Here is a 70,864-nt window from a genome sequence, read left to right on the forward strand (position 1 = left end):
CTCAGCCAAAATACCACAAAAAATCAATAAAGGAAAAAAGAAAAACATATAGAAACATAAAACACAAATAAAAAGTAATTGATCAAGCATGATTAATTAGGCAGCCAAGCATTATATGTAAACACATACAATTACACACAATTGTGTGTGTGTAAAACGTATACACAATTTGCACTGAAATTGCACTTTTTGAAATATGCAAAGGATAAACATATAATAGTGCATTTTCCGCATTCTACCATACTTTACACATAATGTAAATGAAATAATGTATTTCCTTTAAGAAGTCAGAAAATAAAAAAAAACTTGCGCACAACTTTGCGCTGAAATTGCACTTACCATAATACACAAAAATAATCATATAACCATGTAATTTTGGCAAAATATTATATAGTATTTATTTGTATATAATTACAATCACCCAAAAGACCACAAAAAAGCAATAAAAGAAATAAAGGAAAAAAGAAAAACACATAGAAACATAAAACAGAAATAAAAAATGAAGCAAAAATACCCACAAAAGAAATAATTAAATTTACTTAGGAAGATTAAATTAGTGGCATTGGTATTACCATTTAAGAAAAAAATGGGAAAAAGAATGTTAAACAAAGACGGACAAAATTTGCACAAAATATGCAAAAAAATTGTGCTTTTTAGAAATATGCAAGAATAAGCATATAAAAGTAAAATTTTGCAAAAACAGAATCTAAGAATAAATGAATAGTGGCATTGGTATTAACCTTAAAGTAGAATGAAAATGAATAGAGACTAGAACAATATCAAAATAATGTTTTTTTGAAAAAGAATGAATTAGTGGCGTTGGTATTTTCTTTAAGAAGAAATAATATTTATAAAAAAAATTACGCACAACTTCGCACCAAAATTGCATTTTCTCATAATATGCAAACATAATCGTATAATCATGAAATGTTGGCACATATTATATAGTATTTGTACGTATATAATTACACCCAGCCAAAACCCACAAAAACAAAATTATAACCAATAAAGGAAAGAAAATATTCAGTCCAGAATTAAACGGGCGCAACAAAGTCAAAGAAATTGGCCTGGTGCCAATTCGACTGACCAAAACAACGCGTCAATCGATTCCTTGCAGCCCAGTCCAACAACAGAACTGAACAGAAAAAAAATGAAAACAGCACAAATCTCAAAGCACGATCCAACGAACAGAAAATCGACTGACCATAACATGAAAAGTCAGCTGATTGAAAAGTAGCTAAAGTTTGATGAGAGAGAGTGTCAATGGCGTCAATGACACGTGGCTCTAGTCTAGTGGTGAGCTGAACATCTGCACATACATACATACTCCTGCTTGTGTTTGTTGTTGTAGTTCTCATCGGGAGGCACACACGAGCGATCAGCTCCTGGCCGGATGGGATCGGCTGCGTCTCCAACAACATCAGTGGCCTGCTTTTTCTTTGCAATTCCGCCACTCCGGCGGACGATGCTGGCTGATGGAGTGGCCGCCTTGCGGGTCTTGCAGGCCTGTAGGGCAGGCGCGGGCAGCAGTGGCATTGGCACCGGCTTGGTGACTCGCTGCACGAACTCGGCCAGAGTGCACGCGCGAGTCCGCGACGGTGTCTGCCGGCGCCGGGGCCCAGTCTGAGCAGCAATTTGAAGCCGCCGTACGTTGTCACCGAGTTGTTTGTTGCCGTCAGAGGTGTGCATGGCTGTTTGGTCTGGGTTGGAAGCTAGCTAGGCGCATCGGGTTGGGAGCCAGCATCACCGGGACGTCAACGAGTGCCGCGTTGACGACATGGGCAGCAGCGTCGTCGTCGTCGGAGCAGTCAGTGCCAGGCTTCATTCTCCGTGGCCACGACGGCTAGGGGCGCATGCAGGTCCTGCATGGCCACGCAGATGCGTTCCTCTATCTTGGCCTGACCAGGAGTGTACCCTGGGTCCCTGGCCGACAGAGGCCAGCAGCAGTGGCTCGAGGCTCGAGCACGACAGTGGGTACCAGCTCCCCTCAGGCTCGATCGAGCGCGGCTTGCGGGGTCACAGCCTTGGGCGTCTGCGTGTGGATTGTTGCAGGGGTTGGGGATGGAGGCTGGACCTGCATCCGATCCCGCGGGGAGGCCGCAAGGAGGGCACCAAGAGCAGCTGTCTCTCGCCACAGGGAGTCGTCCTCGTCCCAGGGCACGGGTGTCTGTCATGGTGACGGAGCGGCCGTCCATCCAAGGACTCCAGGGCGCACCGGCGGCCGAGCAGGCGCTCGACAATGTTGGGGGTCCAGGCGAAGGGTGGGATCCCACACAGACCTTGGGTTTGTCCCTTTTGATATCTTATTAAACAGTGACGGGTTGACTGAGATCTGAATGCGGCGATCGGCTCATCGCTGGAGGCTGGAGCAATCTGCTTCTGCGAGATGATTGCTTTGGCTCTTGAGTTTCATTTCTTGCTCAAGGATTGGCTTTGAAAGGTAAGATCTGTGCTGTATTCCAGATCTCGAATCTCTGTTTCCATGATATTGCCACGCATGAACATGTTGCCATGAATCGTAGCGCCCTACTGCTGATTTTGTAAACGAATGGCAAAAGGCACAGTTTCTACTAAGTCAAAGTAGCAAAACAAGCAGTGTAGCTCATCATCCACTGACCTTCTTAGCTATTCCAGTCTCCAGCACGTAGTAGAACTCAGGTAAATCATGTACCGAAATCATGCTGGGGCGCTGGGCTGAAGGCCGAAATCCTTAGACCCCACTAAAGTCATTACTGGTATTAACTTAGCTGCAGTAGACTATCTTATTAAAAAATTAAACGGCAAACAGATGACGTTATCTCTGAATTTCTGTTACAAGGATATGCATGGATTTGTTGAACATTGTCTATGTTTTTAACCATCCTAACAACATGTTGCGCATTCATTGTCAGCCTGCAAGTTTGCTACACCTCCCAAGGAATCACTGTATTTTTGGTGGATCAACCTCATCAAGTTTGTCTTATGTCAGCCATACTGGGTTCCCTTGTTGGATCATGTGCCAAAAAATTGCAACAAGTTATTACAGAAGAGGCTGATCTGATTCTAGGGGTAAAAGAAGACCTCAGAAGAGACATCAGTTAACAATTGGCTTGGGGAGCTAAGAGATGCTATGTATTATGCTGACCTGGCAAGATCTGAAGGAGGCAAGCTACTAGTGGAACACCCTTTATCATCAAGAAAGCCAACTAAATGTAGTGGTATTTCGTTTTCCACCTGCATTCCTGTTGTTCAGAAGCGTCATAAGATTGCTGTTCAAATCCGAGACTTCAATGCCGATCTTGAGAAGATTTCAAAGTCGGGTGAAAGATTTTTAAAGCATCAGAATATATGCAACCTAAACATGGATTTCAATTTCAGTTTCAGAAAAATTTCAGCACCAACCGAAATCACTGAAATTCAGTGAATTTCAGTGATTTCAGTTTCCATTTCAGCCAAATGACCGAAATATTCACTTGAATTCAATTAAAAATTGAAAATTTTAAAAACTATTTTGAAAAATATTGGAATTGTTGTGCTATACTGAAATTGCTGAAATATTTTGGCCGAAACATAATATTTCAGTGTCTGCTGAAATTACTGAAATTCAGTGAATTTCATCGAAATCTCACTGAAAGTGAAAACGATGAACCTAAAGCAGAAGTTCAGACTCTGAAGCATATGAGAACTAGTCACCTTGTGGAGCCTAATCTTGTGGGAAAGCACACTTTACATGCTTGCAAAAGATTGGTTGAACGTATCCAACCTGGCTAGGCACTACCCATTTGTCTTCACTGAAACACTTGAAACTTGTAAATTGCAAAACCTGTGTGTATCTCCCACCAATTGGGCAGCTATCGAACTTGAAGTATCTGAAAATTGATGGAGCAACCAAAGTTAACAAGATCGGACCTGAATTTGTGGGTTGCAGGGAGACTAGGGCTAATCCGAGGTCCATGGTGGCAGTTGCTTTCCCCAAGCTCGAAGTGCTTGTTATCAGGGATTTGCACAACTGGGAGGATATTGGTCCTTTATTGAAGATGCAGCAGGAGCAGCAGCCACAGAAGGGTGCGAAGACGTGGATGTCTGCACATGGTGTAAAGGCTGAGACAAACCCAGTGAGATGGCAACAGAGACACGGTATGAAGCTTGAATAGTGGTTAGATTTTTAATTTTCTACTTATTTGGTATTAACTATCTGCTCTGAGATCTGCAGTTCACATTGGAGACTTGTGTGCTTTCCATCATGTATTTCCGTTAGCGTGGTGCAGTCAATCCAGGTCAATGTAGAGAACGTTCTTCAACTTCTATACTGATATTGATAGACAGCGTTTCTATGCAGTTGCTCCATCACTTGCTTACTGCTTTCCTCCTTAAATCAAACCACTCGCTGCTGCTATTTTGTACCTCACAGTAGTGACACAGTGTTAATGTCCTCCTAACAAATAACCATTCCCGGCTTATGTTGACCTCATACATATCCTGAAATAACTTACTACTAGCTTCAAATAGTTGCATCTTTTTTTTTTTCACATTTAACCTTCTGCCCATTGCAATTGACAGCAATACACCTCTTTCAGTAAGAATGGCAGAAGCACAACAAAGCGACATGTGTCCCTTTCCGCCATACCTTATGGCGGAATGTACACGTGTCATGCGACCAGAAGTCATGAGTGACAAGAAGAAGTCAGCGAAGAAATGGCAAGAGAAGCTAGATAAGCAGTCAGAGAAATCAGAAGAAAATAAAAGAAAGAGAGAAGTTGCATTTGTTCCACCGAAGGTCTGATTATTCTTCGGTGTGCATTTATTTATTAGTGGGCTTCTCTTTCTCTTGTAGAGCTATTAATTTTGTTTCCTCTTTTTATTTGTTTCAGGAAAATACTGTTGGTCTATCTGAATCTGCCATTGACAACAATGAGATTGCTGATATGACAAAATCCTTGAAGGTACACGTTGCTGTTGTTGTTTCGCGCCTTACATATTTTGTTCATGCCTGTTCTTTTTAACTTGTTTTAGTGTATATTCTCTGTTTTCTTAGGGAGAGTGTGCTCCGTTGTTTCACTGTTAGTATCACATCATTGTGGTTGCTCTCTATTTGCAGAAAAAGGCAAAGAAATTCAGAAAAAATGAAGCAGAGGAAAATGTGAAAATCGAGTCATATGTTGCCAGCAACGAAGAAACACAATGATGTGCGAAAAGAAGTGCAAATCATTAGCCAAGTAATTGCAACATGTCAGTAACTTGGATGATAGTCTTAATTGTTTTAGTTGGCTGATTGAACTATTGTCATCCGGTTATACAACTAAACAGCTCTGTACCTAGCCTGTTATATTGAATTTGAACATTTTTTGGGGGGAACCTTGAATTCCTTCCCTCGCAATCCTGGGTCCGCCACTGCCAACTGCTCCAAAATGTAGGTGATCACCTCTGTCATCGTTGCTTTTCGCCCTTCCCGGAAGTTCCAGACCTCATTCATGATGCGCCGCTTGTCAGGACTATACTCGTTGAGCTCTCTCAGTGCATCCTTCACTGCATTGCAGACGCTGTCGCCGTAATCCAACCGCAGCTTGCTTAGCCTTGGATCATTGTCATCTATAACCTCCTGCAATCGTCCAAAACCACCCTAGTGATTGTTCACACAAAATTCAGAGAAATATAAGTGCATGAATTCTGTAGGGAAATTGGACACACACCTTATCTTCTTCATCGACCAGCATAGTCATAAACGGACGCCACAACGGATTCTGTATTTCCTCCTGCCAATACGAGACCAACCTTGCAGCTTTTCCATCTGGATCGTTGTCCCTGTATTTCAAATTGCATGCGGCGCGAAAAGGATTTTCATCAAGTTGGCCCATCCTTTTGATTCCAACATCGGCGCCCCCACTAATCGGCATGTTCTCAAAACCCTGCACATTTGCACATCATCATCATCATTTCAATGAGGAAAACCTCTAGCAACAATGTAACTCCTCCCAATGAGGGAAACAGAGCAACTAGAATTTTAAAAAACTGAAAGGCTTTTACTTTTACCTGAACCAGCTCTTGGCGATTCTCTTGGAGCTCTTTGCTGTTAGCCTGCTCTCTTTTGAAGAGGTCTAGCAATGGAATTTTCATCCTTTTCCCTTCCTCATCCAGAATATTTCTCACATACGTCATTACTGCATAAAGACGTTGATGGTCTTCCTCTGGGACCTTCTCCCCTGCTTGTAGTTTCATGTTCAGCTGCCGTGCGATGAGCACTAGGGCTTTATCCCTTTGCTCCAGTTGCCTCTCAAGTTGAATTAGCTTGGCATGAATAGCCTCCATCTCTTGCTACAAGGCGCGTATGCATATGTTATTTTGTATGAATAGCATGGTCAGCTGGTTGATGGAGCTGATAAGAATCTGATGCAGATGAGCTTATCAGTTGTCCTATCAAAGAGAAGAAGAAACCTTGTGGTTTTCATGCAGCATAAGAGCATGGTCAGCCATATTGCACTCTCCACCTCCAAGCTCCGATGCGTTGATCTCCAAAGCACCCTGTGATGTGTAGGGGAGTTCTGGTGAGAACATAAAAAGGACATGAACCGGATCATATTGCGTGGTGAGCTCGGTCTGTTAGTTATGAATGTAGCGATAATCTAGCTAAAAGGGCCAATATTTGTGCAGAGTTTCCACTGAAATCATCTTAAATTGAATGAGACTGACACTGAAGCTAATTCTAGCATTAAAACTGGGAGTGCAGATACATGATTTGAATTCGATGCTGTTTTAACTCCACCTACATGTTTTGGCTTCTAAAGCAGGGCAAGTACATTCTGATGCTGCCTCTCTGAGCATATGTTGTCCATGATCAGTAAAAACAGAATTCAGCATTCGACATATCACGCTTTTTTCAGTTCGCATTCGGCATCACTATCTGTAACTTTTATTTTATAACTGTGGACATCGGTGTTCATTTTCGAAATGACACTAAAGTTCAGGTGAAAATTCAGCACTCTGAAAACTGAAAGTAAACATGTTACAGAGTTCAGGTAAGAAATGTATGGCCCTACCTTCTCCAGCTCATGCAGCACCAGATCATGGTCAGCTAGCTTGCTCCCTCCACTTGCCATGTCCAGTGTGTTGACCTCCAAAGCACCCTGTGTGGGACCATTATCATATAAGACAGTAAAAACAGCACAAGACTGTGTCAAGATGGTGAAAGCAAATAAACTGGGTGGAGGTGGCTTTGTTGGTAATTATTGTTAAGGAGTATTAAGGTACCAATAATCTAGCTAAAAGGAACCAGAATTTGTGTGAATATGTAGAATTTCCAATCAAGTCCTCCTGTTTGTTTTGTTTGTTTATTTGTTCACTGCCTGAGTAGAAGCTGCATCTGATTTGAACGAGGGAGTCTTCTCAATACTGAAGCTAATTCTAGCATCCAATGAAGGAGTGCCGATAGATGAACTCTGTTACTGTTTCTCTGAGCATATGCTGAATTGCTGTCCATGATCAATACAATAAGAATTTAGCATACAGTTCCAATTTTTTCACTGAAAAAGTAATGCAATTCATGCCCTCTTCACCTGGACACTCTGATATGTGCGTTCATTTTAATAACTGCTGATATTAGTGTTCCTTTGCAAAACGAAACTCTGAAGTTAGGAGAGAAATCAAAACTCTGAAAACTGAAAGTAAACTAACACTGATGTTAATTCTAGATGATTTTAATGTATACTGTCTTTGCTCCCAGTTGCATGTAGAACGTGTTTTGTTGCTTCATTTCAGTGTGCTCACAAGTTACTATCTCTGGATTTATATGATATCCAAACGAATTCAATAGCAAATTCGACATGCCGCTGTAATTTTCGGCTATAAACTTGCAATTCAGGCCTCACTCATCTGAGGTCTCACATCCGACATTAGCATCCGTAACTTTTTGTTAGGTACTGAACTACTGATGTTGGTGCCAATTTGTAAAAAGACATTGTAAAGTTGAGTTAAAAAGTTGAGCACTCTGAAAGTAAGACAGCATTTTAGAGTTCAGGCAAGAAATGGCATGCGCCTACCTTCTCCAGCTCCTGCAATTCTGCAATCTTCTCCATCTTCCAGTCAAGCTCTTTCGTCGCGGCGTCCAGTTCCGCCCTGAGCCTCTGATTCTGCTCCTCCGGATCCTCACAGTTCAGCTCTGGTATGAGCTTGTCAGATATGATCCTCAGCTCTGGCAGGTAACGAACCAACAAGATTAACATTTGCCTAAATAATCAGATCACTATCGAGCTCACAGCAAGAGCAATCCATGGATTATTACCGGCGAGCTCGTCGACGAGGCAGCTAATGTCCTGCTCCGCCGCCCGCACTGCCACGGCCGCCTCCTCGCACCTGGCCTCCAGGAGCCTCGCCCTCGCGTCGTACTCGTCGGCGATGGCGTCCTCGGCCCTCTTCACCGCGGCGGCCAGTAAACTCCCCGCGGCGTCATCCCGGCGCAGGTCCAGGAAGTGGTGGTGGAGCTCGGGCGGCACCGCTTCCTGGGCTGGCGTAGTGGTGATTACGGCGGCCGGGTGCTGCTGGGCGTCGGAGGCCAGGGCGCTCTCGGTGGCGAGGTGGTGGTGCGCGTCGGAGGCCAGGGCGCTCTCGGCAGCGAGGTGGTGGTGCGCGTCGGATGCCAGGGCGCTCTTGGCAGCGGGGTGGTGCTGCGCGTCGGAGGCCAGGGCGCTCTCGGCGGTGGGGTGCTGCTGCGCGTCGAAGGCGTGGGTGCTCATGGCGATGGCGTCGAGGACCTCGCCGGCGTCGGCGTCGTCGTCGCTTGACATGTAAATGCAGAGAGTGGGTTTGCGTTGCGTTGGGTAGGATGGATTTGCACTTTCTGGAGTACTACAGCATACAGTACTAGTTCAGTCCATTTCTTTTGCAAAGCTTTCTTTATCATACCATCTTCATGCACAAATATCTTCTCTAGAACTATTTTAAGCACTGTTGTTGTTTAGGGAGAAATTATACTTGACGAGTGTTGTCAGCATTATGGAAGTGTTTGATAAGGACCTCGATAAGGACCGAACGCTCGGCCGTTCGGATCTGGGACAGCACTCTACCGAACAGAATCGTTCGGTGTAGAAACGCACCAGCCCGAACCCCTCCTCATTCACGAGTGTAACTTGGCAATACGTGCCGTCTAAAGAAAGTGGGCTAAAAAAAGGCCCAGCGTACGCACACAAAGACTCAAGTATTAAAAAAGCTAGCAATTGCACACATACTAGGAAATCAAAAACTGGAAAATTCCCATAGCCACAATTTTTCCATGGCAAAAATAATTTAATTCACATGGAAAATTTTAGTTTAATTTTCCATGGCAAAATTTACTCTATTTTTGCCATTGCAAAAAATACTTTTATGCACATGGCAAATTTTAGTTTAATTTACCATGGAAAAATGTACTCTATTTTTGCCAACTTCTATTCACATGGCAAGTTTTAGTTTAATTTGCCATGGCAAAATTTACTCTAATTTTTGCCATGGCAAAAATACTTTTAACACATGGCAAGTTTTAGTTTAATTTGCCATGACAAAATTTACTCTATTTTTGCCATCACAAAAATACTTCTATTCACATGGCAAGTTTTAGTTTAATTTGCTGTGGCAAAATTTACTCTATTTTTGCCATGGCAAAAATACTTTTATTCACATGGCAAGTTTTAGTTTTATTTGCCATGGCAAAAATACTTTTATTCACATGGCAAGTTTTAGTTTTATTTGCCATGGCAAAATTACTCTATTTTTGCCATGGAAAAAATATTTTTATTCACATGGCAAGTTTATTTGCCATGGCCAAATTTACTCTATTGTTGCCACGGCAAAATTTACTCTATGTTTGCCATGTCAAAATTTACGCTATGCAAGTATATTGAGCGCAACCAACTTGTTTGCCTGGAGAAGTTGCTGTCATGTATACAAGCACAAGAAAGATGAGCTGCTTGGGAAGTTACTGACATACACCTCTTTCCATGTTGTAGAACAAAGATGTTTTCCAAATTGTGATAGCCCAAACAAATACAAAAGACAAAAATCAAACCAATTTGCCATGTTCTAGCTAACACAAATTTCAGTAAATTGTCATGGCATTTTTACAAAAGAATTGCCAGGGTTTATTGAGAACAACATCTATAAAATTGCCTTGGAAATAGTACTATCAACTTCAGAAGCATGACAAAACATATTATGTTCTATTTCCATGGCAATGAAAACATGATTTCGACATGGCAACATACTTTGTGTTTCCATGGCAAGATATTAGATATTTTGCCATGGTAAGAAATAATTTAAACTGGGACGGCAGCAAAAGTTGAGGCAACATGGCAACATATTTTGTGTTTGCATGGCAAAAACATATTTTGCCTTTCCATCAACTATAATTTCCAAAAAAAATGCAATGCAAAATTGGTCAATTAACATCACATGAAAGTAAAAAAAGTTTCTGCAATCCATGAATGATTGAGAAAATGAATCATACAATAATTGCATCATATGGATTGAGCTAAAAAAAGGTGAATCACCGTCCAGAGGTCATGTGTTGAGCCAGTAACATAAAACTGAACCTGTCCTTCGAGAGGTCATGTGCAGCAGACGAGTTCCTGAACACGCCCGAGCGGCCGGAGAAGACGAGCAGGATGGTCCCGTCGCCCATGGGCAGCGCCTGGTCGCCGTGCTAGGAGAAGACGTGGCCGTGGAGGGCGCCGTCGCCTCCGGGTGAACGCGCAGCGCACGAGTTCCCCGGCGTCCGATAAGCCGGAGAAGACGAGGAGGAGGGGCCTGTCGCCCATGGACACCGTGCTCGGAGAAGACGCGACCGAGGTGGGCGCCGAGGCGAGGGGCGATGCTATCGCCTGAAAATGGCCGCGCCGTCGCCTCCGGGTGAACGCGCAGCGCACGAGTTCCCCGGCGTCCGATAAGCCGGAGAAGACGAGGAGGAGGGGCCCGTCGCCCATGGACACCGTGCTCGGAGAAGACGCGGCCGAGGTGGGCGCCGAGGCGAGGGGCGATGCTATCGCCTGAAAATGGCCGCGCCGTCGCCTCCGGGTGAACGCGCAACGCACGAGTTCCCCGGCGTCCGATAAGCCGGAGAAGACGAGGAGGAGGGGCCCGTCGCCCATGGACACCGTGCTCGGAGAAGACGCGACCGAGGTGGGCGCCGAGGCGAGGGGCGATGCTATCGCCTGAAAATGGCCGCGCCGTCGCCTCCGGGTGAACGCGCAACGCACGAGTTCCCCGGCGTCCGATAAGCCGGAGAAGACGAGGAGGAGGGGCCCGTCGCCCATGGACATCGTGCTCGGAGAAGACGCGACCGAGGTGGGCGCCGAGGCGAGGGGCGATGCTATCGCCTGAAAATGGCCGCGCCGTCGCGACGAACGCGAAGGTGTGCGGCGGAGGAGACGCAGCTCGGCGACGGCAGACTCCGTCGACGTCGAGTATGGTCAGCTCTGGGACGGAAGCCTCGGATGGCGGCGACCTCGGCGACGGCGAGGATCGCGCGGATGGAGGCGTGTCCGTTGAGCGGTGGAGGCTGCCGCGGCCCTCAGCCTCCGCCCACAACGGCAGCTGAAGCCGCTCGCGCGGACCCGGAGCACGCCGGCCTGGTGCTTCACGCCGGCGAGCATCGCCGCGACCTACGGCGGTCGGCCTCCGCCTCACTCTCTGGTTGGGCGCGGCCTGAGAGGAATGGATAAGGAGGGGAATAGAGAAATGCGGCGGCGGGATTTGTTCGGGATGAGAATTCTTTTTACCGAACGCTTTTACTCGGACGTGGCCGTAAACTTCCACTTTAAGATTTGTGCTTAGATCCGACGATAAAAAGGCCGTTCGGCCGTTATCAATTCCGTTTGATAATGAGCAACTAACGACGCGTTTGGTTCAGGTCAGTGTATTAGGCTGTGGATTGGCTGATTACGTGATGTGTTTGGTTCGACGAAGGGTTGGTTTCCCAAACCAGAGCGTTAGAAAAGAAATGAGGAGAAGGGAGAGGCTCGGCCGGCATGCCTGCTTGCGACGAAGAAGCAGATGTCTGGCAAGGGGGCTGCGACGAAGAAGGGGAAGTCCGGCAAGGGGGCTGCTCGCGATGGGGATGGGGAGAGCTCCGCTACCAGCGTGGCTGCTAGCGACGGAGAAAGGGGAGATCCGGCTAGAGCTGTTGCTCGCGAGAAGGAGGCCCGGCCGGCGCTGCTGCTCGTGGTGGGGATGGGGGATGTTCGGCCGGCGTTGCTGCTCGTGGCGGGGAGGGGAGGGGAGGGGGAGCGGCGCGGAGTTCGGCCAGCGTCGCTGCTCGCGGCAGGGAGCCGTCGAAGAGAGAGAATCCTGCTGGAGGCGACAGGCGAGGTCGCGGGCGAGCGGAAAAGGAGATCGGGCGTTTTCGGTTCCCACAAGGTATACCCCGTTTTGGGCTTTACGAAGCGGCGTATCGGATTACACGGCGATTGAAACCGGCCAAGCCGTACCAAACGCTGGTAACGTCTTCGCTAAGCGGTGTAATCGGGAGACGGAGGAAAACTGTCGAACCAAACGCGTCGTAACTTTCACATGGGGCCAAAGGCCAACATGTATGGTAAAGTGTAGGAAGCCCCTTATACAATGGGGATATACAGAAAAGGGGATAACTATACATATCTAACACCCCCTCAAACTCATGGTGGATCAACAACACTGAGTTTGAAGAGAAAGAACCCATGCTGCGCTCGAGTCTGTGCCTTCGTGAAGAAGTTCGCCAACTGTAACTCAGAGGGCACATAGTGAAAAGCGAGAATCTTATCCTACACAGCAGCACGCACAATGGAGGCATCCACGCCGATGTGCTTGTTGAGCTCATGCTTCACCGGGTCACGCGCAATACTGATAGTACATGTACTGTCTGACTATAAGGGAGTCGGTGTAGTAGCAGACACACCAAAGTCCTCAGCTAACAATCGTAATCAGGTCACCTTAGCCGTCAACATAGCCATTGCTCGCAACTCAGCCTCTGTGCTTGACCGAGAAACTGCAATCTATTTCTTTGTCTTCCAGGCAATGAGAGAGCCGCCAAGAAAGACACAGTAAGCAGACAGTGAGCGTCGAGCAGAAGGATCACTAGCCCACGTAGCATCAGACTAGACCTGGAGCTGGAGAGAGCTAGAGCGGGGAAAGAAAAGGTGCTGACAGATCGTGCCACGAAGATATCGTAGAACACGGAGGAGGTGACTATAGTGGACAGAGGTGGGTGAAGGAAATATGCCCTAGAGGCAATAATAAAGTTATTATTTATTTTCTTATATCATGATAAATGTTTATTATTCATGCTAGAATTGTATTAACCGGAAACATAATACATGTGTGAATACATAGACAAACAGAGTGTCACTAGTATGCCTCTACTTGACTAGCTCGTTGATCAAAGATGGTTAAGTTTCCTAGCCATAGACATGAGTTGTCATTTGATTAACGAGATCACATCATTGGGAGAATGATGTGATTGACATGACCCATTCCGTTAGCTTAGCACCCGATCGTTTAGTATGTTGCTATTGCTTTCTTTATGACTTATACATGTTCCTATGACTATGAGATTATGCAACTCCCATTTACCAGAGGAACACTTTGTGTGCTACCAAACGTCACAACGTAACTGGGTGATTATAAAGGTGCTCTACAGGTGTCTCCGAAGGTACTTGTTGGGTTGGCGTATTTCAAGATTAGGATTTGTCACTCTGAATGTCGGAGAGGTATCTCTGGGCCCTCTCGGTAATGCACATCACTTAAGCCTTGCAAGCATTGCAACTAATGAGTTAGTTGCGGGATGATGTATTACGGAATGAGTAAAGAGACTTGCCGGTAACGAGATTGAACTAGGTATTGAGATACCAACAATCGAATCTCGGGCAAGTAACATACCGATGACAAAGGGAACAACGTATGTTGTTATGCGGTTTGACCGATAAAGATCTTCGAAGAATATGTAGGAGCCAATATGAGCATCCTGGTTCCGCTATTGGTTATTGACCGGAGACGTGTCTCGGTCATGTCTACATTGTTCTCGAACCCGTAGGGTCCGCACGCTTAAGGTTTCGATGACATTTATATTATGAGTTTATAAGTTTTGATGTACCGAAGGTTGTTCGGAGTCCCGAATGTGATCATGGACATGACGAGGAGTCTCGAAATGGTCGAGACATAAAGATCGATATATTGGAAGCCTATATTTGGATATCGGAATTGTTCCAGGTGAAATCGGGATTTTACCGGAGTACCGGGGGGTTACCGGAACCCCCCCGGGGGTTATTGGGCCTACATGGGCCCTAAGGGAGAAGAGGAGAGGAGGAAAGAGGTGGGCTGCGCCCCCTCCCCTCCCTAGTCCGAATAGGACAAGGAGAGGGGGCGGCGCCCCCCTTTCCTTCCCCTCTTCCTCCTCCTTCCCCCTTCTCCTTCTCCAACTAGGAAAGAAGGGAGTCCTACTCCCGGTGGGAGTAGGACTCCCCCTTGGCGCGCCCTCCTTGGCCGGCCGCCCCCTCCCCTTGGCTCCTTTATATACGGGGGCAGGGGGCACCCTAGAACACAACAAGTTGATCTTCGTGATCGTTCCTTAGCCGTGTGCGGTGCCCCCCTCCACCATATTCCACCTCGGTCATATCGTAGCGGTGCTTAGGCGAAGCCCTGCGACGGTAGAACATCAAGATCATCACCACGCCTCGTGCTGACGGAACTCTTTCCCGACGCTTTGCTGGATCGGAGCCCGGGGATCGTCATCGAGCTGAACGTGTGCTAGAACTCGGAGGCACCGTAGTTTCGGTGCTTGGATCGGTCGGATCGGGAAGACGTACGACTACTTCCTCTACGTTGCATCAACGCTTCCGCTTCGGTCTACGAGGGTACGTAGACAACACTCTCCCCTCTCGTTGCTATGCATCACCATGATCTTGCGTGTGCGTAGGAATTTTTTTGAAATTACTACGTTCCCCAACAGTGGCATCCGAGCCTAGGTTTTATGTGTTCATGTTATATGCACGAGTAGAACACAAGTAAGTTATGGGCGATATAAGTCATATTGCTTACCAGCATTTCATACTTTGGTTCGGCGGTATTGTTGGATGAAGCGGCCCGGACCGACATTACGCGTACGCTTACGCGAGACTGGTTTTACCGCCGTGCTATGCACACAGGTGACTAGCGGGTGTCAGTTTCTCCAACTTTAGTTGAACCGAGTGTGGCTACGCCCGGTCCTTGCGAAGGTTAAAACAGCACCAACTTGACAAACTATCGTTGTGGTTTTGATGCGTAGGTAAGAACGGTTCTTGCTAAGCCCGTAGCAGCCACGTAAAACTTGCAACAACAAAGTAGAGGACGTCTAACTTGTTTTTGCAGGGCATGTTGTGATGTGATATAGTCAAGACGTGATGAGATATAAGTTGTTGTATGAGATGATCATGTTTTGTTAAAGTTATCGGCAACTGGCAAAAGCCTTATGGTTGTCTCTCTATTGCATAAGATGCAAGCGCCAAATAATTACTTTACATTATCGCTATGCGATAGCAATAGTTGCAAGAGCAACAGTTGGCGAGACGACCACGTGACGACACATTGATATAGATCAAGATGATGGTGATCATGGTGTCATGCCGGTGATGATAGAGATCATGACGGTACTTTGGAGATGGAGATCAAAGGCGCAAGATGATCATGGCCATATCATGTCACATATTTTGATTGCATATGATGTTTATCTTTTATACATCTTATTTTGCTTAGTTCGACGGTAGCTTTATAAGATGATCTCTCACTAAATTTCAAGATAAAAGTGTTCTCCCTGAGTATGCACCATTGCCAAAGTTTGTCGTGCCCAGACACCACATGATGATCGGGTGTGATAAGCTCTACGTCCATCTACAACGGGTGCAAGCCGGTTTTGCACACGCAGAATACTCAGGTTAAACTTGACGAGCCTAGCATATGCAGATATGGCCTCGGAACACTGAGACCGAAACGTCGAGCGTGAATCATATAGTAGATATGATCAACATAAAGATGTTCACCATTGAAAGCTACTCCATTTCACGTGATGATCGGTTATGGTTTAGTTGATTTGGATCACGTGATCACTTAGAGGATTAGAGGGATGTCTATCTAAGTGGGAGTTCTTAAGTAATATGATTAATTAAACTTAAATTTATCATGAACTTAGTACCTGATAGTATCTTGCTTCTCTATGTTGATTGTAGATAGATGGACCGTGCTGTTGTTCCGTTGAATTTTAATGCGTTCCTTGAGAAAGCAAAGTTGAAAGATGATGGTAGCAATTACACGGACTGGGTTCGTAACTTGAGGATTATCCTCATTGCTGCACAGAAGAGTTACGTCCTGGAAGCACCGCTGGGTGCCAGGCCTGCTGCTGATGCAACTGACGACGTTAAGAACGTCTGGCAGAGCAAAGCTGATGACTACTCGGTAGTTCAATGTGCCATGCTTTACGGCTTAGAACCGGGACTTCAACGATGTTTTGAACGTCATGGGGCATATGAGATGTTCCAGGAGTTGAAGTTAATATTCCAGAAGAATGCCTGGATTGAGAGATATGAAGTCTCCAATAAGTTCTATAGCTGCAAGATGGAGGAGAATAGTTCTGTCAGTGCGCATATACTCAAGATGTATGGGTATTGTAATCACTTGATTCAACTGGGAGTTAATCTTCCGGATGATAGCGTCATTGACAGAATTCTCCAATCACTTCCACCTAGCTACAAGAGCTTCGTGATGAACTATAATATGCAAGGGATGGATAAGACAATTCCCGAGCTCTTCGCAATGCTAAAGGCTGTGGAGGTAGAAATCAAGAAGGAGCATCAAGTGTTGATGGTCAACAAGACCACTAGTTTCAAGAAAAAGGGCAAAGGGAAGAAGAAGGGGAACTTCAAGAAGAACAGCAACCAATTTACTGCTCAGGAGAAGAAACCCAAGTCTGGACCTAAGCCTGAAACTGAGTGCTTCTACTACAAGCAAACTGGCCACTGGAAGCGGAACTGCCCCAAGTATTTGGCGGATAAGAAGGATGGCAAGGTGAACAAAGGTATATGTGATATACATGTTATTGATGTGTACCTTACTAGAGCTCGCAGTAGCACCTGGGTATTTGATACTGGTTCTGTTGCTAATATTTGCAACTCGAAACAGGGACTACGGATTAAGCGAACACTGGCAAAGGACGAGGTGACGATGCGCGTGGGAAATGGTTCCAAAGTCGATGTGATCGCGGTCGGCACGCTACCTCTACATCTACCTTTGGGATTAGTATGAGACCTAAATAATTGTTATTTGGTGCCAGCGTTGAGCATGAACATTATATCTGGATCTTGTTTGATGTGAGATGGTTATTCATTTAAATCAGAGAATAATGGTTGTTCTATTTATATGAGTAATATCTTTTATGGTCATGCACCCTTGAAGAGTGGTCTATTTTTGATGAATCTCGATAGTAGTGATACGCATATTCATAATGTTGAAGCCAAAAGATGCAGAGTTGATAATGATAGTGCAACTTATTTGTGGCACTGCCGTTTAGGTCATATCGGTGTAAAGCGCATGAAGAAACTCCATACTGATGGACTTTTGGAACCACTTGATTATGAATCACTTGGTACTTGCGAACCGTGCCTCATGGGCAAGATGACTAAAACACCGTTCTCCGGTACTATGGAGAGAGCAACAGATTTGTTGGAAATCATACATACAGATGTATGTGGTCCGATGAATGTTGAGGCTCGTGGCGGATATCGTTATTTTCTCACCTTCACAGATGATTTAAGCAGATATGGGTATATCTACTTAATGAAGCATAAGTCTGAAACATTTGAAAAGTTCAAAGAATTTCAGAGTGAAGTTGAAAATCATTGTAATAAGAAAATAAAGTTTCTACGATCTGATCGTGGAGGAGAGTATTTGAGTTACGAGTTTGGTCTACATTTGAAACAATGCGGAATAGTTTCGCAGCTCACGCCACCCGGAACACCACAGCGTAATGGTGTGTCCGAACGTCGTAATCGTACTTTACTTGATATGGTGTGATCTATGATGTCTCTTACAGATTTACCGCTATCATTTTGGGGTTATGCTTTAGAGACGGCCGCATTCACGTTAAATAGGGCACCATCAAAATCCGTTGAGACGACGCCTTATGAACTATGGTTTGGCAAGAAACCAAAGTTGTCGTTTCTTAAAGTTTGGGGCTGTGATGCTTATGTGAAAAAACTTCAACCTGATAAGCTCGAACCCAAATTGGAGAAATGTGTCTTCATAGGATACCCAAAGGAGACTGTTGGGTACACCTTCTATCACAGATCCGAAGGCAAGACATTCGTTGCTAAGAATGGATCCTTTCTAGAGAAGGAGTTTCTCTCGAAAGAAGTGAGTGGGAGGAAAGTAGAACTTGATGAGGTAACTATACCTGCTCCCTTATTGGAAAGTAGTACATCACAGAAACCGGTTTCTGTGACACCTAAACCAATTAGTGAGGAAGTTAATGATGATGATCATAGAACTTCAGATCAAGTTGCTACTGAACCTCGTAGATCAAACAATGTAAGATCCGCACCAGAGTGGTACGGTAATCCTATTTTGGAAGTCATGCTACTAGATCATGATGAACCTACGAACTATGAAGAAGCGATGGTGAGCCCAGATTCCGCGAAATGGCTTGAAGCCATGAAATCTGAGATGGGATCCATGTATGAGAACAAAGTGTGGACTTTGGTTGACTTGCCCGATGATCGGCAAGCAATTGAGAATAAATGGATCTTCAAGAAGAAGACTGACACTGACGGTAATGTTACTGTCTACAAAGCTCGACTTGTTGCAAAAGGTTTTCGACAAGTTCAAGGGATTGACTACGATGAGACCTTCTCACCCGTAGCGATGCTTAAGTCTGTCCGAATCATGTTAGCAATTGCCGCATTTTATGATTATGAAATTTGGCAAATGGATGTCAAAACTGCATTCCTGAATGGATTTCTGAAAGAAGAGTTGTATATTATGCAACCAGAAGGTTTTGTCGATCCAAAGGGAGCTAACAAAGTGTGCAAGCTCTAGCGATCCATTTATGGACTGGTGCAAGCCTCTCGGAGTTGGAATAAACGCTTTGATAGTGTGATCAAAGCATTTGGTTTTATGCAGACTTTTGGAGAAGTCTGTATTTACAAGAAGGTGAGTGGGAGCTCCGTAGCATTTCTGATATTATATGTGGATGACATATTACTGATTGGAAATGATATAGAATTTCTGGATAGCATAAAGGGATACTTGAATAAGAGTTTTTCAATGAAAGATCTCGGTGAAGCTGCTTACATATTGGGCATTAAGATCTATAGAGATAGATCAAGACGCTTAATTGGACTTTCACAAAGCACATACCTTGACAAAGTTTTGAAGAAGTTCAAAATGGATCAAGCAAAGAAAGGGTTCTTGCCTGTGTTACAAGGTGTGAAGTTGAGTAAGACTCAATGCCCGACCACTGCAGAAGATAGAGAGAAAATGAAAGATGTTCCCTATGCTTCAGCCATAGGCTCTATCATGTATGCAATGTTGTGTACCAGACCTGATGTGTGCCTTGCTATAAGTCTAGCAGGGAGGTACCAAAGTAATCCAGGAGTGGATCACTGGACAGCGGTCAAGAACATCCTGAAATACCTGAAAAGGACTAAGGATATGTTTCTCATTTATGGAGGTGACAAAGAGCTCATCGTAAATGGTTACGTTGATGCAAGCTTTGACACTGATCCGGACGATTCTAAATCGCAAACCGGATACGTGTTTACATTAAACGGTGGAGCTGTCAGTTGGTGCAGTTCTAAACAAAGCGTCGTGGCGGGGTCTACATGTGAAGCGGAGTACATAGCTGCTTCGGAAGCAGCAAATGAAGGAGTCTGGATGAAGGAGTTCATATCCGATCTAGGTGTCATACCTAGTGCATCGGGTCCAATGAAAATCTTTTGTGACAATACTGGAGCAATTGCCTTAGCGAAGGAATCCAGATTTCACAAGAGAACCAAGCACATCAAGAGACGCTTCAATTCCATCCGGGATCTAGTCCAGGTGGGAGACATAGAAATTTGCAAGATACATACGGATCTGAATGTTGCAGACCCGTTGACTAAGCCTCTTCCACGAGCAAAACATGATCAGCACCAAGGCTCCATGGGTGTTAGAATCATTACTGTGTAATCTAGATTATTGACTCTAGTGCAAGTGGGAGACTGAAGGAAATATGCCCTAGAGGCAATAATAAAGTTATTATTTATTTCCTTATATCATGATAAATGTTTATTATTCATGCTAGAATTGTATTAACCGGAAACATAATACATGTGTGAATACATAGACAAACAGAGTGTCACTAGTATGCCTCTACTTGACTAGCTCGTTGATCAAAGATGGTTAAGTTTCCTAACCATAGACATGAGTTGTCATTTGATTAACGGGATCACATCATTAGGAGAATGATGTGATTGACTTGACCCATTCCGTTAGCTTAGCACCCGATCGTTTAGTATGTTGCTATTGCTTTCTTCATGACTTATACATGTTCCTATGACTATGAGATTATGCAACTCCCATTTACCAGAGGAACACTTTGTGTGCTACCAAACGTCACAACGTAACTGGGTGATTATAAAGGTGCTCTACAGGTGTCTCCGAAGGTACTTGTTGGGTTGGCGTATTTCAAGATTAGGATTTGTCACTCTGAATGTCGGAGAGGTATCTCTGGGCCCTCTCGGTAATGCACATCACTTAAGCCTTGCAAGCATTGCAACTAATGAGTTAGTTGCGGGATGATGTATTACAGAACGAGTAAAGAGACTTGCCGGTAACGAGATTGAACTAGGTATTGAGATACCAACAATCGAATATCGGGCAGGTAACATACCGATGACAAAGGGAACAACGTATGTTGTTATGCGGTCTGACCGATAAAGATCTTCAAAGAATATGTAGGAGCCAATATGAGCATCTAGGTTCCGCTATTGGTTATTGACCGGAGACGTGTCTCGGTCATGTCTACATTGTTCTCGAACCCGTAGGGTCCGCACGCTTAAGGTTTTGATGACATTTATATTATGAGTTTATAAGTTTTGATGTACCGAAGGTTGTTTGGAGTCTCGGGTGTGATCATGGACATGACGAGGAGTCTCGAAATGGTCGAGACATAAAGATCGATATATTGGAAGCCTATATTTGGATATCGGAATTGTTCCGGATGATATCGGGATTTTACCGGAGTACCGGGGGGTTACCGGAACCCCCCGGGGGTTATTGGGCCTACATGGGCCCTAAGGGAGAAGAGGAGAGGAGGCAAGAGGTTGGCTGCACCCCCTCCCCTCCCTAGTCCGAATAGGACAAGGAGAGGGGGGCGGCGCCCCCCCTTTCCTTCCCCTCTTCCTCCTCCTTCCCCCCTTCTCCTTCTCCAACTAGGAAAGAAGGGAGTCCTACTCCCGGTGGGAGTAGGACTCCCCCTTGGCGCGCCCTCCTTGGCCGGCCGCCCCTCCCCTTGGCTCCTTTATATACGGGGGTAGGGGGCACCCTAGAACACAACAAGTTGATCTTCGTGATCGTTCCTTAGCCGTGTGCGGTGCCCCCTCCACCATATTCCACCTCGGTCATATCCTAGCGGTGCTTAGGCGAAGCCCTGCGACGGTAGAACATCAAGATCATCACCACGCCGTCGTGCTGACGGAACTCTTCCCCGACGCTTTGCTGGATTAGAGCCCGGGGATCGTCATCGAGCTGAACGTGTGCTAGAACTCAGAGGCACCGTAGTTTCGGTTCTTGGATCGGTAGGATCGGGAAGGCGTACGACTACTTCCTCTACGTTGCGTCAACGCTTCCGCTTTGGTCTACGAGGGTACGTAGACAACACTCTCCCCTCTCGTTGCTATGCATCACCATGATCTTGCGTGTGCGTAGGAAATTTTTTGAAATTACTACGTTCCCCAACAGTGGGGGCTGAAACAAACTGACTGAGAATGTGGACATGATAGGATATGTCAGGACGAGTGACAGCTAGATAGACAAGGCTCCCAACGAAGTGGCGATAGCAAGTGGGATCGGGAAGAGGATCACCATCAGAAGCACAAAGCTGAACGTTGAGCTCCATAGGAGTCACGACAGTGCGCTCATCACCAAGAGCGGCTCGAGCAAGGAGATAATGTATATATTTTTCCTAGAAGATGAAGAAGCCATCAGAGGTCAAAGAAACGTCAATCCTAAGAAAATAGCAAAGTGGACCAAGATCAGACATCAGGAACTGGTCGCGAAGGTGGGCCTTAACAAAGGCAATGTAGTCAGAGTCGTCATCAGTGATGATCATGTCATCTACATATAGAAGGAGAAGAGTCCGACCATGAGGAGAGGCGTGAACAAATAAGGCGGGATCATGATCACTGGGCGAGAAGCCAGCGATAGTCACAACAGAGGCAAACCGCTCGAACCTGCAGGCGCTAGGGGCTTGTTTAAGGCCATAGAGGGGGCGTCAAAGTCGGCAGACCATATCATCAGGAATAGAGTACCTCGATGGTGGCTGCATATAAACCTCCTCACGCAACTCACCATTGAGAAAGGCGTTATGAACATCAAGCTGACACACAGACCAATGACAAACAGAAGCCACAACAAGGAGAGTGCAGACGGTGGTTATGGGCCGCAGGAGCGAATGTCTCATCATAATCGCATCCCTGCTCCTGCTGAAAGCCACATGATACGTCTTCGTCGTATCTACAATTTTTGATTGTTTCATGCCAATATTCTACAACTCTCATATACTTTTTGAACATTTTATATTATTTTTGGGACTAACGTATTGATCCAGTGCCCAATGTCAGTTCCTGTTCGTTGCATATTTTTTGTTTCGCAGAATATCCATATCAAACGAAGTCCAAACGCGATAACAATTTACGGAGATTTTTTTTGGAATATATGTGAATTTTGGGGAAGCGGAATCAACGCGAGACGATGCCCGAGGGGCCCACAAGCTCAAGGGGCGCACCCCTACCCAGGGCGCGCCTGGCAAGCTTGTGGCCACCTCGTAGGTTGGTTGGAGGTGTCCTTCGGCTGCAAGAAAGCTTATATCCGGATAAAAATTATGTTAAAATTTCAGCCCAATCGGAGTTACGGATCTCCGGATATTTAAGAAATGGTGAAAGGCCAGAAAAGAGGAACGCGAAACAGAAGAGAAACAAAGAGATAGATCCAATCTCGGAGGGGCTCCCACCCCTCCGCCGCCATGGAGGCCATGGACCAGAGGGGAAACCCTCCTCCCATCTAGGGGGGGGGGTCAAGGAAGAATAAGAAGGAGGGGGGCTCTCTCCCCCTCTCTCCCGGTGGCGTCGGAGTGCCGCCGAGGCAAGGATCGTGACGGAGATCTACACCAACAATCTCGCTACCGTCAACACCAACTTTCTCCCCCTCTATGCAGCGGTGTAACACCTCTTCTCCCCGCTGTAATCTCTACTTAAACATGGTGCTCAACACTATATATTATTATCCAATGATATGTGGTTATCCTATGATGCTTGAGTAGATCTGTTTTGTCCTATGGGTTGATTGATGATCATGATTGGTTTGAGTTGTATGTTTTATTATTGATGTTGTCCTATGGTGCTCTCTGTGTTGCGCAAGCATGAAGGATCCCCGTTGTCGGGTGTTGCAATATGTTCATGATTCACTTATGGTGGGTGGCGTGAGTGACAGAAGCACAGACCCGAGTATGTGGGTTGTTGCGTATGGGAGTAAAGAGGACTTGATACTTAATGCTATGGTTGGATTTTACCTTAATGATCTTAATTTAGTAGTTGCGGATGCTTGCTAGAGTTTCAATCATAAGTGCATATGATCCAAGTAGAGAAAGTATGTTAGCTCATGCCTCTCCCTCATATAAAATTGCAATAATGATTACCGGTCTAGTTATCGATTGCCTAGGGACAAATAACATTCTTGTGTTACAAAAATCTCTCTACTAAACAACTAACTTTATTATCTTGCAAATTACTCCTAGTTTTATTCTTGCTAAGTACATCTAGTTTTATTCTTGCAAACTTATCGTACACCTACAAAATAGTTTCGTACTTGTTCTAGGTAAAGCGAACGTTAAGTGTGCATAGAGTTGTATCGGTGGTCGATAGAACTTGAAAGGAATATAAATTCTACCTTTAGCTCCTCGTTGGGTTCGACACTCTTACTTATCGAGAAAGGCTACAATTGATCCCCTGTACTTGTGGGTTATCACCACACGCCACAAAACGAGCTTTGTAACGCATCGGAGCGGGTCTTAATCTTATAGACCCACTTGCACCTGATGGGACGATCATCGGAAGGACAGGAAACCAGATCCCATGTGCCAGTGCGCTCAAGGGCAACAATCTCCTCAGCCATCGCAAGCTGCCATTCAGGTTGAGTCATGGCAGCCCGATAGGAAGGGGGCTCAGCAATAGCAGAGAGACCGTACCATTCAGGAGAATACCGATCAGATGGGGGCAAGGCCGAGTGTCGGTGTCAAAACCGGCGGATCTCGGGTAGGGGGTCCCAAACTGTGCGTCTAGGCGGATGGTAACAGGAGACAAGGGACACAATGTTTTACCCAGGTTCGGGCCCTCTTGATGGAGGTAAAACCCTACGTCTTGCTTGATTAATATTGATGATATGGGTAGTACAAGAGTATATCTACCACGAGATCAAGGGGGCTAAACCCTAGAAGCTAGCCTATGGTATGATTGTTGTATGTTGTCCTACGGACTAAAGCCCTCCGGTTTATATAGACACCGGAGAGGGTTAGGGTTACACAAAGTCGGTTACAATGGTAGGAGATCTAAATATCCGCATCGCCAAGCTTGCCTTCCACGCCAAGGAAAGTCCCATCCGGACACGGGACGAAGTCTTGAATCTTGTATCTTCATAGTCCAGGTGTCCGGCTGAAGGTATAGTCCGGCCATCCGGACACCCCCTAATCCAGGACTCCCTCAGTAGCCCGTGAACCAGGCTTCAATGACGATGAGTCCGGCGCGCAGATTGTCTTCGGCATTGCAAGGCGGGTTCCTCCTCCAAGTACTTCATAGAAGATTTTAAACACTAAGGATAGTGTCCGGCTCTGCAAAATAAGTTTCCACATATTGCCATAGAGAGAATAACATTTACACAAATCTAATCTGCTGACGTATTCCGTAGCGTGACATCACACTACGGCCAAGCCTTTATTCGAGTCGTTTTTACTCCCCCACCTCAGCACATTTCGCGAGGCGGTTTCCTTGGCACGTCTTGTCAAAGCAGAGATCGTGTCCCCTTATTTACGGGATTCTCATCAATACGGACATGGGTAACCCAACTGCGCCATTTATCACGGCGCTTGGGAGATAAGCGAGTTTTACCAGGCTGGTGGGGACGCTCAACCGCATCCGCCCATATAAGGGGATAAAGATCCACCCTTTTACCTACGCCTTCTTCCTCCTTTGCCTATCCATCTTCCGTGCACTCGAGTTCCAGCGCCCAAGTCCGCACTTCCCACCTCGACCTTCTCCAGCCATGTCCGGAGTGGGAGGCAAGTGGATGGTCTCCTCCGTAAAGGAGGGACACATAAAAAAGCTAAGGAAGGCCGGATACTTGTCTGACGACATCGCGCATTGGCTTCCCGAAGAGGGGCAGCTCATCCCCACCCCCAGGCCCCATGAGAGGGTGGTGTTCCTCCCCCACTTCCTCCGCAGACTGGGCTTTCCTCTCCACCCATTTTTCCGGGGGCTCATGTTCTACTACGGCCTGGATTTCCACGATCTGGCCCCGAACTTCATCCTCAACATCTCGGCATTTATCGTCGTGTGCGAGGCTTTCCTCTGCATCCGCCCCCATTTCGGTCTTTGGCTCAAGACTTTTAATGTCAAGCCGAAGGTGGTGCGCGGCACCCAGGCGGAATGCCGAGGTGCCATGGCGGGCAAGATGCCCAACGTCCTATGGCTCGAGGGCTCCTTTTTGGAGTCCCTAAAGGGGTGGCAATCGGGGTGGTTTTACATCACCGAGCCGCGCGATCCGAAATGGATCGCAGCCCCTGAGTTCCGGTCCGGACCCCCCGTGCGGCTCACATCCTGGAAAGAGACGGGCCTGTCATGGGGATACAAAGAAGAGGTGACTGGACTGCAAACATGCATCCAAACCCTGGTGAACAAGCAGCTCAAGCTTGTCAATGTAGTCCAGGTCATGCTCGTTCGCCGGATCCTCCCGTGTCAACAACGGGCCTTCAATCTGTGGGAGTCGACCCAGCGCAGCACCAAACTTTGAGCAGGCTCTTTGACACGACATACGAAGATGTCTGGAAGGTGCTATTCAAGGGCACCGAGGCTCCCGCATCCGCCTCCGAGGATCGCGGATTCAGCACACAGCGTCAAGCTAGCGCAGTGAGCTATTTTTACCTTTTACAGGATGTTAGTTTTTCATAGTCTGACTCTATGCGGGATCTAAGCTCCCTTACCTTTGACAGGATTGGCAGGTGAAGTCTGGAAAGATCGACTGTCCGGCTCCCTTGCCCGAAGACCCAGCCAATGCTCGTTTAGCGAAGCTGCTGGTTCCGGCACCCTATGTGGTGCCGGAGAAGAAGGCCAAGAAGAAGGCCACATGGACTCGAAAGAGCGCCCAGCGTCTGGAGGTGTCGGATTCATCATTCGACGAATCCGAGACGCACTCCTCCCGTGAAGACGAGGAGGAGGAAGAAGAAGCCTCTCCCCCTCCAGCGGGGGGAGGAAAGAAGAGGAAGGCCGCCCCGTCCGGGGAGGCCGAAGGGTCCAAGAAGAGGAAGACCCCTCCTCCGGACTACTCCACCGACGCCGATGATGGCGAAGAGGAGTGGCCGCACAGGGCCAAGCGCCTGGCGAAATCGTAAGTATTCGGATACTAGAGTAACTCATAGCATTCCTTTGTGGCACAATCTTTCCTTATGTCGAATATAATTATGCAGACCGCCCAAGGCCAGACTCGACGAGTCGTCGAGCGGCTCCCTGGATTCGTCGGACGTGAATTCACTTCCGCCCGCCACCTCCCCCCGCACTACGGACGACGCCAAAGTTGCGTCTGAACAAGTTCCGGGTCAAGAGGAGGTGGTCCTGGAGGAGCCGCAAGGCAACCTCCCGGACTCCAGGAGTAAGGGGGACAAGACCCCCCAGGGCTCCAAGTCCGGCTTTGAGCCGGACACCGCGCCAGAATCGTCAATGGTTCCGGACCGCGGTAGGCGAACTCCTTCCAAGAGGAGCAAGCCTACTGAGCCGGCAGCCCCCGTCCAACCGGAGGCGCCGGACAATCTGCTGGAGGTGCTTAAAGGCGCCTCCATCGACGAGGAGCACCGTACTCTTATGAGTGCGGTGATCCAGAAGGTTCAGTCTGCCAAGAGCGGACTGACTGAAGCTTGTGCCAGCCTTCTAACAGGCTTTGAGGTAAGTAAAAATATGTAAAAATATTACCGCATAGACAGTAGCCCCTGATGCTCTGTTTGGCGTTCGGAAAGAAAAGCCGAATAGAGGATCTAATAAAATTCGCAGGAGTCTAACAGAAAAGAGTCAATATGCGTATGCAGGCTTCGCAGCTAGCGACCACCGCACTGACTGCGGAGGTGGGCGCCCTGAAGCAGGGCCTTGAGCGGTCCGAGCAAGAGCTCGGCCTTGCCAAACGGCAGCTCGAGGAGAAAGAAGGTAAGAGATACCTTATAGAAAAAAATACAAAAAAGATGCAATTGCAAAAAATGACAGGATTAACGCGGCTTGTTGTAGGGGCCACAACTGAGGTGGTGACCCTCAAGCAGGCGCTGTCCGAGGCCGAGAAGAGAGCGGCCACGGAGCGCACCGAGCGGGAGAAATATGAGGCGCAAGTTGGCGAGGTGCGGCAAGAGCTGCAGGCTCTCATGAAAAAACATGAGAGCTTGGAGCTTGATTCGAAGACGCGAGCGTCTGAGCTCGCGGCGGCCATTGAAACTGCCAAGTCTGCCAAGGCCGAAGCCCAGAAGGCCCTTCAGGAGGTGGATGCAGTGAAGAAAATAGCGGCGGGTAAGGCTTTATTTATGCAAAGCAAGCATGTGAAAGTGAATTACTTGTTACTTACCTGGATCCGGAGCTCTCCAGGAGCATTCGCAGATTTGCCCCGCAGCGTATCTGATGCCGCCGCATTCTACCGAGCCGAAGAAGGCAGCTCGACGGAGAAGGTGTTCTGGTCTCAGTATGCTGAGGCCGGACACCCTGTGCCCCTGAGCGACCAGCTGAAGCAGCTGGTCGAGCTCCACAAGGTGGCCGAATAGGCCATGAAGGGCCTCATAGTTCGCTGTGGCCTGGAGAGGCTCTGCCTGGGAGCTACTTCGGACTGGTGCGGCGGCTGGTGGAGGCCTGTCCAAGGCTCGAGGTCATCAAGCGCTCCGTCTGCATCGAAGGTGCCCGGAGGGCCCTTGCCCGTGCTAAGGTGCACTGGGGCAAGCTGGACGGTGAGAAGCTTGTGAAGGACGGGCCACCGCCGGGGAAAGAGCATCGCAAGCCCGAGAACTATTATAAGGACGTTCTGAAGGGTGCCCGCCTTATGGCAGATGAATGTACCAGGGATGTAATTTTTGAGTAAACTCGCTCGTATTGTCCTGTGCGCTGAAAACTTGTTCATATGTGCTAAGCAATGCTTTTTAAATTTAAAATATTACCTTCTGTGCGACCGTTTATCAAAATTGAGAGATGGCGAGTCGTCGGCTTCTGCCCCCATGCCACTAGTGCTGGGGTGTTCGGGATAAACCTGAGCGCTCTTTTTCCCATGTTTGGCTCCTTCGAGGGAGGCGCTCAGCACAAAGAACAAGGCAATTGGACTATAATGCTTGAACGCTCTCACTTAGCCATAGAATTCTATAATTTTAAATTTTGGCGAAGCCCCTAGTATTCGGAAGACCGAGTTCGGGGCGCTATCCACGCCTTTGGCCGGACAAAGCCGGCTCCTCGCTCGAAGCGGCATAAGTCTTTAGGGACTCGAAAAACCTCTCGAACAGCGACCGGTCTCGCGCTTCATCATGACAGTCAGTTTTAGCTTTCTCTACTGAGGTGCTCAGCCCAGCTCAACTGGGGCACAATCGCAGTAGTTCTCCTAGTGCTACCTTAGCCGATATAGCGGAACGTAAGGCACCAAAACATAGGAGCCGGGCAAACCCAACTATTGACCCAAGACATGATTCGGAGCCGATGCATATAATGCTATAAGTTCAGGGTGCCGCACTTGTGAAAGTGTTCGGACTTTTCACACCATACTGAGGGGTACCTAAGCCCCTGGTGTATTGGCCGTACCACAGTGTACGGATGCAACATGTCATTAATGAACATATATTCATAAAAAGAGTAATGCAAAAATAGATAAAAGCTATGCATTGTTTATTAAAAAGGTTGCGATCAAAGCAGAATGATACAAATAGCGCGATAAGCAAAAGGTTGGACTATTTAACATGTCCTGTCCAGGGGCAGGCCGCGGAATTGTATGCAAAACAGGTATGCTGCTCGTAATAGAGACCACCTGGGAGTTCCATAATGCGGCATGACTTGTCTGCTTCCCTGGTTCTTGTATCGTTTGTGCGGCAATTATACTGCCGGACAGGCCTTCCGAAGAATGTAGTCCTGAAAGTAAGAGAAAATTTAAAAAAAGAAATTGGCAGCCCCTAGGACGGTTTAAGCCATATTTTGGGCGTGCCGTGATGGTGCCCCTCCCCCTGTGCCCATGGTATTTCAAGAGCGTAGTTATGTACGAGAGGCACTGGTTTCGCTATTTCGCGAGGGCTGGGGTTGGGGCCGCATTGCTACGCCTGCTCGGAACGTGCCAGGCGGTCTTGTTGTAGGTTACTCCGGGCGCGCTTGACGGTGTCCGGACGTTTAACGGCCGGACTGGAGAGCTGCCTTGAGAGGCTGCTTTGTACTTCCGCTGTGAGGGCCGCCGTGTGCTCCTCTGTTCGGAGGGAGCGTTCGGTGTTTCCATTGACCGTGATTACTCATCGAGGGCCTGGCATCTTGAGCTTAAGGTATGCGTAGTGCGGCACCGCATTGAACTTTGCAAATGCGGTTCGCCCGAGCAGTGCGTGATAGCCACTGCGGAACGGGACTATATCGAAGATTAACTCCTCGCTTCGGAAATTATCCGGAGATCCGAAGACCACTTCAAGTGTAACGGAGCCTGTGCAGTTGGCCTCTACACCTGGTATGACACCTTTAAAGGTCGTTGTCGGTGTCAAAACCGGCGGATCTCGGGTAGGGGGTCCCGAACTGTGCGTCAAGGTCGGATGGTAACAAGAGACAAGGGACACGATGTTTTTACCCAGGTTCGGGCCCTCTCGATGGAGGTAATACCCTACTCCTGCTTGATTAATATTGATGATATAGGTAGTACAAGAGTAGATCTACCACGAGATCAAGGAGGCTAAACCCTAGAAGCTAGCCTATGGTATGATTGTTGTGTATGGAGTTGATGTCCTACGGACTACAACCCTCCGGTTTAGATAGACACCGGATAGGGTTAGGGTTACACAGAGTCGGTTACAATGGTAGGAGATCTTGAATATCCGCATCGCCAAGCTTGCCTTCCACGCCAAGGAAGGTCCCATCCGGACACGGGACGAAGTCTTCAATCTTGTATCTTCATAGTCCAGGAGTCCGGCTGAAGGTATAGTCCGGCCACCCGAACACCCCCTAATCCAGGACTCCCTCAGTAGCCCCTGAACCAGGCTTCAATGACGACGAGTCCGGCGCGCAGATTGTCTTCGGCATTGCAAGGTGGGTTCCTCCTCCAAGTCCTTCATAGAAGATTGTAAACACCAAGAGTAGTGTCCGACTCTGCAAAATAAGTTTCCACATATTGCCATAGAGAGAATAATATTAACACAAATCAAATCTGCTGACGTATTCCGCAGTGCGTCATCACACTACGGCCAAGTCCTTTACTCGAATCGTTTTTACTTTTCCACCTCAGTGCGTTTTGCGAGGCGGTTTCCTTGGCACGTCTTGTCAAAGCAGAGATCGTGTACCCCCTTTTACGGGATTCTCATCAATACGGACGTGGGTAACCCAACCGCGCCATTTATCACGGCGCTTGGGAGGCAAGCGAGTTTTACTAGGCTGGTGGGGACGCACAACCGCATCCGCCCATATAAGGGGATAAGGATCCACCTTTTTACCTACGCCTTCTTCCTCCTTTGCCTATCCATCTCCTGCGCACTCGAGCTCCAGCGCCCAAGCCCGCACTTCCCACCTCAACCTTCTCCAGCGATGTCCGGAGCGGGAGGCAAGTGGATGGTCTCCTCCGTCACGGAGGGCTAAGTGAAAAAGCTAAGGAAGGCCGGATACCTGTCCAAGGACATCACGCACCGGCTTCCCGAGAAGGGGCAGCTTCTCCCCACCCCAAGGCCCCATGAGAGGGTAGTTTTCCTTCCCCACTTCCTCCGCGGACTGGGTTTTCCACTCCACCCATTTGTCCGGGGACTCATGTTCTACTACGGCCTGGATTTCCACGATCTGGCCCCGAACTTCATCCTCAACATCTCGGTGTTTATCGTCGTGTGTGAGGCTTTCCTCCGCGTCCGCCCCCATTCCGGCCTCTGGCTCAAGACCTTCAACGTCAAGCCCAAGGTGGTGCGCGGCAGCCAGGCGGAGTGCGGAGGCGCCATGGCGGGCAAGATGGCCAACGTCCTATGGTTCGAGGGCTCCTTCGTGGAGACCCTAAAGGTTGGCAAGCCGGGTGGTTTTACATCACCGAGCCACGCGATCCGAAATGGGTCGCAGCCCCTGAGTTTCGATCCGGACCCCCCACGCGGCTTATGTCCTGGAAAGAGACGGGTCTGTCATGGGGTAACGAAGAAGAGGTGACCGGACTGAAAACATGCATCCAGTCCCTGGTAAACAAGCCAATCAGGCTTGTCAATGTAGTCCAGGTCATGCTCGTTCGTCTAATCCTCCCGTGTCAACAACGGGACTTTAATCTGTGGGAGTTCGACCCGGCGCAGTACCGAACCCTTAACAGGCTCTTTGACACGACGTATGAAGACGTCTGGAAGGTGCTAATCAAAGGCGCCGAGGCTCCAACATCCGCTTCTGAGGACCGCGGATACAGCTCACAGCGTCACGCTAGCGAGGTAAGCTATCTTCACCTTTTACAGGATATTAAGCTCTTTTTTTTTCCTTTCATAGTTTGACTCTATGCGGGATCTAAACTCCCTTACCTTTGACAGGCTTGGCGGGCGATATCTGGACCGATTAACTGTCCGGCTCCCTTGCCCGAAGACCCAGCCCCTGCTCTCCTAGTGAAGCTGCTGGTTCCGGCACCTTATGTGGTGCCGGAGAAGAAGGCCAAGAAGAACAAGACCACGGGGACTCGAAAGAGTGCCCGTAACGTGGTGGTGTCGGACTCGTCATCCGACGAGTCCGAGACGCCCTCTTCCCGTGAAAACGAGGAGGAGGAAGAAGAAAACTCTCCCCCCCAGCAGAGGGAGGAGAGAAGAGGAAGGCCGCCCCAACGGGGGAGGCCGAGGGGTCTAAAAAAGGAAGACCCCTCCACCGGACTACTCCCCCGACGCCGAAGAGGGCGAAGAGGAGTGGCCAAACAGGGCCAAGCGTCCGGCGAAATCGTAAGTTCGGATATCAGAGTAACTCATGATGTTCCTTTGTTGCACATCTTTCCCTAATGTTGAACGTAATTATGCAGCCCGCCCCGGGCCGAATTCAACGAATCGTCGGGCGGCTCCCTGGACTCATCGGACATGAACTCAGTTCCGCCCGCTGTCTCCCCCCGCACTGCAGACGACGCCGAAGTGGCGTCACGACAAGCTCCGGGGCAGGAGGAGGTGGTCCCGGAGGAGCCGCAAGGCAACCTCCTGGACTCCAGGAGTGAAGGGGATAAGGCCCCCCAGGGCTCCAAGTCCGGCTTTGTGCCGGACACCGCGCCGGAATCTTCCACAGTTCCGGGCCGCGGTAGGCGAACTCCTTCCAAGAGGAGCAAGCCTTCTGAGCCGGCGGCCTCCGTCCAACCAGAGGTGCCGGACAATCTGCTGGAGGTGCTTGACGGCGCCTCCATCGACGAGGGGCACCGTACTATTATGAGTACGGTGATCCAGAAGGTTCAGTCCGCCAAGAGAGGACTGATTGAAGCTTGTGCTAGCCTTCTAACAGGCTTCGAGGTAAGTAAAAATATGTAAGAATATTACCGCATAGACAGTAGCCCCTGATGCTCTGTTTGGCATTCGGAAAGAAAAGCCGAATAGAGGATCTATTAAATTTCGCAGGAGTCTAACAATAAAGAGTCAATATGCGTATGCAGGCTTCTCTGCTATCCACCGCCGCACTGACTGCGGAGGTGGGTGCCCTGAAACAGGACCTCGGGCGGACCGAGCAAGAGCTCGGCCTTGCCAAGCGGCAGCTCGAGGAGAAAGAAGGTAAGAAATACCTTACAGAAAAAGTGCCTATAAAAAGGTGTGATTGCAAAAGAAATAACAGGATTGTACTGCTTATTGTAGGGGCCACGACTGAGGTGGCGACCCTTAAGCAGGCGCTGTCTGAGGCCGAAAAGAAAACGGCCACGGAGCGCACCGAGCGAGACAGACTTCGGGCTCAGGTCGGCGAGGTGCAGCAAGAGCTTCAGGCTCTCATGAAAAAACATGAGAGTTTGGAGCTTGAGTCAAAGGCGCAAGCATCCGAGCTCGCGACGGCCCTTGAGACTGCCAAGTCTGCCAAGGCCGAAGCCCAAAAAGCCCTCCAAGAGTTGGAGGAGATGAGGAAGATAGCAGCGGGTAAGGCATTCTTTATGCAAAGCAGAAATATAAAAGTAAACTACTTGTTACTTACCCGAATCCGGAGCTCTCCAGGGGCATTCGCAGATCTTCCCCGCAGCGTATCCGATGCCGCCGCATTCTACCGAGCTGAAGAGGGCAGCTCGACGGAGAAGGTGTTCTGGTCTCAGTATTCTGAGGCCGGACACCCTGTGCCCTTGAGCGACCAGCTGAAACAGCTGGTCGAGCTCCACAAGGCGGCCGAACAGGCCATGAAGGGCTTCATAGTTCGGTTGTGGCCCGGAGAGGCCCTGCCTGGGAGCTATTTCGGGCTGGTGCGGCGGCTGGTAGAGGCCTGTCCGAGGCTCGAGGTCATCAAGCACTCCGTCTGCATCGAAGGTGCCCGTCGGGCCCTTGCCCGTGCAAAGGTGCACTGGGGTAAGCTGGACGGTGAGAAGCTTGTGAAGGACGGGCCGCCGCCGGGAAAGGAGCATCGCAAGCCCGAGAACTACTACAAGGATGTTCTTGCAGGTGCCCGCCTTGTGGCGATTGAATGTACCAAGGATGTAATTTTTGAATGAACTCGCTCGTGTTTATCCTGTGCGCTGAAAACTTGTTCATATGCGCTAAGCAATGCTTATTGAATTTAAAATATTACTTTCTGTGCGGCCGTTTATCAAAAAATTGAGAGATGGCCAGTCGTTGGCTTCTGCCCCCATGCCACTAGTGCTGGGGTGTTCGGGATAAACCTGAGCACTCTTTTTCCCATAGTTGGGTCCTTCGAGGGAGGCGCTCAGCACAACGAACCAGGCAATCGGACTATAATGCTTGAACAATCTCACTTAGCCATAGAACCTTATAATTTTAAATTTCGGCGAAGCCCCTAGTTCGGAAGACCGAGTTCGGGGCGCTATCCACGCCTTGGCCGGACAAAGCCAGCTCCTCGCTCGAAGCGGCGTAAATCTTTAGGGACTCGAAAAACCTCTCGAACAGGGAGCGGTCTCTCGCCTCATCATGACAGTCAGTTTTAGCTTTCTCCACTGAGGTGCTTAACCCAGCTGAACCGGGGCACAATCGCAGTGGTTCTCCTAGTGCTACCTTAGCCAATATAGCGGAACGTAAGGCACCAAAACATAGGAGCCGGGCAAACCCAACTATTGACCCAAATCATGATTCGGAGCCGATGCATATAGTGCTATAACTTCGGGGTGCCGCACTTGTGAAAGTGTACGGACTTCTCACACCATAATGAGGGGTACTGAAGCCCCTGGTGTGTTTGCCGTACCATGGTGTACGGGTGCGATCATGTCATTTAATAAACATATATATGAAAAGAGGATAATGCAAAAAATAGAAAAAAATCTATGCATTGTTTATAGAGAGGCTATTTATCAAAGTCGAACGATACAAGTAGTGCGATAAGCAAAAAGATATTGGACTATTTAACATGTCCTGACCAGGGGCAGGCCGCGGAATTGTATTCAAAATAGGTATACTGCTCGTAACAGAGACCACCCGGGAGTTCCATAATGCGGCATGGCTTGTCTGCCTCCCTGGATCTTGCATCGTTTGTGCGGCAGTCGAATTGCCGAACAGGTCGTCCGAAGTATGGAGTCCTGAAAGTAAGAAGAAATTAAAAAAGAATCCGGCAGCCCCTAGTACGTTTTAAGCCGTATTTTGGGTGTGCTGTTATTGTGCCCCTTCCCCTGTGCCCATGGTATTTCAAGGGCGTAGTTATGTACGCGAGGCACTGGTTTCGCTATGTCGCGAGGGCTGGGGTTGGGGCCGCATTGCTACGCCTGCTCAGAACGTGCCAGGCGGTCTTGTTGTAGGTTACTCCGGGCGCGCTTGGCAGTGTCTGGCTTTTTAACGGCCGGACTGGAGAATTGCCTAAGAAGGCTGCTTTGTACTTCCGCTGCGAGAGCCGCCGTGTGCTCCTCCGTACGGAGGGAGCGTTCGGTGTTTCTGTTGACCGTGATTACTCCTCGAGGGCCTGGCATCTTGAGCTTGAGATATGCGTAGTGCGGCACCGCATTGAACTTTGCGAATGCGGTTCGTCCGAGCAGGGCGTGATAGCCACTGCGAAACGGGACTATATCAAAGATTAACTCTTCGCTTCGGAAATTGTCCGGGGATCCGAAGACCACGTCAAGTGTTACTGAGCCTGTACAGTTGGCTTTTACACCTGGTATAACGCCTTTAAAGGTCGTTTTTGTGGGTTAATCCTTGAGGGATCTATGCCCATTTTCTGCACTGTATCCTGGTAAAGCAGGTTCAGGCTACTGCCGCCGTCCATGAGGACTCTTGTGAGATGAAATTCGTCGATGATTGGGTCGAGAACCAATGCGGCGAAGCCGCCATGACGGATGCTAGTGGGATGGTCCCTTCGATCAAAAGTGATCGGGCAGGATGACCATGGGTTGAACTTTGGGGCGACTGGCTCCATCGCGTATACGTCCCGTAGCGCACGCTTCCGCTCCCTCTTGGGAATGTGGGTTGCGTATATCATGTTCACCGTCCGCACTTGTGGGGGAAAGCCCTTCTGTCCATTGTTGTTCGGCGGCCTAGGCTCCTCCTCGTCGTCGCTGTGCAGCCCCTTGTCTTTGTTTTCGGCTCTTAACTTGCCTGCCTGCTTGAACACCCAACAATCCCTATTAGTGTGATTGGCTGGCCTTTCGGGGGTGCCATGTATCTGGCACAAGCGGTCGAGTATTCGGTCCAAACTGGACGGGCCCTGGGTATTCTTTTTGAATGGCTTTTTCCGCTGACCGGATTTATAGCCTCTGAATCCGGCATTAACTGTCGTGTCTTCATTACCGTCGCTGCTAACGCGGCGCTTTTGCTTATTCCGACGTGTCCTGCCACTTTTGTCCTTGGTATCCGAATTACCAGGGTTCTTTGATAAGTTGTTACTGCGAGCTAGCCAGCTGTCTTCTCCCGCGCAAAAGTGGGTCATGAGTGTCGTGAGGGCTGCCATAGATTTCGGCTTTTCCTGTCCCAGGTGCCGGGCAAGCCACTCATCGCGGATGTTATGCTTGAAGGCTGCTAGGGCCTCTGCGTCCGGACAGTCGACTATCTGGTTTTTCTTTGTTAGGAACCGTGTCCAGAATTCCCTGGCCGATTCCTCTGGCTGCTGAATTATGTGGCTTAAGTCGTCGGCATCCGGTGGTCTCACGTAAGTGCCCTGGAAGTTGTCGAGGAATGTGGCTTCCAGGTCCTCCCAAGAACCGATTGAGTCTGCTGGCAAGCTATTAAGCCAATGCCGGGCCGGTCCTTTAAGTTTGAGCGGGAGGTATTTGATGGCGTGTAGATCATCGCCGCGTGCCATGTGGATGTGAAGGAGATAATCCTTGATCCATACTGCCGGATCTGTTGTGCCATCGTATGATTCGATGTTCACGGGCTTGAAACCCTCTGGCATTTTATGATCCATTACTTCGTCTATGAAGCATAGTGGGTGTGCGGCGCCTCTATACTGGGCTATATCATAATGCAGCTCGGAGGAGCTATGTCTGTTGTGTTCGGCCCGGCCGGATTTGTTGTATCCGGAGTGAAGATCATCGTCTCGTGCCGTAGGGCGCCTGCGCGATCCGTAGATCGATCTTGTTTGTCTTGCCTTATCCTCCAGTACGTCTCGCAGGTCTGGCTCATTTTCCCGTGCCTTAGTTGAGCGGCGTCGGGGCGTGGCTTGGGTGGAGGGCCGAGAGGCCTCTCTGTCGCGGCCGCGAGGTGGCCGGTCTACCATGTCGTGCGCTGGTGATGTAGGTGCTTCCTCCTCTGATCGGGGTAGCGGCCTGCGTTTTGGGTAACTCTTGGAGGGGCGTTTGAGTTCATACTCTTCGGCCGCAAGGACTTCAGTCCATCTATCAGCTAGCAAATCTTGGTCAGCTCTAAGCTGTTGCTTCTTTTTCTTGAGGCTGCTTGCCGTGGCTAAAAGCCTGCGTTTGAAACGCTCTTGTTCGGCGGGGTCTGATGGTACGACGAATTCGTCGTCATCGAGGCTTGCCTCGTCTTCGGAGGGAGACATATAGTTATCATCCTCAACCTCTCGGTCTGCCGCTCTCTCGTGAGGGCTGGCTTCTCCATCTTCCTGTGCCGAATCTTGCTGGAGGGGGTGTTCTTCGGCGCTATCCGGGGTAGTATTGTCTCCCGTGCCGGAATCACCGTTTTTACTTTGGCGGGATTTAGAGCGGCGCCGCTGACGCCGGCACTTTGGCTGCTTCTTGGAGGTGTCATCCCCCGCTGTTGCATCGCCATCTCCATCTTTTGGAGTATCCACCATATATATGTCATATGACGAGGTGACCTTCCAGCGCCCTACAGGTGCTGGTTCCTGTTCGTCTCCTACATCGTCGTCCATACCGTCGATGTCTTCGGAGCTGAAGTCAGGCATGTCGGTTAGATCGTCGACAGTGGCTACAAAGTGGGTGGTGGGTGGGCTTTGAATTTCTTCATCGTCCGTATCCCATCCTCGCTGTCCGTAGTCCGGCCAGGGCTCTCCTGATAAAGAGAGAGACTTGAGAGAATTCAGGATGTCGCCAAAAGGCGAGTGCTGAAAGATGTCCGCGGCGGTGAACTCCATTATCGGCGCCCAACCGGATTCGATTGGCAGGGGCGCGGGGGGTTCGGAGTCCGGGGAGGAGTCCGGATCCTCGGAGTCACGGGTCATGCAGAGTGTGGGGCTGGCGTTCGGCTCGATCGCCTTTGAGATCGCAGCCCCCGAGGTGACGTCCAACCGCTCATCCTCGATCGGCGCAATAGGCTCCGAGTTAAGGGTCGGAACCGGTGCGTGTGCGGCCTCCAGGACACTGTTCGGAGGCAGAGCTAGATCATGCCCCTCGAGATAGTGCGGCGCGCTTGGCCGTGGCTCGAACCCGTCGAAGATCAAGTCTCCGCGGATGTCAGCCGTGTAGTTTAAGCTTCCAAACCTGACTTGATGGCCAGGGGCGTAGCTTTCGATCTGCTCCAGGTGGCCAAGCGAATTGGCCCGCAGTGCGAAGCCGCCGAAGACGAAGATCTGTCTGGGGAGAAAAGTCTCACCCTGGACCTCATCGTTGTTGATGATCAAGGAAGCCATCGGGCCTAAAGGCGACGACACAGAGGAACTCTCAATGAAAGCACCAATGGCGGTGTCAAAACCGGCGGATCTCGGGTAGGGGGTCCCGAACTGTGCGTCAAGGCCGGATGGTAACAGGAGACAAGGGACACGATGTTTTTACCCAGGTTTGGGCCCTCTCGATGGAGGTAATACCCTACTCCTGCTTGATTAATATTGATGATATAGGTAGTACAAGAGTAGATCTACCACGAGATCAAGGAGGCTAAACCCTAGAAGCTAGCCTATGGTATGATTGTTGTGTATGGAGTTGATGTCCTACGGACTACAACCCTCCGGTTTATATAGACACTGGATAGGGTTAGGGTTACACAGAGTCGGTTACAATGGTAGGAGATCTTGAATATCCGCATCGCCAAGCTTGCCTTCCACACCAAGGAAGGTCCCATCCGGACACGGGACGAAGTCTTCAATCTTGTATCTTCATAGTCCAGGAGTCCGGCTGAAGGTATAGTCCGGCCACCCGAACACCCCCTAATCCAGGACTCCCTCAGTCGTTTTGGTGGGCTTAATCCTCGAGGGATCTATGCCCATTTTTTGTACTGTATCCTGGTAAAGCAGGTTCAGGCTGCTGCCGCCGTCCATAAGGACTCTTGTGAGATGAAATCCGTCAATAATTGGGTCTAGAACCAATGCGGCGAACCCGCCATGACGGATGCTAGTGTGGTGGTCCCTTCGATCGAAGGTGATCGGGCAGGAGGACCATGGGTTGAACTTTGGGGCGACTGGCTCCATCGCATATACGTCCCTTAACGCACGCTTCCGCTCCCTCTTGGGGATGTGGGTTGCGTATATCATGTTCACCGTCCGCACTTGTGGGGGAAAACCCTTCTTTCCATTGTTGTTCGGCGGCCTGGGCTCCTCCTCGTCATCGCTACGCAGCCCCTTGTCTCTGGTTTCGGCATTTAGCTTGCCTGCCTTCTTGAACACCCAACAATCCCTGTTGGTGTGATTGGCTGGCTTTTCGGGGGTGCCATGTATCTAGCACAAGCGATCTAGTATTCGGTCCAAACTGGACGGGCCCTGAGTATTTCTTTTGAATGGCTTTTTCCGCTAACCGGATTTGTAGCCTCTGAATCCGGCATTGACTGCCGTTTCCTCATTGCTGTCGCTGTTAACGCGGCGCTTTTGCTTGTTCCGACGTGACCTGCCACTTTTGTCCTTGGTGTCCGAATTACCAAGGTTCTTGGTCAAGTTATTGCTACGAGCTAGCCAGCTGTCTTCTCCCGCGCAAAAGCGGGTCATGAGTGTCGTGAGGGCTGCCATAGATTTCGGCTTTTCCTGTCCAAGGTGCCGGGCAAGCCACTCGTCGCGGATATTATGCTTGAAGGCTGCTAGGGCCTCTGCGTCCGGACAATCGATAATTTGATTTTTCTTTGTTAGGAACCGTGTCCAGAATTGCCTGGCCGATTCCTCTGGCTGCTGAATTATGTGGCTTAGGTCATCGGCGTCTGGTGGTCGCACATAAGTGCCTTGGAAGTTGTCAAGGAATGCGGCTTCCAGGTCCTCCCAACAACCAATTGATTCTGCTGGCAAGCTGTTAAGCCAATGCTGAGCTAGTCCCTTAAGTTTGAGTGGGAGGTATTTGATGGCGTGTAGATCATCGCCGCGGGCCATGTGGATATGAAGGATATAATCCTCGATCCATACCGCGGGATCTGTTGTGCCACCGTATGATTCGATGTTCACGGGCTTGAAACCCTCAGGGACTTGATGATCCATTACTTCATTTGTGAAGCATAGGGGGTGTGCGGCGCCTCTGTATTGGGCTATATCACGATGCAGCTCAAATGAGCTTTGCCTATTGTGTTCGGCCCGGCCGGATTTATTATATCCGGAGTGACGATCACCGTCACGTGCCGTGGGGCGCCCGCTTGATCCGTAGATCGATCTTGTTTGCCTCGCCTTGTCCTCCAATATGTCTCGCAGGTTTGGCGTGTTTTCCCGTGCCTTTGAATGTTTTGAGCGGCGCCGGGGTGCGGCTTGAGTGGAGGGCCGAGAGGCCTCTCTGTCGCGGCCACGAGGTGGCCGATCGGCCGTATCATGCACTGGTGAAGTAGGTTTAGGTGCTTCCTTCTCTAATTGGGGTAGCAACCTGTGCTTTGGGTAGCTCTTGGAGGGGCGTTCAAGTTCATACTCTTCGGCCGCAAGGACTTCAGTCCATCTGTCGGCTAGCAGATCTTGGTCAGCTCTAAGCTGTTGCTGTTTTTTCTTGAGGCTGCTTGCCGTGGCCATAAGCCTGCGTTTGAAACGCTCTTGTTCGACGGGATCCTCTGGCACGAAGAATTCGTCGTCGTCGAGGCTTGCCTCGTCTTCGGAGGGAGGCATATAATTATCATCCTCAACCTCTCTGTCTGTCGCTCTCTCATGAGGGCTGGCTTCTCCATCCTGCTGTGCTGAATCTTGCTGGAGGGGGTGTTCTTCGGCGCTATCCAGAGTATTGTTATCTCCCGTGCCGGAATCACCGTTTTTGCTTTGGCGGGATTTAGAGCGGCGCCGCTGACGCGGCGCTTAGGTTGTTTCTTGGAGGGGTCATCCCCCGCCGTTCCATCGCCATCTCCTTCTTTTGGGGTATCCACCATGTATATGTCATACGACGAGGTGGCTTTCCAGTGCCCTATAGGTGCTGGTTCTTGATCGTCTCCTGCATCGGCGTCCATACCGTCGATGTCTTTGGAGTCGAAGTTGAGCATGTCGGTTAAATCATCGACAATGGCTACAAAGTGGGTGGTGGGTGGGTTTTGAATTTCTTCATCGTCCGTATCCCAACCTTGCTGACCGCAGTCCGGCCAGGACTCTCCTGATAAAGAGAGAGACTTTAGTGACTTCAGAATATCGCCAAAGGGCGAGTGCTGGAAGATGTCTGCGGCGGTGAACTCCATGATCGGCGCCCAATCGGATTCGATCAGCAGGGGCACGGAGGGCTCGGAGTCCGGGGTGGAGTCCGGCGCTTTGGAGTCGCGGGCTTCGCAGAGGACAAAGCTGGTGTTCGGCTCAATCGCCGTAGAGATTGCAGCCTCCGAGGCGGTGTCCAACCACCCATCCTCGATCGGCGCAGCTGGCTCCGAACTAAGGGTCGCAGCTGATGCGGGTGCGGCCTCCAGGGCACTGTTCGGCGGCAGAGCTAGATCATGCCCATCGTGACAGTGCGGCGCGCCCGGCTGTGGCTCGAATCCGTCAAAGATCAAATCTCCGCGGATATCAGCCGTGTAGTTCAAGCTTCCAAATCTGACCTGAGGGCCAGGGGCGTAGCTTTCGATCTGCTCTAGATGGCCAAGCGAATTGGCCTGCAGTGCGAAGCCGCCAAAGACGAAGATCTGTCCGGGGAGAAAAGTCTCGCCCAGGACTGCATCGCTGTTGATGATCGTAGGAGCCATCGGGCCTAAAAGCGACGACACAGAGGAACTCTCAATGAAAGCACCAATGCCGGTGTCAAAATCGGCGGATCTCGGGTAGGGGGTCCCGAACTGTGCGTCTAGGCGGATGGTAACAGGAGACAAGGGACACAATGTTTTACCCAGGTTCGGGCCCTCTTGATGGAGGTAAAACCCTACGTCCTGCTTGATTAATATTGATGATATGGGTAGTACAAGAGTATATCTACCACGAGATCAAGGGGGCTAAACCCTAGAAGCTAGCCTATGGTATGATTGTTGTATGTTGTCCTACGGACTAAAGCCCTCCGGTTTATATAGACACCGGAGAGGGTTAGGGTTACACAAAGTCGGTTACAATGGTAGGAGATCTAAATATCCGCATCGCCAAGCTTGCCTTCCACGCCAAGGAAAGTCCCATCCGGACACGGGACGAAGTCTTCAATCTTGTATCTTCATAGTCCAGGAGTCCGGCTGAAGGTATAGTCCGGCCATCCGGACACCCCCTAATCCAGGACTCCCTCACCGAGCATGAAGGTTATGAACCGGTGGAGGCGTGAAAAGAGGCGCTCCGGAAGTGTAAGGTGCATCAGTAGAATCATCCTCAACACAAGGGCGGCGAGTGTAGTGGAGAGGAAAAGGAGAGAGAGGCCGACATACTGGAGAGGATGGTGGAGAGGTGGATGATGAGGGTGGGGAGGTTAATGGAGGGGAAGGTGGTGTATGAGGAAGAGTGAGACGTGTTGGAGGAAGGGGGGAGACATGAGGCACTTAGGAAGGTGTATCAAGAAGGAGAAGGAAAGAAGTATTATCCACAGAAAAGCTCGAGGAGAAAGGACGCGAGTAGTAAGAACGAGACTCATCGAAGGTCACATCACGCGAAATGTGCAGCCGACGACCAACACGATCCCAACATCTATAGCCCCTGTGCTCATCACTATAGCCAAGAAAAATACACTCAACCGATTGAGCAGTCAGTTTGGTGTGTTCTCGCGGGGCAAGAAGAACATAGCACACACATCCAAACATACGAAGAGATGAGTAGTTAGGAGAACAATCTGTGAGAGGCTCCATAGGAAATATCACCCTGCAAGGCAGCCAATGGCTGAATGTTGATGAGATAGGTGGATGCAGAAACAGCCTCAACCCAAAAGTGGGGTCGAAGAGAAGCGGCGATCATCAGCACACGAGCCATCTCAAGCAGATGACGATGCTTACGTTCTGCAACGCCATTCTAAGCATGGGCGCCAGGACATGAGAACTGGGCAGGAGTACCTTGTTCCACAAGAAAACCACGCAACATCTGGGAGATATACTCTCCAGTGGAGTCAACACGAAAAGTATGAATAGGCGTGGAAAACTCGGTGTGAACCATGGCAACAAATCACTTGTATATAGAGAGAACCTCGCTACGAGATTTCATAAAGTAGAGCCAAGTGTAGAGAGAGAAATCATCAATAAACTGAACATAGTAGCGGTGACCAGCTTTCGAATCAAAGGGAGCATGACCCCAAACATCAGAGTGAACTAAGTCAAAAGGACGCTGAGATACCGACTCACTGGTAGGATAAGGTAACTAGGTCTGTTTGCCAAGTCTACAACCATCACAATGTAAGGAAACATCTCCAAAGACAGACCCTATGACGCCCTGACGCACTAACGATGACAAGCGGGAGCCACACATGTGACCAAGTCAATGATGCCACTGCTGGAAAGACGCAGAAGAGGAGGCAGCAAGAGCATGAGAATTGGCAGAAGTGATGGCAGCGGAAGGAACACGAAGCCAGTCAACCTCCCAAAGGCCCTCTATCTCACAACGCAGTGGGCCAGCACCAACCAGAGCCTTGGTGCGATGATCCTGAACAGAGCAAGAGTCAACATCAAGAATGACACGACAACCAGAGTCAGTAAGTTGGGCAGCGGAGAAGAGATTCATGGTAAGACGGGGAACATGAGAAACACTAGGAACAAAAAAAGACGGAGTAGAAAGAGTGCCACGACTAGCAACAGGAAGGTGTGTGCCATCGGCAATGAGAACATTAATAGAATAATCAAGAGGTTGAAGAGAAGACAACGTGGAAGAATCAAAAGACATATGAAAAGAAGCTCCAGAATCCAGAAACCCACGAAGATGTACCTGACTGTGTAGGTGCCGGCGGTGATGGAGAGGTGGAAGCAGTCACAGCGGCAGCGGAACCCACCGATGAAGAGCTGGAGGAAGCCAGTATGCGCTTGAGCCACACAATGTCCTAGTCAGTAAGTGACAGAGTCGAGGAAGACGCATGAGTCCCACTGGAAGAAGACCCCTGGTCTCGCTGCTTCTGGCGACAATTAGACTTTGGGTGACCTGGCCTGGAGCAGTAGCCATAGAAGATGTCACGTCACGACCGACACTTCTCTGCATAAGGAGGGCACCCCCCCTCTGAAGGTGTGGGCAGGAGCGGTGGAGCAGTGAGGCGAGCAGACAACACAGGAGCTCGGGCGACCATCATAGAGGGAACTACAAGCAACCCAGCAGAACAAAGATCGGTCTCCTCAGCACGAAGCTCAGCAAGCACCTCCGAGAGAGGAACGCAACCACGAGCAAGCAAGTAAGCACGTCGAGGCTTAAACTCAGAACGGAGGCGAGATAAGAACTCATGAATGCGCTGAAACTCCAAGTCTGACCGCGCGGTCTGGCAGCAACGACAAGCACTCCGGACAGTTGTTTGTGGTGAGTCAAGCTGGCGCCAGATGGAAGAGCTTTGTGTGTAGAACTCATCAACAAAAGAGTTACCCTGCTGTTGTAGGGTGTAACCCTAAATGGAGATCTTTCACGAATTGGAGGGGAAATCCCCAAGAACAAGATGAACACAAAGGGTAATCACAAGAGAAACACTCAAGAACAAGCCCAAATCACACATCCACTGTACTTACATCCACACAAGATCCAGAAAGGTACAAGAACAACAGAAGGATGAAGACTATTTTTAACATAAGGGGAAAACCCAAAAAGCTGAAAAATCACAGGGTAAAGAACTTAAACTCTCCCTTTGTTTATTTGTAATGTGCATATTTTTATGTCTCGTGGTTCATTTTATTTTGTAGGATAGGTACCTCCGCCTATGTCACAATAAGTGTAACACTTCTGTTGCATATCCGGTTCCAAGCCCAGGAAAAGGACCAAACATGTCGCAGCAAGTATACTAAAATATTAGCAAAACAGAATCTGTTCCAGATTTATAAACTTGAACGGTAGCAAAACAAAGTCTACCTATGCATTTTCGCAAAAAAAGTCTACATATGCACACTACATCCTTTGGATATAAATGAGAACAAGCATCCAGCTTAAGTTTAGAAGTCACTCCACCGAGTGTCCTTCGGTCATCAACTGACATAAGCAAAAGAAACTCATTACATAGCATGGTGAGTCTTGATAGTTAGCCAATCTTGACGTAGGTGCCAAGAGCGTTGAGGAGCCCCTCCCCCCTCCCCCCGAGCAGCCATGGAATCCAATGATTCTGCCGCCGGCCACCGGGAGCTCAAACGGCGCACCTTCGCCCATACCATATGACCCGAAGGTGTGTCGGTTGCTGACAAAAGTAACCGATCCGACAAGGAAATATCCATTGTAATTGCCAAACCGACCTTTTACGCCTGTGAGATACTCGTCTGACTCCAGACATATCTGCACATGCGAAACCATACCAATGATAGTATTAGTTTCTCCTAGAGAAAATGTGATAGTGTAGGTATTACCTCTGAGCGCTCTCCTTCTGGGTTTCCTCATTGCTTGGTCTGCTCCTCCCGGCCATCCCGCTCGTATACCACTGAGATGGCGTCTGCCGTGACACAGTGCCACGTGATCAACTTGACAATACAGTCGATGCCGCGCACGTCCATCTCCCAGACCATGTCTTGAGGATAAGACCATGTCTTGATGACGATTGCTACTTGTGCATTCTATCACAAGTTTACAGTTAGATGGACGATGAAGTTACAGTCAGTTGAACTTTACATTTCTTGGAACCATAATAGAAAGGCCATTGCTACTGTTATGATGTCTGTCTCTTGGGAAATTCGGAAGGAACAAAACGCAAGATCTTTTCGCAACGCTGCTTCCTTGACCACCATTATCTTCGCGAAAATCAAAGAGGAGGCCCTTCTTTGGGTGTTGGTGGAAGCCAAGCACGTATTCTTATGCCACGAGAGTAGGACTTTTCTTTTTGCCACTTCGTGGCTTGTGTCTAAGCATTCTAGTTCATTAATGAAAATGTCAAGTCTTTTGCCTTGTTTCAAAAAAAGAGGCCACTTGGCTTGTTCTGGTTTAGTAGGAGAAAATGTGGCAAAATAATGCTAACTAATGCAGACTCAGCTTTTTGAACGTGAATTCAAATATAGGATAGTAGTTTATAGATGGCATTTATTAAATTAAATTTAAGTTCAATTTAACTCTCTAGAACATCGATGCTCTGTGAATAGTTGACACTACAAATTTTGTTATTACAACAAAACCCGTTAGAACAAGAAAAGAGGCATTTTTTTATTTATGCAAACATATATCTAACGAAGAAAAGAGGAGGACCAGTGAGAACTAATCAAAGTGAACGGAATTCTTTTTTGTCATATACGAATATCTTAAGAGTAAAATAGATAAGCTTGTCGAAAAAAGAAAATGTGTTGAACATCTTATGTTAAGAAAAATAATAAATAACAAAAACCTTGGAGACAAACAATAATGATTAATAATAAAGCAGTTTTTTTATCAACCAAACAAATATATATGTGTAGCAAAAGAATTAGAAACTACCAAAAAGAAAGGGTTACCAAAAGATTGGAAATCGTGGGAATAGTTTGAAGGTGCGTTTTCAACAATTGGGTCGGCCCACAGTCCTGGTTGGCTCATCGGGCTGAACCCTGCTGTGCTGCTCTTCCTCGACCCCTCAACAAAAAAGAAGTCCCCTTTTCTGAGAGCTCCCACCCCATGCCATGTCCACCCTACCATCACCGCCGCCGGCGAGACCCACGCCGCCCGCTCAAACCACCATCAGCGCTCTCTGCGACGACCTGCTCCGCAAGATCTTCGCCCGCCTCCCCGACCTCCCGAACCTCGCCCGCGCCGCCTTCTCCTGCCGCGCCTTCCTCCGCGCCGTCCGCTCGGACCCCGCCTTCCGCCGCCGCTTCCGCTCGCTCCGCCCGCCGCCCCTCCTCGCGTTCTTCCTCGAAATGTACATGGATCTGGTCCTGGTCTACCCTTCCCCCTGGCGCCCCTCCGACACGGGCCTCGCCGACGCCTTCCGCGGCGCCGATTTCTTCAAGACCCGCCGCATGGGCGGCCTCAAGCACGCCGACGACCCCGGGTGGGAGTTCGACTACATGTTGGGCGACGAGATCCAAATCGCCCACCGGAAGTAGCGAGCCAGCTACAGCCCGCTGAGGCAGGCCCTGTCCCTCTACCCCGACAGGCAAGTTTTGAAGGACAACAGCTTCCTTGAGTTCCACACGCTCTCCTACCAGGAGGATCAGGGGCTGCAGCGTGTGGTCTGCAACCGCCGTGACCGCTATTGGGCGCGGGCAAGTGTCGCTCTCTTCTCATCCAACACCATGGAGTGGCAAATTTTCCCTCGGGTGGAAACAAAGGCCCTGGGCCTGGTGCCCAAGAATGCCAGAAGCTCTATAAACCCTGGTAAGGTGGTTGATGGATTCATCTACTGGATATTTCCGAAGGGTGCCGGTATGCTCGTGCTCAATGCGACGACATCTCAGTTCCACCGAATGCATATGCCGCCGCCCTTGAGTACGGTGCTCTCTACATTCAAGCTTGGCCAGACCAAGGACGGGAAGCTCTGTATCGTGCACTTAAATTTTGAGGGCATCAATGACGGGATGCTTTTTGTTTGGTTGTGGGGAAAAGACAGCGATGGAGTGGAGAGATGGATGTTTGACAAGTCGTTTCCATTGTGCGCAATTGTTGAGTTCATTAATTGTTCAATGGTAATTCATTCTGAAGTAGGAATTTTGTCAGTTATTGATGGCTTTGTGTACCTGTCGGTTGCTGAATGTCGGAACCGTAGTAATTCTCCAGAGTGGTTCCTATCATTTTGCCTGGAAACTTCAGAACTGCATCAGCTCTTTGAGGGCCCATATCAGAGTCATCATGATGCCCATCCCTATGTCATGCCGTGGCCTCCTTCTTTGGTATACAACAAGGTGAGCCCTTGCTTATGTGGGATGATTCTGGTGAAATTTCTTCCTACCTTTGGTTTGGTCACCAGATTGTATGATGTTATGTTACCTTACAGCACCGGATTACTGTAGTCTTGTTAAAGCTGTTATCAAACAGTTAGTTTGGTCTCCAGAGTTCTCATTTTCCTTACCACGAGGTTTTGTGCAGATTAAGCACATGGCACTTGCTGATATTTGTATTTTGAAATTTTGTACACTAAAAAGACTCCATGATAATGGGTAACTACCATGAGATGGTTACTGTGGATCATTTTACTTTTGTTGCTTGTGTTAAAGATAAAAAGTTGGTCTGTATCATTAGGATCTATAGGCTTGCATGAATGTACACTCATGTTTTTCCTTTTCTTTTTGACAGGATGATTCAGAAACTAAAGTTACTAAAAACTGTGTTGCAGAGGATAGTCCTGTGGGCAAAGAAAAACCTCGTTCTATCCTTATCACAGCATTGCAATCTTTCAAAGAAGCTTTGATTGATGATGATGAAGCAAATACTACCGAGGCAGCAGCCTTTTTCACAATTGAGGATGAGAAGATGTCTCTCGTGAGAAAAATCACTACTTTGGATTTACGATTGACAAATGCAAGAGATCATGTCCTGAGGTTAAGTGCCGACTCTGCTAAATCCAATATACCATGTCTTGATGATGATTGCCACTTCTGCTTTCTTTCACAAATTCACAGTTAGATGAACGATGAAGTTAGAGCCAGTTGAACTTACATTTCTGAGAGGATGCTTAATATTTGAAGGCTCGAGTGAGGCTCTGAATCCTATAAAATGGAGCAATTTAACCTACCATGGATAGTGATTTTCTTAGGGATGCTGGTGCTTATGAATCCACAGCAGAGCTTGTTGATCTACAACGTGGGATTGGATTTGTGGCGGAGACAACTGACAAGTAAAGAGCAGCTGCATGTTTGCTTCCAGCTCTTTGAGGGTGAGTTAACTTGCCTGTACACCTTATCTAGGTAGATGTCAAGGCCTCATGTTTATGTGAACAACACTGCTAGTTTTATGTTGAATGATTGCTTTCTCTTTTGTGCAACTACATTTGAACCAGGAGATTGTATCGCTATGTTGTCCTTTTCAAGTTTCACCTATAATAATTTGCAGCGTATATGGGTGTCAATATTTCCAACCTTTTGGTGCTAGAGCTATTGTGTTGCTTAGCTTACCAGGGTGCAGTTTAAATTGCCATGGTAACTCTAGAATTCTTCTTTTGTGATGAAGTAACTCTAGAGTTCTGAACTCATTAACAATAGGACGCGATTACCTGAGCTTTTCCTGAATATTATGTGTGGGCATAGTGGCGCATGTTGAAGTGCCCTCTCTTTTGATAGAATAGTGCATTCTTGTTTTGTCCTAAGTCACAGTTGTTTCAGTCTGACCAAATGTATAGAAAAATTGAACACATAAAACATAAACATTTTGAACACCTAAAACATAAAAAAATGACACTTAATTACTTCTTTTTCATCTATAACCTCCTGCAATTGTCCAAAAACACCCTAGTGTTTGTCCAGAAAATTCAGAGAATGTAAGTGCATGAATGCGGTAGGGAAATTGGATAGACACCTTATCGTCTTCATCGACCTGAATAGTCGTAAACGAACGCCACAATGGCTTCTGTATTTCCTCCTGCCAATACGAGACCAACCTTGCAGCTTAAGCCCATCCTTTTTATTCCAACAATGGTACCGCCACTAATCGGCATGTTCTCGAAACCCTGCACATTATGATCATTTCAATGAGGAAAACTTTTAGTAACAATGTAACTCCTCCCAAATAGCGCAACTAGAACTTTCAAAAACTATGGGCTTTTAGTTTACCTGCATCAACTCTTGGCGATTATCTTGGAGCTCTTTGTTGTTAACCTGCTCTTTGTTGAGGTCTTGAAATGAATCTTTCATCCTTTTCCATTCCTCATCCAGAATATTTCTCACATACGTCATTACCGCATAAAGATGTTGATGGTCTTCCTCTGGGAGCTTCTCCCCTGCTTGTAGTCTGTTAGCTATGAATGTAGCGATAATCTAGCTAAAAGTGGGAGTGCCAATATTTGTCTAGAGTTCCACTGAAACCATCTTACACTGACTCTTCCTAATACTAATTTAGGGGGAATACTGCCTGAATAGCATCAGGATTGAATGAGGGACTAACACTGAAGCTAATTCTAGCATTAAAATGGGAGTACAGATAGATGATCTGAATTTGACATTGTTTTAACTCCCACCTACATGTTTTCGCTTGTGAAGAAGTGCAAGTACTGCTCTCTGATACTGCCTCTCTAAGCATATGTTGTCCATGATCAGTAAAAACAGAATTCAGCATTCGACACATATTCACTTTTTTCAGTGTGCATTCGGCATTACCATCTGTAACTTCTTTTTTTATAACTGCGGACTTCGGTGTTCATTTTCGAAATGACACTCTAAAGTTGAGGTGAAAATTCAGCAATCTGAAAACTGAAACTAAACATGTTACAGAGTTCAGATAAGAAATGCATAACCCTACCTTCTCCAGCTCATGCAGCGCCAGATCATGGTCAGCCAGCTTGCTCTCCACCTGCCATGTCCAGTGTGTTGACCTCCAAAGTACCCTAAAACAACAAAAGACTATGTCAAGATGGCGAAAGCAAACAAACCGGGTCATACTGCAAGGGGAGGTAGCTTTTTTGGTAATTATTTATTGTTAAGGAGTATCAATGTACCAACAATCTAGCTAAAAAGAACAAACATTCGTGTGAATATGTAGAATTTCCACTCAAATCCTCTCAACACCGCATACTCCCTCATTCAGGCAGTAGACAAATAAAAAACACACAAATCTTCAGTGTTGAGAAGATTTGAGTTAAAAATTCTAGCATCGAATCTTTTGACATGAATTCAATCATCAAACCTTTTTAGGTGAACTATGGTGGCCTGTAAGCAGGGCAGGTGCTCTCTGTTACTGTTTCTCTGAGCATATGCTGGAACTGCGGTCCATGGTCAATACAATATGTTGGCATACAGTTCCAATTTTTGGCTGAAAAAAATGCATTCGAAGCCAATCTGGATTTGGAAATTCCACTTACTGCCCATAACTGTTTTTTTCTAACAACCGATATTGGTGTTAATTAGATAAATGCCACTCCAATTATGGCGATTCATAAAAATGCCATTGCAATTTCCAAACTTTGAAAAATGCCACTGCAAATTTTGCAATCTTTGAAGAACACCACTGCAGACTTCGAAAAATGCCATAATTGGAGTGGCATTTATCAAATTAACCCTTTTTTCAATCCAATGACCAAAATTCGGCATGCCGCTGTAATTTTTTGGCTATAAACTTGCAATTCAGGGTTAATTTGTAAAAAAATGCATTTCACACCCTTTTCAGCCAGACTTGAGCATTCGACATTACTATATGTAACCCATTTATTTTTTATTACTGCTGAATATCGGTGTTCATTTGCAAAACGACACTCTGAAGGAGGTGAAAATTCAACATTCAGAAAACTGAATGTAAACTGACACCGGATGCTGATTCTAGATGATTTGAATTTATACTGTCTTTGCTCCCAGTTGCATATATACACCGTGTTGCGTTTGTTTGTAAGCTTCATTTCAGATCAATCCAATGAAAAAGTTCTGACATGACGCTAGAATTTTTGGCTATAAGCAATTCAGGGTAATTTGTAGAAATGCATTTCACGCCCTCTTCAGCCAGACTTGAGCATTCGACATTGCTATTTGTAACCCGTTTTTTTTATAACAGCTGATATCGGTGTTCATTTGCAAAACGACACTTTGAATTAAAATTCAACACTCTGAAAACTGAAAGTAAACTAACACTGATGTTAGTTCTAGATGATTTGAATTTATACTGTGTATGGTTGCTTCATTTCAGTGTGCTCACAACTTGCTGTCTCTGTGGACATATATGATGTCGATGATCACTTCAGTAACAAAATTCGATACGCCCCTGTAAATTTTGGGTATGTGAGGCCTTGCGTCTGTAACTTTTTGTTAGGCACTGATATTCCGATACTGGTGTCAATTTGTATAAAGATACTATAGAGCTGAGTTGAAAAGTTCAGCACTCTGAAAGTAAGACAACATTCTGGAGTTCAGGAAAGAAATGGTTCCTGCAATTCTGCAATCTTCTCCATCTTCCACTTGATATCTTTGGTCGTGGCGTCCAGTTCCGCCCTTAGCCTCTGGTTCTGCTCCTCCAGATCCTCACAGTTCAACTCCGGTATGATCTCGTCAGATATGAACATGATCCTCAGCTCTGGAAGGTGACGACCCAATCACCCAACAATTAAGATTTGCGCAAATAATCAGATCATTGTCGAGCTCACAGGATCACGAATCCATGGATGAGGTCGTCGTTCGGACTAGGGACGATGGATAATTACCGGCGAGCTCGTCGATGAGGCAGCTCATGTCCTGCTCCGCCGCCCGCACCGCCGCGGCCGCCTCGAGTCGTACTCGTCGGTGATGGCGTCCTCGGCCCTCTTCACTGTGGCGGCCAGGAAACTCCCCGCGGCGTCATCCCCGCGCAAGTGGTGCAGCTCGGGCCGCACCGCTTCCTGGGCTGGCGCGGTGGTTGTGACGGTGGCCGGGTGCTGCTGGGTGTCAGAGGCCAGGGCGCTCTCGGTGGCGAGGTGGTGCTGCACGTCGGAGGCCAGGGCGCTCTCGGCGGCGAGGTGGTGCCGCGCGTCGGAGGCCAGGGCGCTCTCGGTGGTGGAGTGGTGCTGCGCGTGGAAGGCGTGGGTGCTCGTGGCGATGGCGTCGAGGACCTCGCCGGCGTACTGGTTCAGTCAATGATTTATTAAATTCAGTGCATTTATTTTCCAAAGCTTTTTTTATTAGCATACCATCTTCATGTGCAAATATCTTTTCTAAAGCTATTTGAAGCACTCTTGTCGTTTAGGGAGAAATTCTGCTTGATGAGTGTTATCAGCATGACGGGAGGACCTCCAGTTCACCTTCCAAGAGCTCGAATCTACTGCTCCTTGGAAGAGTGAGTGGTAACTCTGTCATTGGTAAGGCCTCCTGGACGGCGCGCCGCCCCCCCCCCCCCCCCCTCCCTCTTAAATAGTGTTTTTTTGACGGTGCTACTACGGGCTTATGCCAACCTGAACCATTTTTTTTCATTATAGACAATAAGAATGAGATACAACAAATCGAGTTACAACAGATAGCAACCAACACACAAGAGAAGGAAATAAGAAACGACAGAAGGAGAAACAGAAGCAAGCTACGACAAGGAGTCAACACCAAGAACTTAGCACCCAACAACACTAGGTGGACCGAGAAGGGTGGGAGCTAGCTTTGTCGAATCAGTCGAAAGGAGATCCGACACCGAGAAGACGAAGAGAAGAAGTCGCTTGCTGCCCTGCGAGCACTCCGCACCTTGAAGAACTAGGAGAGTCACAACCACCGTCGAAGGTCTTCGCACTACCTAGCCACGTCGCGACGAAGAGACACAGTCCGTGCCGAAGGGCAATGTTCCACCGAGACCGCCCTGCACCTCCTCTGAGACAGACCACGACTACCATTACAAATAAAGGGAACCCGAACACTATGCGAGACAACCAAACCTCGTACGCCGCCGAAAGACACCAAACTCCGAGACCTCATCACCACCACGAACCCCCAATAGAGAGGTCGACCAACAGTACCACAGGGTGACCAAGGCAAATATCGCCAACACAGATCACTTCCACCGCCAGTACCGAACACTCCAACAACCCAACCACACACCAAACAGACCAACCACACTCGAGCGGAGACGACAAACGGTCAACAGCGGCTCAATGGCTCCAAAGACTACGCCCCTAAGGGGGTAACAACGTCAAAGACGCCATCATTGTTCGATCCATGGAGGGATCTTAGGCTTTTTCCTGGAGCACATTAGAGCACGCGATGCAAGAGCTTAACAATGATGCCTCAAAGGAGGAAAACGACGCTCGAAGGCGTCGCCATCATCGATGCCGGCAAGGCCGGCAAAAGGCTTTCGCCTAAAGCAATGCACATTGGACCTCTCCGCATATGTTGGCCGCTGAGTCCGGCAAAGCATCGGAGCGCGCAACCTCCCATCCATCTGCAACACCACGGTGAGCGTCCTCACCAGATCCAGCAGGGGCACCTCCATTGACACAACTGCTCACCTCGAGCAGTGATGTTGATATGAGCCGAGGTCGAGCCTGACCGCCACAACACTTCTTCCACCCACTTTCACCCGAAATCCACCTCCACTGCCTAGCCCGCCGGTCTGGGAACCAGTTCGCATGAGCCAACGAGCCGAGCGCCGCCGACGCTCACCCAGAACAGCACCACCAGAGGTCTCCAGCCCGACACCTCGCCACGACAGCTGAAGAGAGCCTCATGTGCTGCCCCTATCCGAGCGAACATGGAGGAGGCCCTCGAGGCCCAGATTAGTCTGCCTGGCCGCTCATGCGCGCCCACCGCTGCACGCCCTCCACCTCGAGTCATATGGAGCCGCCGAGGACGAGCAAGACACTGTCGTCGCCATGGAGGAAGTACGCGCCCCGCCTCACCGAACAATCGATTCACTCGAGAAGCGACGCCATCGGGCAAGAAAATGAGCACCCCTCCGCCACCTTCCCTGGGCACGCATGGGCTTCGCCGGCGTCCCCTCCGGCGACGATGATGCGGGGGAGGGGGCGGTGGGAGGTCCTGGCGGCGGCAGACTAGGGTTTCCCCCGTGTCGCCAGAGAGGGCGGCTCGAGGGGAGGGTAAACCTTTGGCGCAACAAATCCTTTCTGAATTGGGTTGCTAGTGTTGTGTGATCCAAAGATCCAGAAAGCAATAGAGGTGCCACTGCCAATAATCATCTTGGAGATGGAGCAAAACAAGGGGAGTCCTTTGGGCGATATCTCGCCAAAGAGCAGTATCGAGGCGACCCAAGTCACCCAGGCCGCGAGGTGGTCCACCCGTAGGTAGTCGATACGTGATTTTGAGCAGACAGTGGAAAGTCCATGTGAAGCTTAAGAAGGTGTTTCAGGGACAGAGATCGTTTAAGCTCCCAGATAAATACCCACTTCATCCCGGCGCACTGCTGCAATTGCTCCCCTATCCCCACAACGTCCGAGTGCCACGTCGACATGGACCTTGACAAAGCCCGTCGAGGGTCCAGACAACCACCCAACATGCCCTTGTCTTTCCCCTCGGAGGTCCAGACAACCCCCGACATGCCCCTATCTTTTCCCTTCCCATGATTGAAGCATGCATTTTTCTCTTAGAAGGATGGAGCATGTGTCGTCTATATGACAAGTTTTTTGCACTTGTTTTGCACGCAAAATGACTATCTATTTTCTTGCCATCCGTATATTGAACGATTTAAGGAGGGGAGGGGAGTGTCTTTCTTGGCCTAAATGATACGTCTATATATTAAATGCTCATGTCCAGGAAGTGGTGCTTGAGCAGCGCCGCTTCTTGGGCTAGCACGGCGGTTGCGACGATGGCGTGGAGCTGATACGTGTCGGAAGTGAGGGCACCCACTGCAAGGAGCTCACCCATGCCGGCCATCGGCATGCTATGGCTCCACATGTAGGGTTGCCAATGGGGCGGAATTGCTAGGCAAAACTAAATCTGGATCCATGTCCATATCCACAAGCCAATCCATTGCCCACCCGTGAATAAATATCCATGGGACATGAATGTTATCATGGCGAGGTTAATTTCTGTAAAATGTTTGTGCGCTTCATTTATGTTTTTCTTCTTTTTTTATTGCTCACAACATCCTAGGTATGTTGAGCATCGTTTCATCTAATAGTGCTTACTGTGTGTGGCTTGTTTAGTTTGCAGGCTGGTAATTGCAAAGGGCTTGCACTTTATTAACTGGCATTGGTGCGCAAGACTAGATAAAATATCTCTGGAAGGAAAAGAATTCACTTGCACAAAACATAAAAATAATTCAAAAATAGAAGGATGAAGATTAGTTTTGAAAATAAGGGGAAAATCCAAAAAGCTAAAAAATCACAAATAAGAAAAAAAGAGAGTAAAGAACTTATTTCCCCCTGAAAATTTGCATGTACATTTGGGTGTGACAATGAACACATTTTTTTTAAATTAACATTTGTAAAATCCATTTTTGGCACACAGGAGCATGTGCTCCCTAGAGCCAAAATGGATTTCCAGTTAAACCCTCTCTTTGTTTATTTATAAATGTGCACATTTTTATGTCTTGTGGTTCTTTTTATTTGGTAGGATAGGTAACTCTGCCTATTTGTGACAACAAGTGTAACACTTTTGTTGCATAGCCGGTTCCAAGCCCAGGAAAAGGACTAACATGTCGCAGCAAGTGTACTGAAATACTAGCAAAACAGAGAATCTGTTCCAGATTTAGGCTTTAACAATAGACCAGCACCATTGGACTAAAATGAGAAGACCAGCACCAGGATTGAAGCATCTAGTTTAAGTTTGGCAGTCAGTCTACCGACTGTCGTTCATCACTAACATAAGCAAAAGAAACTCATAACATAACAGTCAGCACAAGCATCTACCTAGATGAAACATTACATAGCATGGTGAGTCCTGATAGTTAGCCCATCTTGACGTAGGTCCCAAGAGCATTGAGAAGCCCCCCGGAGCGGCCGTGGAATCCAATGATTCTGCCGCCGGCCGCCGGGAGCTCGAACGGCGCACCTTCGCCCATACCATATGGCCCGAAGGTGCACCGGTTGCTGACAAAAGTGACTGTTCCAACAAGGAAACACCCAGCATAATTGCCTAACCGACCTTTTACGCATGTGAGATACTCGTCTGACTCCAGACAAATCTGCACAATCCACAAACATACCAATGATAGTATTAGTCTCTCTCAAAGAAAATGTGATAGTGTAGGTATTACCTCTGACCGCTCTCCTTCAGGTTTTCCCCACTGCCTGGCCTGCTCCTCCTGGCCATCCCGCTCGTATACCATTGAGATGGCGTCGACCGCGCCACAGTGCCACAGGATCAACTTGACAATACGGTCGATGCCGCGCACGTCCATCTCCCAGACGTCACCAAAGCCGCCGCCACAAGGGCCCATCTTCATAATCGGTCCCTGCATTTGAGAAACAAAGCAAGGAGGTGCTTTCAGCACATATGCTATTCACATTGGGAGGTAGCCAGATTGGAAGTGTCATAATTTTTTTATGTTGGTTACGCCATACCCATGGGCTCTTGTCATCACAGATTTTCTTCCTGCTCTCACAACAGTTGATAGTGATGTTGATGCTGGTGGATGGAGAAGCCTTTGGGATAACAAGTGTATCCTTCTCGAGGAGCTCCTCATAGTGTTCCGTTCATGTAAAATGAATTGTACTAGTTCCTAACCTTGTTGTGATATATTTTGTAAATCTATGTTGTAAGTTAATCATTTCATAGATGATTTTGGAGGAATAAACTGCTATGTTGTAGATACATACAGTTGGCTACATACTCAATGAACTGTGTAACGTTTGACACTTTGCAAACACTTCCTCTTGGGTAAAAGTTGGCATTTGTGTGATGCATTATGCTAAAAACGTCCTGGGTGAAAATTAGGCTGAAATAAATGAGATAATGGGCTCGACCAAATTTATACTGTACCTAAATCCATGTCGAATTTTATGACGAAAAATAGTATCCACATAGGTAGCCATGTTGGTCAATCGAAATCCTACGTGGCATCAGTCCATGATGGATTGTTCCGTCACAATGGTTTGGGCCTGGGCGGGCTTGGGGCAGATCCATGACGGTCAAGAACCGTCAAGGAAGGTACGATGGCAAATTATGACGCGATATACATGACGGATTTCATATCCGTCATGTATGGGCACCCATGACAGTTTTTCACTTATCTGTGACGGACTAGATCCGTCATGTATTAACAGATTTCTTGTAGTGTCCTTCTTGATCCAGCAAGGGGGAAGGAGAGGTTGATGGAGATCCAGCAGCACGACGGCGTGGTGGTGGATGCAGCAGGGTCTCGGCAGGGCTTCGCCAAGCACCAACGAGAGGGAGAGGTGTTACGGGAGGGAGAGGGAGGCGCCAGGGGCTAGGGTTGCGGCTGCCCTCCCTCCCCCACACTATATATAGGCCCCCTCGGGGGGCGCCGGCCCTAGGAGATGCAATCTCCAGGGGGGCGGCGGCCAAGGGGGTGCCTTGCCCCCCAAGCCAGGTGGGGCGCCCCCCACCCCTAGGGTTTCCCAACCCTAGGCGCAGGGGAGGCCCAAGGGGGGGGGGCGCACCAGCCCACCTAGGGCTGGTTCCCCTCCCACTTCAGCCCATGGGGCCCTCCAGGATAGGTGGCCCCACCCGATGGACCCCCGGGACCCTTCCGGTGGTCCCGGTACAATACCGGTGACCCCCGAAACCTTCCCGATGGCCGAAACTGAACTTCCTATATATAAATATTTACCTTCGGACCATTCCGGAACTCCTCGTGATATCTGGGATCTCATCCAGGACTCCGAACAACTTTCGGTTTACTGCATACTAATATCTCTACAACCCTAGCGTCACCGAACCTTAAGTGTGTAGACCCTACGGGTTCGGGAGACATGCATACATGACCGAGACGACTCTCCGATCAATAACCAACAGCGAGATCTGGATACTCATGTTGGCTCCCACATGCTCCTCGATGATCTCATCGGATGAACCACGATGTCGAGGATTCAATCAATCCCGTATACAATTCCCTTTGTCAATCGGTACGTTACTTGCCCGAGACTCGATCGTCGGTATCCCAATACCTTGTTCAATCTCGTTACCAGCAAGTCACTTTACTCGTACCGTAATGCATGATCCCGTGACCAGACACTTGGTCACATTGAGCTCATTATGATGATGCATTACCGAGTGGGCCCAGAGATACCTCTCCATCATACGGAGTGACAAATCCCAGTCTCGATTCGTGCCAATCCAACAGACACTTTCGGAGATACCCGTAGTGCACCTTTATAGCCACCCAGTTACGTTGTGACGTTTGGCACACCCAAAGCATTCCTACGGTATCCGGGAGTTGTGCAATCTCATGGTCTAAGGAAATGATACTTGACATTAGAAAAGCTCTAGCAAACGAACTACACAATCTTTGTGCTATGCTTAGGTTTGGGTCTTGTCCATCACATCATTCTCCTAATGATGTGATCCCGTTATCAATGACATCCAATGTCCATAGTCAGGAAACCATGACTATCTGTTGATCAACGAGCTAGTCAACTAGAGGCTCACTAGGGACACGTTGTGGTCTATGCATTCACACATGTATTACGATTTCCGGATAACACAATTATAGCATGAATAATAGACAATTATCATGAACAAGGAAATATAATAATCATTTTATTATTGCCTCTAGGGCATATTTCCAACATTACTTTCATGCACCTCCATGCTGTCCGTCTTTAACTTTTTTTGGAATTTTTCTGCCTTAGCTTTGTTCAGATGCGTCTCAGACAGAAAGACGACATCCAGCCCCCACTGCTTCTGGACGTCCAGAAGCGCTCTTTCGGCCGCGGCACTAGCAATGCCACGGCAGTTCCAACATATGAGTTTCATTATTCATGGCGATCACCCACCAGTCAAACAAGCCAAAACGTCGTACGTCCAAACCCTAACTCGCAAGGAGCAGAGTAGACGGAGATCAAGACTGCACGAACCTTGCCGAGGGATCGGCCAAAGCTGCAGGACAGAAAACCGATCGTTGCTGAAAACAACGACGGGACGAAACACCGCTCGCTGCCGAGGCCAACGCCGGGACAGAAAACTTGGACGAACTTGAAGTTGTCTCCTGATCCAGTCAGCAGCCAAGTTCCTGATGCATAAGCACCATAAGGACCAAACGCAGCAACGCCGTGGTAGTAGCCATCATGATGAAGAGGCAACACGCGAGAAAAAACGGCCTGCGCCGGCGCCCCCGCGGGCGGCGGCTGCGGCCAGCCCTAATCGCCCCTTCAACTCACGGCTGTAGCTTTTTGCTTGGCCAGTATATTCTAGGATGGCAACATGACTCCTTTTCTTAAAAATAAGATGCAAGTAAGAAGTTTTCAAACCCCACGTCCGAAAAGTGTCCACATCTCAGATCGCGATTTGGTGCGTTAGTTGCAAGAAGAAAGATCTGACGACAAAGTACCTCCAATCGCTGTGCAATGTCTCTTAATTAGATCGAGACGAGAACGAGATCGAGTTTCTCGCAGATATCCCTCCAGCGCCGCCCTCTTTTCTCGCGAAACCTAACCCACCCCACCCCACCCCTGCGCCGACCCATCATCCATGGCCATGGCTGGATCCGACCAGGCTGCTGGCTGGATGATGCTGGACCGTTTCGTCTACCGCAGGGACGAGGACAACGACGGCGGCGGCTGGCGCTTCCCGGATGAATCTACGGCGCCCCTGAGGGCCACCTCGTCCACCTCCCTCGGCAGGCCTTTCGACGTCGCCATCCTCCATGCTGAGCCGCCCGCCGTCTCCCGCCTCTACGTGCGGTGGCCCGGCGGCACCAAAGGAAAATACGGCTCCAGCACCGGCACCGCGCTCATGGCCGCGCACCGTGACCTCATCGTCTTCTAGCTCGTCTCCATGGAAGGTCATATCACGCATGGCCACTTCGTCTGCATAGCATCCTCGGATCCTGCAGCTGGGCCACACATCGAGCTCAAACGCCTCCCCGTCTGCACCATACCCATGGCCTTACCTCCGTGTTCTTGTGAGCAAGACACGGAGGAAACTCCTGATGGGTTTCGTAGTAATTTCAAAAAATTTCCTATGCACACGCAAGATCATGTGATGCATAGCAACGAGAGGGGGGAGTATGATCTACATACCTAGTAGATCGACAACGGAAGCGTTTGGTTGATGTAGTCGTACGTCTTCACGATCTGACCGATCAAGCACCGAAACTACGGCACCTCCGAGTTCTAGCACACGTTCAGCTCGATGACGATCCCCGGACTTTGATCCAGCAAAGTGTCGGGGAAGAGTTCCGTCAGCACGACGGCGTGGTGACGATCTTGATGCACTACAGCAGCAGGGCTTCGCCTAAACTCCGCTACAGTATTATCGAGGACTATGGTGGCTGGGGGCGCCGCACACGGCTAAGGAAAAGATCACGTGGATCAACTTGTGTGTCTCTAGGGTGCCTCTGCCTCAGTATATAAAGGACCAAGGGGGGGGGGAAGGCGGCCGGCCAAGGAGGGCGCGCCAGGAGAGTCCTACTCCCTCTGGGAGTAGGATTCCCTCCCCCAATCCTAGTTGGAATAGGATTTCGCGGAGGGGGGGGGAAGAGAGAGAGAGGCCGGCCCCCTCTCCTTGTCCTATTCGGACCAAGGGAGGGGAGGGGCGCGCGGCCCATGTAGGGCTGCCTCTTCTCTTTTCCACTAAGGCCCATCATGGCCTATATAGCTCCCGGGGGGTTCCGGTAACCTCCCGGTACTCCGGTAAAATCCCGATTTCACCCGGAACACTTCCGATATCCAAACATAGGCTTCCAATATATCAATCTTTATGTCTCGACCATTTCGAGACTCCTCGTCATGTCCGTGATCACATCCGGGACTCCGAACAACCTTCGGTACATCAAAATGCATAAACTCATAATAAAACTGTCATCGTAACCTTAAGCGTGCGGACCTTACGGGTTCGAGAACAATGTAGACATGACCAAGACACGTCTCCGGTCAATAACCAATAGCAGGACCTGGATGCCCATATTGGCTCCTACATATTCTACGAAGATCTTTATCGGTCAGACCGCATAACAACATACGTCGTTCCCTTTGTCATCGGTATGTTACTTGCCCGAGATTCGATCGTCGGTATTCCAATACCTAGTTCAATCTCGTTGCCGGCAAGTCTCTTTACTCGATCTGTAATACATCATCCCGCAACTAACTCATTGAGTTGCAATGCTTGCAAGGCTTAAGTGATGTGCATTACCGAGAGGGCCCAGAGATACCTCTCCGACAATCGGAGTGACAAAACCTAATCTCGAAATACGCCAACCCAACATGTACCTTTGGAGACACCTGTAGTACTCCTTTATAATCACCCAGTTACGTTGTGACGTTTGGTAGTACCCAAAGTGTTCCTCCGGTAAATGGGAGTTGCATAATCTCATAGTTATAGGAACATGTATAAGTCATGAAGAAAGCAATAGCAACATACTAAACGATCGGGTGCTAAGCTAATGGAATGGGTCATGTCAATCAGATCATTCTCTTAATGATGTGATCCCGTTAATCAAATAACAACTCATTGTTTATGATTAGAAACATAACCATCTTTGATTAACGAGCTAGTCAAGTAGAGGCATACTAGTGACACTTTGTTTGTCTATGTATTCACACATGTATTAAGTTTCTGGTTAATACAATTCTAGCATGGATAATAAACATTTATCATGATATAAAGAAATAAATATTAACTTTATTATTGCCTCTAGGGCATATTTCCTTCAACTCCGTCTTGTGAGGAAGACACGGAGGATGCCACTATGCGGCGAGTGTTTTTCCCCAACACTGTAGGGCTCATTCGCGGCCGTGAAGAAGAGTTTGCCGTGGCACAGCTGGCTATGGTCACCAAGATACGAGGCGCCCACCGGATGGAAGCTGAAGTGTGCGTGCTCCGCTCACGTGTGTCGGATCCTGACGACCATGGCATGTGGGAGCTTCAAAAGATACCTGTTCAGCATCAGAGTCATGAATACTTGGCCCTGGATAATTGGTTGACGGATGCTGTCGTCACATTCAACAACTATATCTGCTGGATTTCCTACTACGCAGGAGGTATTCTATTCTACGATATATTTGCAGAAACACCTAACATTTTTTATCTTCGGTTACCTACCAGAAACCGTCCTACAACGACTCAAGAAAGAGGTTTCCTTGAGGTCAACCGTAGCCTCTGTGTCACTGGTGATCTTCTCAAGTACACGTATATTCTTCGCAATGATAAAAGACTCTATGGCCCACTTAAACCTCGTACGGGTTTTACCATCCTCACTGATACTTTGAGCATAACGGAGACTGGTGACATAAATTGCTTCCACGAAAGGGTCAAGATAGCTAATGAATTGTGGCATTACAACATCTCTGAATGTCTCCCGCGCCAAGCCCTGATGTACCCTCTTGTGGGCATGGACAGCCCTAATTAATACTGTCCACTATTTGATCTCTGAGGAAAGAGATAAGATTGACAAGGTTTCCATGGTTACGTTGGATATGATTACTGAGAAAGCCACTTCAATTGTTCCATATATTAAAGGAGAGGAAGACCTCTGTGGCCAAGATGCTGACATGGTTAAAGAAAAGTCACACCTTCTCACGTCCTTCCTGCCATCCGAGTTCCCCAAGTTCTTGAATCTCACAAGGTATTGATTAATCTGCACACTGTATTTTATTTTCCTTTTGAACTTTTAAAACACTTAAGATACAATAAGTCAGTGATCGATAGAGTGCAGACTTCGTAAAGTTTAGTTTGAAACAGGACCTCGCTATTAGTGTGACATGATATCTCTGTGGCGCTATGTATGTCATTTATAGTGTGTAATCTCTTGTCATGCCACCTTTTGAAGTTATTGGTACATTTACATGTTCGGAAATTTAGTTCTACTCCGAAGCTAAAGCTATGCTAACTTAGCATCCTTGAGAAATTTGGAAGAACCAATATGTATGTTCAGGCCCAAATTGATCCAGTGCAAAATATTCTGTACAATTCATCTAGTTACTCCTATTTGGTTAGAGCATTCGGTGACTAAAGTCGTATGCTTTCAGGGGTCTCTAAAACATCCAGAAGCGCTGGAGGATTCTGTGCAAGTAGGTGTCAGTTCCATCATTGGATTGCTCTACTATGTTCTGCTGCCGAGAATAGAGTGGCGAGGTGTTCATCCATCTGATGATAATAGGATTTGGTAAAGAGATGGTATGGGAGTTGCTGAAGTTTGTATTTTGTTAGTTTTGCAAATTTGTATGGCGCCGGTGCCCCAGTTATTGTAAACTTGTATGACGCTGGATCGCTAATTAAACCATCCAGAAGCTCGAGGATTCTGTGCAAGTAGGCGTCAGTTCCATCGTTGGATTGCTATAGTATGCTCTATTGTGGAGAATAGAGTCGCGAAGTGTTAATCCATCTGATGATGATCACATGAAGTTGGTGACGAGATGGTCTGGGAGTTGCTGAAGTTTGGATTTCTTGTGTGTTCTGTCTCCTTGTTGTGTCAGTCTTGTTAGTTTTGCAAACTTGTATGGCACCCAAAGTAGAAGGCTATTGTTTGTAGTTATATTAGTTTATTTCCTCTATATACACAATGACACGGTTTATTGTGTGTCAAAAAGGAAGGGGAAAAATAAATTTCTAGGTGTTATGTGACTTATCTTTTAAAAGAAACTAGATGAATGCCCCGCGCGTTGCTGCGGGAGTTTGTATGAAATAAAAACTGCGTGGAACTAATCAACCTAGCCAGTGTCTATGGTTTCTCTTGTAGAAAGATAATTTGTTCATAAATATTTTTTAAATAAATAAATGAATATACATATCTATGTATAAGTTCAAAATTGGACGAAAATAAAACAAAATATGCATGTATGCATAACTTTCTTTCATGCAGCACTAGAGTATGAGCTGCATGCATGCGTCCTCTTTTTTCTTGATTATAAAATACCTTTTAGGCCTACTACTACATACATTTGCATGCATGCATCGGTTACTACATGTGGGTGGTGGAGTGGTTCTCATTGTGTAGATCCAACGGCTATAATGGACTGATCTAGTATATCTAACGGCAAAATTAATTTGGGTGACGTGGCTTAAGGAGAAGCGAGAGAATTCCTAATAGTGAGGGCTAGCTATTTAGATATAATATAATAATAGATAACTTCAATCTATGGAGTCTTCACTATTTGCTTCACATAACCATTGTAGCCATAATAAGAAAGTCCATCATGGAGTATATATAACCTCATTTTTCTATAATTCTACAACTCTATGTACCCCTAATAAGATGTCCTTCTATATTAGATGCTGAGTTAATGAAATTTGTTCCCTAAGGTATATGTGGTAGGATGAACCCAAATATCTCCTTTTCCTTCAAATAAATTATCCTTGAAAATATCTGTTTCAAGTAAACATTTTATCGTAGGCATGTTTCAACTGCTAACCAAGCCCGGTCACCATCGCATGTTTAGTGCGTGGATTTTGCCAGTGCACAATATTGACATAATTGACATGTGTGAGCCATCTTTAATCTACGAGATGGCCAAATGGAAAAGGTTGTTTGAAATTGAACAAGATTCTCAGTATAGTTGTGCAAGGTAGGGGGAGAAAACACATAGATTGGAGGACAGTGGGAGGAAGGAAGCAAATTGTCACGTGGTGGCTGAGAAGATGGAGGAGAGGAAGGCGGTAATGAGATGCATTTGTCTACAACATGACGAATATGAAGTATCATCCCATGTAGATAGTCAATGACCCCACCACACAACATTTCTCTTTCTAGACATTTGTTAGCCATTGGCAACGCATGGGCATTGAACTCAGATTCATTTACTTCTGCACTTACCCATGGTTTGATCGATCAAGAAATTTAGTGACATTAATTGCAATGAGGAATATCATATATCCATAAACATCAGATGTTTCTTTCCAGTAGAACATGATCATGATGAACGAGTGAGATTTTTAAAATGCCTATGGCAACACACGGGCATTCTACTAGTCTTTAGTTTTGCAAACTTGTATGGCGCCGCAGTTTCGTTGGGCGCTAAAAGCATTTCTAACCGATCCCCTATATCTATTTAGTGGAGTAAATTTGGCTTTTTACCCCACTAAGTTTGACCTAGCCGATCCTCTATACAGCTTAGTGGAGTAATTTTTTTACTTCAAACCTAAAAATCTGATTATATTTACTCCATCTCTACGTGGCCGAGTAAAATCGGAGCCTCTTCTCCCTGCCTCCTCTTCACCCCTCGCACCGCTGCCGCCAGGCCCCGCTCCACCGCCCCTCCGATGGCCGGACGTGGTGGCCACCGGTCCCCGCCGCCGATCCGCAGCATATATCCGCGCCACCACGCATGCTGGTCGTCCTCCGCGAGCTCTTGATCGAGCCACCGTCGCCGGTCGCCCGATCTGCCCGCCGCCGCGCCACTACGCCTGTTCGATGACTTCCCAGTCCTTCCTCCGGCCCGGCCGCCGACGAGGACCTACCTTGGGGGTCTGGCAGTGGCACTAGGGGACGTGGGTGGTCGAAATCACGGATCGGGAGACCCACACCCGGCAGTGGCTCGGGACCATCCACACGGGCGAGCTCGTGGCATGGAGTAGGACCACTGGCAGGTCCGCTTCCACGGCTCAGCGGCTTGGCTCAATTTGCCCCCAGGCACACGTCCAGTCCAACTCGTCCTGCCGGAGCCGGGGGTGCTGAGCTCGGCTATGGTGCGGGAGGACCGCGAGGCGAAGAAGCGCCTCGAGGCCGAGGCCGCCTCGAGGCCTACATGGAAGAGCTCCGCCGGGAGCACCCGAAGCTCGTGGAGGCAGAGCGGATGATCTTTGCCGACGCCGGTGGCAAGGTTATTGTTATCTCCGACGACGAGGTCCAAGGCAGCGCAGGCGGTGGCGCGGAGGGCGGCGAGGTGGGCAGCGAGGATGAGGAGATCGACATCGACGAGTGGAGGAGTGTCGTCCCCGACGACCCCGACGACGGCACCGGCCCGGACCCGGCTTGCGGCACACCGTTCCTGACGAGGAAGGATTGGCTATGACCTCCACTTCGACCGAAACTAGTTTAGTTGCTTAGTTTAGTTTAATTTTTTTATATTCGGTTATGCAAAACTATCTATTTTTATGTTTAAATGCATGCTACTTTCGGTTCAAATTGAAGATGCCCTTATGCCTTTGCTGTTGCTATTATGTTGTATTTATTTTAGTTGGACTTTTGAAGTGTGGTTGTGTGCATCTTAAATGTACAGCCGTCGGGTGTTGCTTATTTGTTTTGTATATGCTTCGATGCTACATATTGAGTTAATAAAAGTGTTATTTTATCAACTAAAAAAGTGTTATTTTATTTAAAAAAAAGCTAGCCGGCATGCAGGCATGCGTGTACATATGGGAGCACTTGTAAGCTATTCCGGGGAGAGACACACACGAGAGCTCAGAACCGGTGATTGTCTCGTGTACGCTGGACACGGTAACCATCGTGGTTGCTGGTTAAGTCCAACAGTACATTCCTAGTTCTTAACGTTTGTTTTCGTAAGTTGCAAATTCCATACTGATTTTGGTTCGGTCTCTTCTCCTCATAAAATAGACTTCCTCCACGCATCAGGCGGAGAGGCACACGAGAAACCCAGCTAAACCTCCCTACGTCTTGATCGATCCCAACGATCCGCCCGCCGATCCATGGCCATGGCTGGATCCGACCAGGCTGCTGGCTGGATGATGCTGGACCGCTTCATCTACCACAGGGGCGAGGAGGGCGACTGCGACGGCTGGTGCTTCCCGGACGAATCCACGGCGCCCCTGAGGGCCACCTCGTCCACCTCCCTCGGCCAGCCCTTCGACGTCGCCATCCCCCACGCCGAGCCCCCCGCAGTCTCCCGCCTCTACCTGCGGTGGCCCGGCGACACCAAACGAAGGGGCGCCGAGCTGGCTGTCGCACACCGCGACCTCCTTCTCTTCCGGCTCGTCTACTTTGGCCTCCACCTCATGTTTGACAACTTCGTTTGCGTGGCATCCTCAGATCCTGCGCCGCACATCGAGTTCAAACGCCTCCCCCTTTGCACCATACCAATGGTCTTGCCTCCGTTTTTCAAGGAAGACACGGAGGCAATCACTACACGTCGACACTTTTTGCCCAACACTCTAGGGCTCGTTCGTGGATCATCCCCTGGCCATGAAGATGAGTTTGTCGTCGCACAGCTGGCTAGTATCACTAAGATACCAGGCCCAGACGACATGATGGAAGCTGAAGTGTGCATGATCCGCTCTCGTGTATCAGCTACGGATGATGATGGCACATGGGAGCTTCATAAGATACCCATCCAGCACAAGGAGCATCAATACTGGAGACTCGTTGATTGGTCGACTAGCGCTGTCACCACGTTCAACAACCGTATTTGCTGGATTTCCTACTACACAGGAGGTATTCTATTTTATGATGTATTTGCAGAAACGCCTACCATCTCTTATCTAGGGTTACTTACCCATCACCGTCCTGGATACCGAGAAAGAGGTTTCCTTGAGGTGAACCGCAGCATATGTGTCACTGGTGGGGGTGATCTTCTCAAGTATACTTCTGTTGTTCGCACCGATGGTCGGCTCTGTGGCCCACTTGAACCTCGCCAGGGTTATAAAATTATCACAGATGTTTTGAAGGCAACGGAGAGTGTTGACATGGAGTGGGACCGGGATACGTTTGTGACAGCTTATGAATTCTGGCGTCACAACACCTCTGAACGTCTCCCGCGCGATGCTGTCCCCAAGTACCCTCTTGTCAGCATGGACGACCCTAGTATTATACACTTTTTGCTGTCTGAGGAAAGAGAGAAGATTAACAAGGTTTCGGTTGTTACCATGGATATGGTTACCAACAAAATGATTTCAGTTGTTCCATATATTAATGGAGAGGAAGACCTCGATGGCGAAGATGCCGACATGGTCAGAGAAAAATCACACCTTCTCAAGTCCTTCCTTACATCGGAGTTCCCCAAGTTTCTGAATCTCACAAGGTATTGATCTGTGCACTGGATTTATTTTTAACTGTTAAAACATTTTAGATACAAGTCAGTGATGGTGTAGCCTTTGTAAAGTTTAGTTTGAATCAGCCCCATATGACACGATATCTCTAGCGCTATATATTTCATTTATAGTGTAATCTTTTGTCATGCCACTTTTTGAAGTTATCAGTACAATTGCAGCCTAGAGCTTGTTGAGGCCTATCTCCTTGGAGAACATACTTGTTTGAAATTTCAGTTCTTCTCCGAAGCTAAAGCTATGCTAACTTAGTTGCCTTATTCAGAAATTCGTAAGGACCAATATATGTTCAGGTCCAAATCCAGTGTTAAATATTCTGTACAATTAGCATTTGGTGACTAAAGTTGTTTTCTTTCAGGGATCGCTGAAACATCCAGAAGCTTGAGGATTCTGTGCAATTAGGTGTCAATTCCATGGTTCGATTGCTATACTATGTTCTGCTGTAGAGAATGGAGTGGCGAGGTGTTAATCCATCTGATGATCACATGGACTTTGTGAGGAGATGGTCTGGAGTTTGCTGAAGTTTGGACTTTGTATGTGTTCTCTACTTGCTGTGTCAGTCTAGTTAGTTTTGCAAACTTAAATGGTGCCCCGGTTTCGTTGCGCGCTAAGAGATACGAACTTCTGTAGTTTGATCAACTTAATAATAGTGTCTTGAACTTCTATTTCTAAGTATCAATACCGAAAACAATAATGAAGCATCTCAACCCCCTGATCGGGAGCCCGCAATGTTTATATAGATTGTAAACGTGAAGTACAAGGCAGTCCATTGTTGTAACCGGACAGAATACAAGAGACAGAGGAGATCGGGATAAATGGAGTTGTAATAGGACAGGAGATCTATCCCTAGATATTCAGGTGTGAGGCGCAAGACAGGAACCCTTGACGCCTCCACATTAACATGTTTAACACCCTCCCTTAATCTGAACTGCGCAAGTTTAGATTACGCTTAAACTCCTCAAACGGCCTTGTAGCCAGTGCCTTTGTAAACCCATCAGCAACTTGATCCTTCGAGTGAACAAATCGAATGTCTAATTCCTTGTTGGCAACTTTTTCCCTCACAAAGTGATAATCAATTTCAATGTGTATAGTACGTGCATGAAACACAGGATTAGCTGACAAGTATGTCGCACCAAGATTGTCACACCAAAGACAAGGTGTCCGAATGTTATATATGCCAAGTTCCTTAAGCATAGACTTCACCCAAATAATTTCTGCTGTTGCATTGGCAAGTGCTTTGTATTCTGCTTCAGTACTAGATCTGGAAATTGTGGGCTGTTTCTTTGCACACCAAGAAATCAAGTTGGGACCAAAGAACACTGCAAAGCCACCAGTTGATCTTCTGTCATCCAAGCAACCTGCCCAGTCAGAATCAGAGAAGGCACTAACAAGAGTGGATGGTGACTTACTGAAGGTTATACCAACACTTAGAGTGTTTTTCACATATCTCAGTATACGTTTGGCTGCCGTCCAATGAGCAGTGGTTGGTGCATGAAGATACTGACAAACCTTGTTTACTGCAAAGGAGATATCAGGCCTGGTGAGTGTCAAGTACTGAAGCGCACCCACCAGACTTTTGTATTTGGTGCCATCCTCTTGATTCAAGAGTTCTCCTTCAACAAGTGTGAGTTTCTCTGAACTAGACAAAGGTGTTGGGGAAGGTTTGCAACCCTGCAACCCAGCTCTCCTCAAAAGATCTGT

General features: G+C 48.2%; 3 protein-coding genes, 2 long non-coding RNA genes and 1 pseudogene across 6 annotated transcripts; 3 read left to right on the forward strand and 3 right to left on the reverse strand.

The window, feature by feature from the left end:
- Positions 1-3,210: 3,210 nt before the first annotated feature.
- Positions 3,211-3,737, reverse strand: LOC125547849. The gene is made up of 2 exons (XR_007300809.1): positions 3,629-3,737; positions 3,211-3,334 (listed from the first exon to the last, which is right to left on the reverse strand). It is a non-coding gene; the product is annotated as an uncharacterized LOC125547849 (long non-coding RNA).
- A 1,416-nt stretch (positions 3,738-5,153) lies between these two features.
- On the reverse strand, positions 5,154-8,891 carry LOC125547850 (factor of DNA methylation 2-like). The gene is made up of 7 exons (XM_048711600.1): positions 8,255-8,891; positions 8,013-8,164; positions 7,014-7,100; positions 6,412-6,498; positions 6,010-6,291; positions 5,670-5,885; positions 5,154-5,578 (listed from the first exon to the last, which is right to left on the reverse strand). The coding sequence occupies exons 1-7, from the start codon at positions 8,754-8,756 to the stop codon at positions 5,303-5,305; spliced, it is 1,602 nt and encodes a 533-aa protein (XP_048567557.1). The 5' UTR covers positions 8,757-8,891; the 3' UTR covers positions 5,154-5,302.
- Positions 8,892-45,410: 36,519 nt separating this feature from the next.
- LOC125542637 lies at positions 45,411-53,461 on the reverse strand. The gene is made up of 6 exons (XR_007298000.1): positions 52,840-53,461; positions 50,955-52,712; positions 50,270-50,436; positions 50,016-50,166; positions 45,956-46,159; positions 45,411-45,884 (listed from the first exon to the last, which is right to left on the reverse strand). It is a non-coding gene; the product is annotated as an uncharacterized LOC125542637 (long non-coding RNA).
- LOC125542635 lies at positions 47,088-51,329 on the forward strand. 2 transcript variants are annotated; one of them, XM_048705748.1, is made up of 2 exons: positions 47,088-48,406; positions 48,798-51,329. In XM_048705748.1, exon 1 carries the CDS (start codon positions 47,186-47,188, stop codon positions 47,609-47,611), a length of 426 nt encoding a protein of 141 aa, XP_048561705.1. In that variant the 5' UTR covers positions 47,088-47,185; the 3' UTR covers positions 47,612-48,406; positions 48,798-51,329. The 2 variants fall into 2 exon arrangements, with proteins under 2 accessions (XP_048561705.1, XP_048561704.1); XM_048705747.1 differs by having other exon boundaries at positions 47,103-48,406.
- A 7,242-nt stretch (positions 53,462-60,703) lies between the features above and the next one.
- On the forward strand, positions 60,704-63,798 carry LOC125546600 (annotated as a pseudogene).
- Positions 63,799-67,810: 4,012 nt separating this feature from the next.
- Positions 67,811-69,208, forward strand: LOC125546601. The gene is made up of 2 exons (XM_048710798.1): positions 67,811-69,138; positions 69,187-69,208. Exons 1-2 carry the CDS (start codon positions 67,811-67,813, stop codon positions 69,206-69,208), a joined length of 1,350 nt encoding a protein of 449 aa, XP_048566755.1.
- The last annotated feature ends 1,656 nt before the right edge of the window (positions 69,209-70,864 follow it).

Source organism: Triticum urartu, chromosome 3, assembly GCF_003073215.2.
Source record: "Triticum urartu cultivar G1812 chromosome 3, Tu2.1, whole genome shotgun sequence".
Classification (NCBI taxonomy): domain Eukaryota; kingdom Viridiplantae; phylum Streptophyta; class Magnoliopsida; order Poales; family Poaceae; genus Triticum; species Triticum urartu.

What these genes read in the sequence shown, in the direction of transcription:
- LOC125542635 (XM_048705747.1), top strand. Translation starts at nt 47,801, where the DNA reads ATGGAGTGGCAAATTTTCCCTCGGGTGGAAACAAAGGCCCTGGGCCTG. An exon ending in CTTCTTTGGTATACAACAAG is followed by an intron (nt 48,407 to 48,797) that starts GTGAGCCCTTGC and finishes TCTTTTTGACAG; the next exon opens with GATGATTCAGAAACTAAAGT.
- LOC125546601 (XM_048710798.1), top strand. Translation starts at nt 67,811, where the DNA reads ATGGCCATGGCTGGATCCGACCAGGCTGCTGGCTGGATGATGCTGGAC. An exon ending in AAGTTTCTGAATCTCACAAG is followed by an intron (nt 69,139 to 69,186) that starts GTATTGATCTGT and finishes AAAACATTTTAG; the next exon opens with ATACAAGTCAGTGATGGTGT.
- LOC125547850 (XM_048711600.1), bottom strand. Translation starts at nt 8,756, where the DNA reads ATGTCAAGCGACGACGACGCCGACGCCGGCGAGGTCCTCGACGCCATC. An exon ending in CCTCGTCGACGAGCTCGCCG is followed by an intron (nt 8,165 to 8,254) that starts GTAATAATCCAT and finishes GTTACCTGCCAG; the next exon opens with AGCTGAGGATCATATCTGAC. An exon ending in AATTGCAGGAGCTGGAGAAG is followed by an intron (nt 7,101 to 8,012) that starts GTAGGCGCATGC and finishes GGTCCCACACAG; the next exon opens with GGTGCTTTGGAGGTCAACAC.